General features: G+C 40.3%; 1 protein-coding gene across 4 annotated transcripts; it reads left to right on the top strand.

Moving 5' to 3' along the window:
- The first annotated feature begins 16,367 nt into the window (after window positions 1-16,367).
- On the top strand, window positions 16,368-43,017 carry LOC143020375 (uncharacterized). 4 transcript variants are annotated; one of them, XM_076176774.1, is made up of 7 exons: window positions 16,368-16,493; window positions 16,740-16,878; window positions 37,774-37,834; window positions 40,196-40,268; window positions 40,961-41,125; window positions 41,533-41,681; window positions 41,945-43,017. In XM_076176774.1, the coding sequence occupies exons 4-7, from the start codon at window positions 40,200-40,202 to the stop codon at window positions 42,219-42,221; spliced, it is 660 nt and encodes a 219-aa protein (XP_076032889.1). In that variant the 5' UTR covers window positions 16,368-16,493; window positions 16,740-16,878; window positions 37,774-37,834; window positions 40,196-40,199; the 3' UTR covers window positions 42,222-43,017. The 4 variants fall into 4 exon arrangements, with proteins under 4 accessions (XP_076032889.1, XP_076032898.1, XP_076032906.1 ...); XM_076176783.1 differs by having other exon boundaries at window positions 16,740-16,900; XM_076176791.1 differs by lacking the exon at window positions 16,740-16,878 and having other exon boundaries at window positions 16,377-16,493.
- Window positions 43,018-72,089: the final 29,072 nt, after the last annotated feature.

The raw sequence follows: 72,089 nt of genomic DNA, 5'->3' as shown, positions 1-72,089 counted from the left end.
CACACACACACACACACACACACACACACACACACACACACACACGTCGGTCGGAGTGGCAGCGAAGTCTGGACTCCGGTGATAACTCCAAATTTCGAAGATCACAACGACAAGGAAGTACCTGTGTAGGGAAGGGGAAAGCTCGTGGTGCAGTGGGAAGGTGAAGAAAAAGGAGAAGGGGAGGGATTACTGAGGAAAATGGAAGGAAATGAGGAAGGAGAAGATAGGGCCCAGGAACTAAGACGGTATGTAAACAAGAGACCACCTGACGATAGTGGAGAAGTCGATGTGATTAGTAAAAAATAGAAATATAGATAAGAGCAGCGCAATGGAAGGTGAAGATAACTATTTCCATGGATTTAATGAGGGAGGACATGACAACCTCCCCCAACTAGTAAATCTAGAGGAGAAACTAAAAGAAATGAATGAAAATTGGGAAGCTAAGTTTAAACAAATAAAATTAATTACTCAAAGAGTTGATAAGCTGGAAGAACAAAAGAAGCAGAATCAAAACCTAACTAAAGAAATAGTAGAATTAAAAATACAGTTAAGAGAAGTAAAGGATGAGAATGAGGAATTGAAGAAGAGTAATAAAGAGAATAAAGAGTCCATAGCAAAAGAGGTAAGTGGTTGGAAAAAAGTACAAGAGAACAACAAAATGGAATTTAGAGGTATAATGGAACAGCAGATGAAAGAACAAACTAAAGACACAGTTATTAAAGTGATGAGGGAGAAGGAGAATATAGTAAGAGACTTAGCGGATGGAAGAGATGTATAATCTAAATAGGAAAAGGAAAAAGTGAATAGGATATTAGAAGTAGTTCAAGAAGATGAACCAGAAATAGGAAAACAAGTAGAAGAAATGTATAGGCTCGGGAAATGCAATACAGATAAGACCAGACCAATTAAGGTTAAATTCAGGTCACAAACGACAGCAGAGAATATCTTAGCAAAAACAGGGAAACTAGCAGACAGTGAGCAATATAAACAGGTATGGATAAAAAGAGAAATGAATAAAGAGGAAAGAGAGGATGAGAAAACAAAAAGACAAGAAGCTAAGGAAAAAAACAAGAAAAGAACAGAGTTAGAAAAAGAGAAATTCTATTGGAGAGTACTGGATATGAAAGTGAGGAAATGGTTCATAGCAGAGGAAAACAGAAGGGAAACGGAAAACACAATGCAAGTAGCAGAAAATCAAAAGTGTCTTACACAAATATAGATGGCTTAATAATAGGCTTGAACGAACTGAATGATTATCTGAAAGAAAAAAGAACCGGACATAATGGGAATTGTAGAGACAAAATTGAAAGGTCCACTACCATCCAACAGTGTAGGACATGGTGCATATAATTATTGGATTAGAAACAGAGAGGTAAAACAAGGGGGTGGAGTTATGTTCCTGACTAAGAAGGATATAAATGTGAGGAATGTCACATATGGAAAGAATAGAGTAGAGCTGATTATGATAGAAGTGGAGGACAGGGATGGGAAGAGAAGGAAGTTCATAGTAAATTATGTGCCTCCTAAAACGGTTTCGTGGGAAGAGAGAGAACACAAAAGTATGTTGGAAGACACAAGTATAACAATAAATAAGATAATGGAAGATGGAGGAAGAATAGCTATAATGGATGACTTTAATTGTAAAGAAATCTGCTGGGAAGAGATGACAGTGAAGGGTGGAGACGACCTATGGGGAAATGTACTACTTGATATGATTATAGAACATACCGTACAATGTCGCAATGGATTCAAGAGAATACTAGGCATAGAAATGAGGAAGAACCATCAAGACTAGACTTAATGATCACATCAGAACCTGAAATAGTGGACAAGATTGAATATAAGACGCCAATAAATAAAAGTGACCACATATTGGTTGAATTGGAACTAAATGAGGAAAAACACATGAAAAAATTAACAATATAGAAAGGGAAGATTGATGTACGATTTTTTTTTTTTTTTTTTTTTTTTTTATAAAATAAGAGAATTCTTTCAAAAAGCAGACTGGAAAAGAATATACAAGGAGGAAACAACAGTAGAAGAAAAATGGAATATTTTGAAGAAAAAAAACAAAAATAGACGAAAGCGCTCGGTCTCATCTCTTTCATTTTCCCAGTGGTTTGTCTGCATATATATATATATATATATATATATATATATATATATATATATATATATATATATATATATATAAAGAAGGAATGGAAAAGTATGTTCCAAGACAAAAACAAGAAAAAGAATATGTAAAGTCCTGGTACAACAAAAGATGTAGGGAGTTAAAAGTCAAAAGAGATAAAGCTTGGATAAAATGGAGGAAATACAGAAGACCTGAAAAATGGAAAATATATACTAGTTATAGAAATGAATATTTACAAGTGTGCAGAGAAGAAAAGAGAAAATACGAAAAGGATGTCATAGAAAAATGTAAAGATCAACCAAAACTATCTTACAGATTTGTAAACAACAAACTGAAAAACAAACAAGAATTAGAGAAACTACGACAAGGAGGAGTTGAATACACAGAGGAAATAGAAATGCAGAAATTATGAACAAGCATTTTAAATGAGTGTTTAAAAGGGAGAACATACAACCTAGAGATATCGAATGGAAGGAGAATGCCCCCCCCCCCCTATGAAAGAGATAGAAGTATCAAGGAATGGAATAATGAAACATTTGAGTAATCTCGATGTCAGAAAATCACATGGACCAGATGAAATAGCAAACTGGATTTTGAGAGAATGCGGGAATGAACTAACAGACATAATACATAGCCTAATAAACAGTTCATTGAAAGAGGGAAAATGCCAAAAGATTAGAAAAGAGCAAATATAGTACCAATATATAAAGGGGGAAACAAGAAAGACCATACTAACTATAGACCGGTCTCTCTAACAAGTACGATAGCAAAAATTTGTGAAAGAATTATCAAAAGTAGATGGGTACAGCATTTGAAAAAAAAAGTACTAAATCCAAGGCAATTTAGATTCAGACAAGGATGATCATGCGTCATAAACTTAACGTGTTTCTATTCAAGGCTAATAGCTGCAATACAAGAAAGAGATGGATGGGCTGATTGTGCATTTCTAGGCCTAAAAAAAGTTTTTGACAAGGTGCCACATAAGAAGTTGCTTCAGAAATTAGAAACTGTAGGAGGAATACAGGACAAACTGCTAAAGTGGATGGAAGACTTCTTGCATGAAAGAAAAATGAGAGTAGTGATAAGAGACAAACACTCTAATTGGGATGAGGTGATAAGTGTATTTCCACAAGGAACAGTTCTGGCCCCAATAATGTTTGCTATATATATTAATTATATGGATGAAGAAATTGAAAGTTATATGAGCTTCTTTGCGGATGATGCAAAATTGTTGAAAAAAGTGAACACAGAAGAAGATTGTGAGTCGCTACAGAGTGATCTTAATAAAGTATGGGAATGGAGTAGGAAGTGGGAGATGGAATTCAATATCAAGAAGTGTAGCATAATGGAATTTGGAAGAAGCAAAAATAGAATAGTGGGATCATATAAATTGGGAGAGGAAGAAATAAAAAAAAGTAGAAAATGAGAAGGACCTGGAGTCATTATTATGAATAATATGTCCCCTGAGAAACATAATTTTTTTTTTTTTTTTTGGAGAAACTTATAATTTAATAAGAATAATCAAAGTGGCATTTACATACCTGGATGAAGAAATGAAGAAAATAGTGGTCACTTTGATAAGACCAGGATTGGAATCTGCAGCGACGACGTGGTAACCAAGTACAAAAAATGTATAACAAAACTTGAAAGAATACAAAGAGCAATTACAAAATTGGCACCAATACTTTCAGAACTATCGTATGAAGAGAGAATATCAAAACTTGAGCTACAGACATTAGGGCAAAGAAGAGAGAGAGGAGAATCATGAAAGGCATAGAAACTATTGATAGAGAGGATCTAATAAAATGGAATAGTAGAAATACAAGAAGACACGGAAAGAAAATCAAGAAAGACACTTATAGAAGAGATCTGAAAAAGAACAGCTTTCCCCACAGAGTAATAGACATTTGGAACAAGTTAAATGAGAAAGTGGTGTGTGCAAAAACAGTACATGAATTTAAAAATTCTAAATAAAATGAGATATGAAGACGGGACACCACGAGCATAGCTCCCCTTCCCGTAAAATACAAGTACGTAAATACAACTAGGTACTTACATACACACGACTCGATGGCGCGGTTGGTAGAGTCCGTAGTGACAGTCTGTACGGTTTATATGTATATATATATATATATAAATATATGTATATATGCATATATATATATATATATTTTATACATATACATATATATAAACATATATATATGTATATATATATATATACATACGTATATATACATATATATAACATATATATATATACATATGAATACACACACATACACACACACATATATATATATATATATTATACATATATATATATATAAGTATATATAAATATATATATATATACACAAGTATATATATATGAATATATATATATATATATATATATATATATATATATATATATATATATATATATATATACATACATACATACATATACTAAGGCTTTTTCCCCCTTACAAGGGAGGTAGCCAAAAAGGGAAAGGCATAAAATCATTTCCACCCATTCCATCCCTGAATACACTCCACACCCCTCCACCCTCCCTCTTATCTGAGCACCTCCTGGATGACGGGTCATCCCTGCACCTTGTCCACTGCCCTGGGTCAGAAGCAGTGTCGCAAGACACAGCACATCCACAGCAAGGCCGCTTCATTAAATCGGCGACCACCCCTCTCCGTCCCCCCATTGCAGAAAAGGAGAAGACGGGGAGAAATCCCTTCGGGCTGCGTCAAATTTTGCTCACACATACTACCTCACCCCCCATCCCCCCGCCCATTCCACCTCATGCAATCACAACATCATCCATATAAAACCATTCTCCATTCACCCCTGTCTTCTGTCCTCTCCCATCCTTCCTCAACAGACATTCCCCTCTTCCCCAAAGCCCCCTTCACCCCATCCATCCACCTCATCCTAGGACGTCCCCTCATGTTCACTCCCTCTACATCTGCCTTCCATACCTCTTTTACTAGTCTTTCTTCACTCATTCTTTCCATGTGTCCAAACCATCCTAATATTCTTTCATCAACCCTATCTCCCAGCTCCTTTTCCACCTCTGTTCTCCTCCTCACCTCCTCATTTCTCACTCTATCTAGCCTAGTAACCCCCATCATACTTCTCAGACACCTCATCTCAAACACATTCAAACTCCTTCTCTCTTCCTCTCTTATGTTCCATGTTTCTGCCCCATACAGTGCTGTTGGCACAATCATTCCTTCATACAGTCTCCTCTTAGCATCCATTCCCAAATGTCTATTCCTCATTACACTCTTTAATCCACCAAGGCATTTACTCGCTTCTCTCAATCTACATTCTACCTCCACCTTCACTCCACCTTTTCCTGCCACATTTGCACCCAAGTATCTAAAACTATCCACTTCCTCCAGTAGCTCTCCCTTAATGCTCACTTCCAGTCTACTGCCACTTTCACCCCTTGTACATCTCATCACCTTACTTTTACCCACATTTATCTTCAGCTTTCTTCTATCACATACTCTCCCAAACTCTGCCACCAACTTCCTCAATCCCTCCTCCGATCCTACCACAAGCGCAGTGTCGTCCGCAAACAACAGCTGGCTCACCTCCCACTTTTCTCCATTTCCTTTAACCATCTCCAATCCCTGACCCACTACCCTTGCATTTACCTCTCGCACTACCCCATCCATGTATAAGTTGAACAGCCAGGGCGACATAACGCATCCTTGACGAAGTCCCACCTTTACCTCGAACCACTCACTCTCTCCATTTCCAATCCTGACACAAGCTCTACTACTCTCATAAAAACTCTTGACAGCTCCTAGAAGCTTTCCTCCTATCCCGTATATCTGCATAACCTCCCACAGTGCCTTTCTGTCTACCCTTTCATAAGCCTTTTCCAGATCCATAAAAGCAAAAAAAAAAAAACATCCTTACCCTTCCCTATAGCTTTCTTACATATCTGTCTTACCACAAAGATCTGTTCTACACAACCTCTACCTGTCCTAAATCCACACTGTTCCTCACCAATTACTCCTTCTGTTCCTCTCCTAATCCTCTCAATCAAGATCCTCCCATAAGCCTTCTCAAACTACACTTAACAAGCTAATCCCTCTGAAACTACTACATTCACACTTGTCCCCTTTTCCCTTGTAAAGAGGAACTATACAGGCACTCCTCCAGTCCTCCGGCACTCTACCCTCTCTTCAGCAAACATTAAATAACCTCACCAGCCAGTCCACCATCATTGTACCTCCCTTTTTTAGACATTCTGCATGGCATCCATCCAGACCAGGTGCCCTACATGTTTTCATCATCTTAACAACTGCCTTCACTTCATCCATCCTTATTTCTCCTCCATTCTCCTCACTCATCACACTCATTTTCTTCCCATTTCCCACAGCAGCTATCTTTCCCTCCCTATCCTCCTTCACATTTAGCAACTCCCTAAAATATTCTGCCCATCTTCCCCCTACTGCCTTCTCTTCCGTTATCATCTCTCTATCTGCACCTTTTACCTTTTCTTCTCTACTTGATTCGCCTCCTCTTCCTCTCTTAATTTCTTTCCAAAACATCTTTTTATTACTTTCAAGATTTTCTGTCATACTCTTACCCCATTTCACACCTGCTCTCCTCTTTGCCTCTTTTACCTTTTGCTTTACTTCTCTTTTCTTTTCTTTGTACCTCTCATATGACTCCTTCGTCCTACTTTGTAACCAATCTGTGAAAGCTCGCATCTTCTCTTCTACAACCTTCTTTGTTTCCTCATCCCACCATTCACTACCCTTTCTTCTATTCCCTCCTGTCCTTCTTGTTCCACACACCATCCTTGCACACTTTAAGACTCCCTCCTTGAACCATCCCCATTCTTCCTCCACACCCAGCTCCACTCTATCCTTTACTCCCTCCCACTCCTCCTTCAGCTTCTTTTCGTACTCCTTCTCCTTTCCTTTTTCATTCAAAGAGTTCACTCTAAGAACCTCCCTACCTTTTGTCCCTTTCCTCTTTCTCCATCTATCCTCCACTCTCAACTTACCTTCCACCAAATAATTATCTGATATTCCCCCACCCTCTCCCCTTAGCACATGTACATCCTTAACCCTTCCTATCATAATCCTATTTACCACTACATAATCCATTAGCGCTCTATCTACCACCCTTCCCTCCACCACCCTCTCCCATGTGTACTTATGCTTGACTTTCTTCCGAAACACTGTATTTGCTATCACATTTCCACCATCAACTCTCCACTACGATTCTTTCCTGGAACTCCACATTTCCCAACCACTCCATCGATTGGACCATTTCCTACCCTAGCATTAAGGTCTCCCAGTACTATTACATTTACATTTCTTCCTAAATCCTCTATGCACTCATTTAAATCTATCCAAAAGGCCTCCCTTTCTTCTACACTCTTCTCACTGCCAGGCTCATATGCATTTACATAGACCCACATCTCCTTTCCCAGTTTCACCTTCATCCACATTATCCTTGACGAAACATCCTTTCACTCCACTACCCGTTTACCTATCTCTTCACTTACTAGAATAGCCACCCCTTCCCTCCCTCGCCCTCTCTTCACTCCTGATAACCTCCCACTTACATTCCCAAACTTACACTCACCCTTTCCTTTCAGCTTAGTTTCACTCAAAGCCAACACATCCATCTTTCTTCTTACAAACATACTACCTATCTCTTCCCTTTTACTCTCATCTGTACCACATCCACGCACATTAAAAGACCCAAACCTTAGGGTGCTGGTCCGAAAACTCACAGACCCTCTTATGCCTTCTCTTTTTCTTTTAGGAATGTCCCCTGTGGGGCTACAAGGAGAAGGATGCCTAGTCCCAATCCCCGTCCCTTTCTTCTCGCCTCTTACGATCCAAGTGGGATACTTGGTGGCAGTATTCTTTTCCCCCACCACACGGAATTCCCCCACAGCAGAAAAAGAATACTCAGAAAAATGGTACAGGAGAGCAACAAGGGGTTGGGGGACAGCATAACGGAGGGACAGTCGTAGTATAAAAGTGTCATCATTTCTCTATGAACAGAGTTTTCCTCTATCATAGACAAAAGGATGTGTGACTCTGGTCCGTAGGGGCGCCCCATATAGACCCTAAAGTATCAACTGTATGCTACTTTGCCACAATAACAAGCAGCCAATACCCCAGACGATGATATAGACTGTGGGTTCCTGTGTTATATATATATATATATATATATATATATATATATATATATATATATATATATATATGTATATATATATATATATGTGTGTGTGTGTGTGTGTGTGTGTGTGTGTGTGTGTGTGTGTGTGTGTGTGTGTGTGTGTGTATTACACACACACACATATATGTATATATATGTATATATATATATATATATATATATATATATATATTAATATATGTTTGTGTCATTTTGGCAATTGGAAATAAACTCATATGCTGGGATTCGAATCCCCGCCAGAGCGGAATGCTTCATATAAAGCGAGGACCGTACCGCCTGTACTACCGTGACCCACTAATTCGTTGTGTTTTGAAGGGTCACGGTAGTACAGGCGGTACGGTCCTCGCTTTATATGAAGCATTCCGCTCTGGCGGGGGTTCGAATCTCAGCAGATGAGAATACATACATATATTGTATATATACATATATATGTATATATTTACATACATATATATACACATATATATATATTTATATATATATATATGTATACATGTGTATATATATACATATAATATATATATACATATATATATACACATATATATATACATATATATATATATATATATATATATATATATATATATATATATATATATACGGTATTTATAATCCTCAGAGGCTGTCTACCTTTATGTTTGAAACGTAAAGTTTACAATCAATACGTTCTGCCAGCAATAATCTACGGGTGTGAGACTTGGAAACTGACGAAGGCGATGAAAACAAAGTTATGGAGTGCACAGAGGAGAAATGAGAGCTCAATGATGGGAATAACGCTAAGAGCCCAAAGAGAGCAAGCTGGGTGGGAGAGCAGAGTAGAGTGAAAAAATATTGTAGAGGCGGTAAAATAGAGGAAGTGTAATTGGGCAGGTAAGTTAGTACGAACGACTGATGAGCGATGGAGCAAATGTGTTACTGAGTGGATGCCGCGAGATAGGAAGCGTGGAAGAGGGAGACCAGACAGAAGGTGGAGAGATGAGATTGAGACGTTTGCACGAGTGACGTGGCAGAGGTTGGCGCGGTCGTGTGAATCATGGAATGCTATGAAGGGGGCCTTTGTTCAGAAGTGGACTCAGAATGGCTTATTTGATTGATAATATATATATATATATATATAATATATATATACATATATATACATATATATATATACATATACATATATAATACACACACACACACACACACACACACAGATATATTTTTATATATATATACATATATATATGTATATATATATATATATATACATATACATATATAATACACACACGCACATATATATATATATATATATATATATATATATATATATATATACTACTACTACTACTACTACTACTACTACTACTCCTACTACTACTACTACTCCAATGGCTATCAGAACTGCAGTCCCTTCACCGCTTTCACTATGGCTCTCTAGACCAATCTGTCCTTCGCTGTTTCCTTCCAATTTTGTAGGTCAGGGTTAATGCGGGCCACGTCATTTGCCCCTCCATCGCTCCACCGGTACCTAGGTCTTCCCAGGGGGCGTCTACCCCTTATACTTCCCTCCATCACCATTTTTGGCCATCTTCTTGGCTCCATCCTGGCACAGTGACCGGCCCACCTTGCCCTTCTCCCACTTGCGACATTATGCAGCATATGTTGTCCTGTCTGTTCTCTAATTTCTCCATTGTGCCTTCGTCTCCATTCTCCCGATTCCGCATCATACACTGGGCCCAGAATTCTTCTAATAATGGTGTTTTCAAAAGACTTCAAGTTTTCTTTTTCTTTGGTCAATGTCCAAGTCTCACAACCATATAACACTGTTGGTCTAATTACAATGTTGTATATTCTCATTTTTGTATTCTTGCTAACCTTTCTGCTTGTCATGATGGTAGAGAGAGCATGGTAGCATCTGTTTCCTGCTGCAATCCTTTCATTTATTTCCAATGTCCATCTCATTTCTTTCCGTTACAAGGGCTCCTAAATATTTGAATTTGTCTGTATATTGCACATTTAGATTTCGATCTGCATGTTGCCTCTATTGCCGCCCCCTCTATTCATTTTCATGATTGCGGTCTTACTCTCGTTGCACACCAGGTTTACTTGCCCCGCTGTGTTCTGGAATGATGTGAATATTTCGTTAATCTCATCAATATTCTCGGCTATCATCACAACGTCATCTGCATAGGCTAAAAGCCCTATATTTCCTGTGTCAAATCTCGCTCCTGGCTACCTATTCCATCACGAGATTGAAGAGTGTTGGAGATAGGATGCACCCTTGCCTCAGTCCACTAATTCCCCCGAACTCCTCTGTTTCCTTCCCCCCTACCTTTACTACGCATCTGCTATCTACATAGCATGCCTTTATTAGAGAGACCAGTTTCTCTGGTAGTTGAAGTTCTCTGAGGATTTGCCACATTGATTCTTGGTGTATGTTATCATACGCCTGTTGGAAGTCTATGAATAGTTGGTAGAGATCTTTATCATATTCATAGTATTTCTCCATTTCTCTGCTGTAGACCTGTTTTGTCTGAATCCACATTGATATCTCCAATTGCTGATTCAGCATAAGGTGTCAAACGTGTTAAGAGTATTTTTATGAAGACTTTGCACAGAATACACCAAACTTATCCCTCTGTAATTTTGGCATTCCTGTTTGCTTCCTTTCTTGTGTATGGGGGTGATAATACACTTCCTCCATTGACGTGGTATCTCCTCTTCTCTCCAAATCCTTAGTATTAGCCGGTGAATTTCTTTCTCTAACCGCTCTCCTCTCGCTTTTAGTTATTCTGCGGGTATTCCATCACATCCTGGGGCTTTGTCATTCCCCAGCTCCTTTATGCTCCTTTTTGTCTCTGCTAGTGAAGGCTCCTCCACCTCATTCTCAATTTTTCATCTCTCTCCTGCTATCTGTTGGTATGGTGGTATAGGATTCACTAGGTCTTGCCTGTTTAATATATATATATATATATATATATATATATATAGTGTGTGTGTGTGTGTGTGTATATATATGTATATATACATATACATATACATATATACATATATATATATACATAAATATACATATATACATATATATATATATATATATCAAGGACTACTATTACACAGGACGTGCACACCCAGATTCCTGGCGCCGCTAGCGTGCTACGAGCAGTGGAGGTGTAAGGTTGTGTCACTGCGTCTTTCGCGCGTGGCTGCATTTAGAAGTGGATAGTGTTTGTTTACATGGGTTCTTGATGATTTTGTTTGTTTGGTTCTTCATAGGTTCTTTCTTGCTGATTTTGTGTATTCAAAATGCCGAATAAATGTGATGTTGTGAACTGCAACGGTAATTATAACAAGGATAACAGGTGCCGAGTGTTTCGACTGCCAAAAGACCGTCATGAAAGAGAGAAGTGGCTTGATGTGCTACCACCACGTAATAACTTTGTTGTTGATTCTGACAGATTTTTCATTTGTAAGTTTTCCATGAATGATTATTGTTTTGCTCTTGAATCATACCCCAAGTGTAGTTATGAACAGCTCAGAGACTTTTTGGTGCTGCCAAGCAAACGCAAGCTGCAATACATCACTTCATCTATTGACAAGGATCAGGTGATGAGGGAAACATTTGCCAAAGTGAAGACACTGCAGCAGAAGAATGTATTTCTCTTGATAGATGAAGTATAGATTCGGCCAACTGTTGCATTTTTCTGGTGGGGTTCTGAGTGGCATGGCAGTGAACAAGCCAGACTGCAAGGCCACTTCTATGAGGAAGTCGCTGCACAGAGGACTTAGTATTATGATTTCTGTGACACCCGTCCACAAGCTCACAGCAGCATACCAGCTTGAGCGTGTGAAGGAGGTGGCAGCTGCTGTTGAGAGGGCAGATGAGCGTGTCGTCGGGTCTATTTCAGACAACCACAAGATAAACCAGCATTACTGTAAGCTGTTTGATCTTCCGGGCGATTGCCGTGCCACAACCAAGCATCCTCTTGACAAAGATTGTGTCTGGTTTCTCCTTTTTGACACAGTGCATCTTCTGAAGTGCATCCGCAACAACTGGATCAATGAGAAGTGCCAGAAAATCAGTCTTGACAATAAAACAACAGCATCATTTGCTGACATCAAGGAACTGCACGAGTCAGAGAAAGGCAGTATTCTGAAAACTACTCCCCTCACTATATTTGCTATCAACCCCTCACGACTTCAACTACAAAAAGTGCAGCATGTCTTGAAGGTCTTCAGTGAAAATGTTGTGGTTTTCATTGAAGCTCAGAGGATGTCATGACACTGCTAAGTTCATCCAAATCATACTCAACTGGTGGAATTTAGTGAATGTATCTGGGAAGGGGCAAGATCAGCGCATGAACGATCCAGTCAACCAGCCTGCAGACTTTCCTGTTGATTTTCCAAGAGGCTTCTTCAGGACATGGAGCAAATCGAATCAAGTGTTTCACCCATGACACCAAGAATGAACTAGTACAGACTATGCAGGGACTGACTGCCGTTTGCCGCTACTTGTTCAGAAACACATAGGGGGGGACGGGGGGAGACAATACAATGTGAGGAGGGAGGAATGGCCTTACCCCTATCGACCTGACCAACACTTAAGGGTCAATCTGGCGGAAAGATCTCGGTGACCATTTGGGTTATCAATTTATCACATTTAAAATGACCATAGCTTAAGTTTATATTTTTGTCAAACTGCCTGATATTAAGCAAGATTCTATATTACCAACTATTAAAGATGGAAAAGTTATTTGGTTCAGATATGTAGACGATGTTTTGTGTTTCTGGCCTAATAACCATTCCACTGATGATTTCCTTGTTAATCTAAATTCACTGGTACCCTCCATTAACTTAACTCTTGAGATAGAAAATAACAACAGTTTGCCCTTTTTAGATCTTCAAATAATTAGAAATAATGGTTCTCTGAAAACTAAAGTCTATAGAAAACCTACCAATATTCTTTCCTATGTTCATTTTTATTCCAATCACCACATCAATGTAAAAAGATCAGTTTTTATTCCCATGTACTTGAGAGTTTACAGGATTTCAGATCCTGAATTTATTGATGATGAATTTAGAACTATCCGGAATATTGGGGAAAAGTTAATATATCCTATTCATATTCTTAATCAATATCACAACACCGCCAAGAAACGCTTTCACAAAGCTTGCAATCAAGAACTAGGAAACCATAAACAACTAAATACACTTGTCCTTCCTTTTCATGAAAATTTTCTTAGTATTGTTAACCTACTCAAAAAATTGGATATCAAAGTAGCCTTTAAATATAACCACACCATTAAGAAAACTTTAATTGAGAACAGCCCTCCTAACAACAACGGTGTGGTCTATAAAATTCCTTGCCAAGATTGTAATAAATTTTATATTGGACAAACTGGGAAAAACTTGGAAACAAGGATTTCCCAACATAAATATAGTGTGAGATCTGCCCAGGAAAACAATGCGTTATTCCAACATAAATCATTATACAACCATCATATTGATTGGTCTAAGGCAACAATTTTAGCTAAAGGAAAAAGCTTGCAAGAAAGAAATATAATAGAATCTTGCTTAATATCAGGCACGTTTGACAAAAATATAAACTTAAGCTATGGTCATTTTAAATGTGATAAATTGATAACCCAAATGGTCACCGAGATCTTTCCGCCAGATTGACCCTTATGTGTTGGTCAGGTCGATAGGGGTAAGGTCATCCCCCCTCCTCACATTGTATTGTCTCCCCCCTTCCCCCCCTATGGTTGCCACCTGATACTTATATTTAAACCCTACTCTGTATCTCTGTCATTTAGTCTGAAGATGTAATATACGAAAGTACTTACTGTCTACAAGTTTCCTTTCTCCTGTGGTTATTTTGCATTTTTGTATCACGGTGATGTGATTGCTTGCAATTATGGATACCACGTTCGTCTTCAACGCTTTCCTGGATTCTAATCCTTCATATATATATATATATATATATATATATATATATATATATATATATATATATATATATACATATTTCTTATCCTATGTCTGCATAATGAGTCATGTCATTTTTTCATTCACAACATTCTTGGTATTACTTCTTGTTTAAATGTACCTAGATTCTTTGTTTTAAGAGGACCACAATGGAAGTGTATTTTTGTCCCCCTCGTGATTTAATATATTGTATATATATATATATATATATATATATATATATATATATATATATATATATATATATATTGCAGAAGAAATCACTTGAACGCAGACTAGTATGCAGACAAACCACTGGGAAAATGAAAGAGATGAGACCGAGCGCTTTCGTCAATTCAGACAATTTCAAATGTCAGAATAGACGAAAGCGCTAGGTCTCATCTCTTTCATTTTCCCAGCGGTTTGTCTGCATATATATATATATATATATATATATATATATATATATATATGTGTGTGTGTGTGTGTGTGTGTGTGTGTGTGTGTGTGTGTGTGTGTGTGTGTGTGTGTGTGTGTGTGTGTGTGTGTGTGTGTGTGTGTATTTACCTAGTTGTATTTTACGGGAAGGGGAGCTATGCTCGTGGGGTCCCGTCTTCATATCTCATTTTATCTAAACTATTTTTAAATTCATGTATTGTTTTTGCACACACCACTTTCTCATCTAACTTGTTCCAACTGTTTATTACTCTGTGAGGAAAGCTGTTCTTTTTCACATCTCTTCTATAGCTGTCTGTCTTGATTTTCTTTCCGTGTCCTCTTGTATTTCTATCATCCCATTTGATCAGATTCTGTGTGTGTGTGTGTATTTACCTAGTTGTATTTTACGGGAAGGGGAGCTATGCTCGTAGTGTCCCGCCTTCATATCTCATTTTATCTAAACTGTGTGTGTGTGTGTGTGTGTGTGTGTGTGTGTGTGTGTGTGTGTGTGTGTGTGTGTGTGTGTGTGTGTGTGTGTGTGTGTGTGTGTGTATTCACCTCGGATCTGCTGCAGTCCCTGTCGAGACAGCCAGACACCACCCTACGGCAGTGAGCTCAGAGCTCCTTATTAGCCGATCTCTGGGTAGGTCTGAGACCACTCACACACCGCACACCGGGACAGCAAGGTCACAACTCCTTGACTAACGTCCCGTACCTACTCGCTGCTAGGTGTGTGTGTGTGTGTGTGTGTGTGTGTGTGTGTGTGTGTGTGTGTGTGTGTGTGTGTGTGTGTGTGTGTGTGTGTGTGTGTGTGTGTGTGTGTGTGTGTGTGTGTGTGTGTGTCTGTGTGTGTGTGTGTGTGTGTTTATGTATGTATGTATGTGTACGATTGGAAAATAAAAACTAGAATTAAACTTTCTAAATATAGCATCAAAATAGTGCTGGAACCTCAGAACAGCAGCATTGCGTCGCTACGGTCATGGTCACACTGCATGCAATGAACAGGAAATTCTTTTAAAACAGAATTGATTTACCTTTTTCAAGTAAATCAGGCATATGATATTCCTAATATTAATGCAACAAGGATAACAAAAGTGAAGCATGGCCAGTGCGAATCAGGAGGATGCAACGCGACTTTGTGCATTCTGATATAATTTGGTATATATTATTTTTTTCTTTTTTTTTGCGAGCGTTGCTTCCTTACGATTGCTTTGTTTTGATGTCGCTTGCGAGTGAAGAAAGTGAGTACTCTTATATAATACTGACCATGAGTAAAAAAACTAACACTACAAGCAAATCTAAAAATAATTTGTACAGATATTCCGCCGTGTCATTTTGAACCTTATCACCCTAAAATTGAATGGTGGAAGTCATCACTATTACCATTCAAACTGCCCGCTCTGTTGTGTAGTTCAGGAAGAATATTGGAACGCTTATCTTACAACACTTGGAGAAATTATAACTTTATTTCAACAACCATGCTAATGTAAAATAATCCATAGCATGGGAAAAATTACTGTTATCTCGAATTCACTAACTGAAAACCCGCAACTCCAATGATCACTCCGGTAGGAAACTTTGTAGTATTTGTACTATACGACTGCTTGAATGTAATGTGGCAGATCAGTTGCCAATTGCCAGTTGTCTGATCTCTTTAAGTGAAAATGTGGAGGAAATATAATTGGTAGAGGTATTGGACACAGTGCGTAGACCGAAAACCAATTCTTCGGAACGGCACCCAGAGAGGTGGGTATGAGGGTTGCCGGGTTTTGAAAACGGGCAGAGGAGATTTCTCTGTCACCCACTGGCAGATATGCGTCATTGGTCCCTAACATGTTTATCATAGAGAAGTTCAAAACAACACTCAGAGTGAAAGAAATCTCACTGCAACTACTACTGCCAAAACCATTCATGCTTTCGTATTAAAACCTCACAAACCAGACGCGAGAGTAAGCCGAAACATTACTATTTTATTTCTTTTATCTAATTCAGGTTATAACCACCCTTTGTACCCCGCGGGTAAATAACGACAAGAACAGCGAAGGTTCAAAGTGCACCCTTCTGGCAACCTTGGCAGATCACAGTCACTCCCAGCAAGTTAGAAGCATTACACGGGCTACGAACTGTTAAGGCGTGCAACTATGGAGTCAAACGTGATTATATTACTTGTAGGCTTAGCATTAATGATTTTCTTCGCATGTCTTTGTTATAGTTGCAAAGGTAAGAAGTCAGGGACAGGTGGCAGAAGAGCGAGAGGTGACATATTTGTTCCGCACAGTTTTTCCACAAGTAACAGTCTCCACCATGATAGATCTGACTACCACGATTGCGGAGGTGGTGGTGACGACTCCTACGATTGCGGAGGCGGTAATTTCGGTGGAGATAGTGGAGGTGGTGGTGACTGTGGTGGAGGTGGTGGTGGATGCGACTAGTGCAATGAAGTGGCTATTTTCACCGTAACGGACTAGAGAGCGACTTGTTATTTACACCGATTGTTTATGTTTTGTCGAAAAAAACGTAGGCGGTATCTATTTGATTCGATTAGGTTCTAGATTTTTATCTATTTAGACAGTTTGGATGTCCAAAATATTGCATTTTTATCTAGATGTGCCCCCCTCCGGTCATAATGTTTCGGCAGGTATTGCTCACATTTCTATAGGCAATTCAATAAAAGAACCTCAGTCGATCCTGCGTTTTCGGTTGGCAGCCATGCACACCCCTCCCCCGCTGAGCTAGCTGAAACTTCAAGCCTCCATAAAGTATTTTCATATTTCTTCACTTAGCTGAGTGACTATACGAGTTACACGAATTCCATGTATATCTAAGGATGAAGCAGTCCTTGTTCACCTATTTCAAAGCTTTCCATACCGATAGTACAAAGAAAGAATTATAGCAAGTATAAGATAATTAATATATTTTTAATGTTTATAGAGGATTTTACTTATTGTTGCTGTGTCTAGTCTTTATAAGGCTGGTTATAAAATTTAACATGTCTTTATGATATAAAATAGTCATGAATATGACTGCTTTCACATATCCCATAAAGTGACATAAAAGAGAAAATGATACTCAACCTCATGAGTCAAAATTAAACATGAATTGAGTACATACGCTCATGGTTTTTCAATCTCGATTAGTTTAGGGCTTTCATTATCTCATATTCATTATCTTCTAGAGTCTTTGAATACAGTTGTACGAACGTATATGGTTGGAAGAGTGGCACTCAGGTCTGAAATTGAAATATGTAGATGTGAAAAAGCTCCCTAGTTGCATCGTAGCGAAGGGTGAGCAGGGCTGCCAACCGAGAACGCAGGATCGATTGAGATTCTGTGAATGAATTGCCTACAGCAAATGTCCTCCCAGAAACGGTCATAGTGACGACTATATCGTCTACTTTTCTGGTTGAAATCCAAAATTTATTCTCACAGTTCTAGAAAAAATAAACGTTGTATCATTATCGGAAAAAAAAAACGAACTGAAATTATGTATGACCGTACTTAAAGTTATCTGGCAAGTTCTAAAATCATCTCTGAAAATAGGGCATGTCTGAAATCACAGTACCGTCCCAGCAACTATGGAAAAACTCGCATTGTCCAATATGCATATGCAATAGAAATTAGATTCAAAGCCTGCATCCACAAATTGATAGTCGGTGTTTAGTAGTGCTATATACTTAAGTACTTCACAAACGTTATACTAGTGGGAAATAATAGCAATAAGGGTTTATTTTTTAGAAGTGCACACGTACACGATATAACATTAGAAAATTAGATAATTTGGCAAATTATAACACATCAACTTAATATACGTTTTTCATTGTGGAGATCAATAAAAGAAAATAATGTTAAGGCGATATACAATTGACAAAGTCGCGTCGACTGATATAGGTAAGTTAGGAAGTGAGGAATTGTTTGCGCGGTTCCGGGATGCGCTAAATAAGATTAGAAATAGAGGTGTTCCTATTGTATATGGAATCCTTCCGAGGCGTAGAGTTGGAGGCATGTGGTATTCCAGGGCTATTGCAATGAATTGCAGGCTGGCAAAACATTGTAAGGCCAATGGATGGGTATTTGTCGACAACTGGGACCGCTTTTACGGTAGGAATCATCTATATACAAGGGACGGGGTGCACTTGTTGCCCAGAGGATTTCGGCTCCTTGCTGAATCCCTCGAGCGAGAAGTAGGCATCCTACAGGGTTTGTTCGGGTAGATTACGTGGGAGTAGGGGGGGGGGGAAGTATCGGAATATAGTTTATGCAATAGAAACAACTTAGAGAAGGACTGTGAAAATAATCACCAAAGCAGGTGGAGGGAAGATAAACTTAAAGTTTACTATATAAATAGCAGAAATATAAATAAGAAAATTCATTTGCTGCGAGGTAAAACATGCGTAGAGAACTTCGATATTATAGCTATTACTGAGTCCTGGATCAACATGGCTGATAAACATTTCCTTCCGGAAATCGAAATAGATGGACATAAGTTTTTTCATAAGGATAGGGTTGGCAGGAGTGTGAGGGGGTGTAGCACTTTTCGTTAAAAATACAATAAACTATTATCAACAATTCAATTAAGGAAGAGGACTGTAAGGAATCCATTTGGGTAGAGATTATAGGCAAGAATAAGAAAGTTATTATGCGTCTTGTACAGACCTAACCTCAGCATTGAGCAGACTGATCCCCTGATTCATGAAATTCACAGAGCGTCCCAGTGCAAAAACGTGATCATGGGAGATTTTAATTATAGAAACATTGAATGGGAAAATTTAATAGGAGATCAGGAAAAAAAAATTCTAGATGTGGTGCAGGATAATTTCCTAAAACAAGTGATTACCGATCCTACGAGGGGAGTAAATACTCTGGACTTAGTTTTAACTAATAATGAGCACCTAATGAGTAACATAAAAGTGGGAGATAGTCTAGGCTGTAGCGATCATCAAGAAATAAGATTTAATATTGTTTGGGAAGAATTAAAAATACGAATAACGTCCAAGTACCAGACTTCAGGAGAGCAAACTTTGACAATATAAAAACCTATTTGAAATTGAATATGAAATGTCATGCGGACGTTTCGGACATTGTCGAGTCTCGATGCGTGACCGGGGGTCAGGTCATGACTAGAGGTCGGGTCACGGAGGGTAATATGCATACCTTGGGTCAGGTCATTTGGGGGCGAGGGCTCAACAGACAGGTCAGCGATTTGGATGAAATGTATAGCAATCTAACTTATTTAATTATTAATGCACAAAATACATTTATCCCACTGAAGTCAATACGGAAAAATAGTAATACTCCCAAATGGATGACGGACAGATTGAAACATGAGATCGGAATGAAGAGGACTTTACATAAAAATAAAAAACGGGGAAACACACCTTAGATCAAGATATAATGAAATGGCAAAGCTGGTTAAAAAGAATACACGTACAGCGAAACGTAACTATGAAATTAAGGTTGCTAGTCAAGCAAGATCCAACCCAAAGGGTTTCTTTCATCTCTATAGAACAAAAAATAAAGAAAAAATAGGACCAATTAAAAACGATGAAAATGTCATGATAGAATCGGAGGAAAAATGAGTGAGGAGTTTAACAATTATTTTCTATCGGTGTTTACTAATGAGAGGTTAGATAAAGTACCTGACTGCAATCCGATTTTCAGAGGGGATGAAGAAAGTAGTCTATCTAATATCAGCATTAGTAAAGAAGTAGTCAAGCAGATTGAAAGACTTAAAGCTACAAAATCCCCGAGTCCAGACGAAATTTTTCCGAGAATGCTAAAGGAGTGTAAATTTGAAATTGCGACCAGTTAACTGAACTATTTAATAAAATCAGTAGACACTGGTTTTGTGCCTACTGCTTGGAGGCAAGCAAACGTTGTTCCTGTTTTTAAGAAGGGAGATGGATCGTCTATATGGAACTACAGGCCAATGAGTTTGACATCGGGTATAGGAAAAATGCTTGAATCAGTTATAGTAAATAGACTCAGAGAACATATCGAAAGACATAATTTAATTCGTGATTCACAGCATGGTTTCTCCAAGGGTAATTCATGTGTGACGAATCTTCTATCCTTTTACACTAAAGTAAATAGGGCGTCAGATAACAATGATAATTACGATATTATTTACCTTGACTTTAGCAAAGGTGCACACCAGAGACTAAATAAAATCATAGCCCATGGCATAGGAGGAAAAGTGTTAGAATGGATTAGAGCTTGGATTAATAACAGAAAACAGCGGGTCATCATAAATGGAGTAAAATCTAGGTGGGGCAATGTTACTAGCGGGGTCCCCCAAGGCTCGGTTTGGGTGTCCTTGTTGTTCATTATGTACATAAACGACTTAGGCGACGGAATAAATAGTGATATCAGTAAGTTTGCGGACGACACTAAAATAGGACGCCTAATTAGGTCAGGAGACGACGCAATGATTCTGCAGGATGATCTTAACAAATTGTTCACATGGTCGGTGAAATGGCAAATGAACTTCAATGTCTCTTAAGTGTAGCGTGTTAAACGTAGGGCTACACAACCCCGAAAATAGATACAGCTTTGATAACACGCTTTTAGAGAAAACTGAGTGTGAGAGAGACGTGGGAGTTCTAGTGAGTCCGGACCTTAAAACCAGGAAACAGTGCAATAGCGCTAGTAACAAAGCTAACAGAGCATTAGGTTTCATTGCTAGGACGGTAACGAATAGAAGTGCAGAGGTAATTATTAAACTCTAGCGATAGTTAGACCCATCCTTGACTATGCGGTACAGTTTTGGTCTCCGTCCTACAGAATGGACATCAATTCACTAGAATCAGAACAGAGAAGAATGACCAAAATGATACATGGGCTCAGAAATTTGCCTTACGAAGAGAGGCCTTAACTTACACTCTCTGGAAAGACGCAGAGTGCGGGGTAATCTAATAGAGGTGTTCAAGTGGATCAAAGGCTTTAACAAGGGTGATGCAAACAAGGTCATCATATTAAAACAACAGGGCAGAACTCGCAGGAATGGTTATAAACTGGACAATTTTAGATTTAAAAAGGAAATAGGCAAGAATTTGTTTACTATTAGGGTGGTCGACGAATGGAATAAACTTAGTAACCATGTAGTAAGCGCTGACATTAGCAGTTGTTTTAACAAACTGTTAGACAACTTTATGGATGGGGATGACAGGTGGTGATGGATACGGAGCTTCCTAGTGTAGGCCTTATGGTCTCTTGCAGTCCCCTTCATTCTTATGTTCTTATGACTCGGAGACGCCATCATTGTTTTGATAGATTCGGAGGTCGAAGACGACGATGACGACCCTGATGACCTCTAGAATCACAAGTACCGCATTACTAAATGCAGGTTAGGTAGGTAGGTTAAATTAGATTAGAATACTTTAATTTCTTAGAACTCCGCATCTACCAGAATAAAGATGGCGTCTGAAGCAATCGCTGCGGCTACGTTAATTTGTGTATAGCTTTTAGCATTTTTTTCTGTTATTGATTTCCGCCAAGAAAAACGTATATTACCTTGATGTATTATAATTAACAAATTTAATATAAATTTCTCTGTACAAGCTCCAAAATAGTCTGTTTATGCAAGTGGCAACGACACTGAGGCCTTTGTAAGCTTCACATATCTTGTCGGTTAGTAGTGATGGGTCATGTCAGGAAGCTCTTCGCAGGATTGGCTCGGCCCATGGTGTTGTGGACCCTCTCCACCAGAATATACCTTGTTGATATTTATGCAATAAGGCTAATATCCGAACATTAAAGTAGTTTATGTTCCCTCTCTTGCCGTGCAGCTGTGAGACACGCCCAGGTTCAGGCGTCTAGACATCTTTGGTACCATGTACTCTTGAAAATAGCATGGAGGCACTGGCACCACAATTTTGTATCAAACCAGCGACTATGGGCTTGGCATGACCAATAACACTGGGGAACACTCATTTTGTTGCATTTAAAAAAAGACTTTTCTATAGTCAACTTGAGTGTGCTGATTTCAAATCTGAAGTCGGGTTTTGTCTGCAAGCTACAGATTTTATGCAATTTGACATTTTTATTTATTTTTTAAATTTTCGTTATTATAGGAAATTGCAATATCAGCCACAATTCTTTTGTTCACTTGAATCTTAAAACAGTATGAAAGCCATTTCTGTACATTTATTAAGGCAAAAGAAACAGAACATTAACAGAACATCTATCCCAAAGTTAGATTAGCATCCTTCAGAACATCACCACAGCTGATGGAAGCTTATCAATTTCTTTGTGTATTTTTTTCAGGCAGGAATTTGCGTTTGTAACTTTTGCGTTTGTACATTTCATCTGGGCAATTTCGTTTAATGCTCCAGCAGTAGTCAGCCATCATACTTTTGTCCCAGCGCCCTTGGTAGCGTTCTTCCATGATCTTTAGGTCTTGGTGGAATCGTTCTCCTTGTTCGTCACTCACAGCCCCCAGGTTGTCAGGGAACTGATCAAGGTGGCTGTTCAAAAAATGAAGCTTGATGCTCATGTTGCACCCAAGATCACGAAAAGCGAGGAGCATTCTGTTCACAAGTTCACTGTAGTTCTCCGCCTTATTGTTTCCAAGGAAGTTCTGAACGACTGCCACAAAGGATAACCATGCTGCCCTTTCTAAAGCGGTCATCTTAGCAACAAACTGATCATCACGAATTAGGGTTCGAATCTGTGGGCCATCAAACACGCCTGCTTTGATCTTCTCAAATGATAACCCTGGTAAAGCTGTGATGATGTGTTGGAAACATTCACCTTCGGTTTCCAGTGCCTTGACAAATTGTTTCATCAAACCTAATTTGATGTGAAGAGGAGGAAAGATGATCTTATCTCTGTTTACAATTGGGTCTTGTATGATATTTGGCATGCCTGCTTCAAGGGTGTCACGAATAGGCCAGTCCTTCTGGACCCAATGTCTGTCTCGTGCTCGGCTGTCCCACATACAGAGGAAACATGGAAACTTGGTGAAACCTTTCTGTTGTCCAAGAAGAAAGTTGACCATCTTTAAGTCTACACAAATTATCCAATTGTGCTCATGATACTTTAATAAGTCCATGACCATTCTCATATCATCAGTCTTCCCGCAAATGCACTGAGTGACCGACAGGTACTGCTCCATAAACATTGCCATTATGTAAAAGAACACACTTTAGACTGCGTTTTGAACTGTCTAAAAAGAGTCTCCATTCAGCAGGACTATAGTAAGGTACACCCAGTTCTTTGAGAAGCCCTGGGATGTCATGGCAGTAAACAAACTGTCTGTCTTTTGAAAAGAAGGTCACAAAAAGCTGGTCACGCTTTCTGAAATATGATACTTTAACAGAGTGATCAACAAGATTTCTGCCTTGTAATCCTGATGCCAAAAGCTCTGCTGCTTTCTTTGAAAGACCTAAATCCCGCACTAAATCATTCAGTTCAGCCTGGGGAAGAGGCTTAGGGACGGGGAAAGGTTCAGTGTCTGAAGAACAGTCCTCCGATTGTGAACACTTTTCTGACAATTCACTGTCACAACTGTCTTGCTGGCTTGTATCATGTCCAATGTCTTTATCGTCCAATGAAGGCAAGCCTTTGAAAACTGGAACAGGTACTTCTTCAGAGTGCGGAACAGGCCGAATAGCTGAGGGAATGTTCGGATACGTAATCTTATGTCGGTTTTTCTTCCCAACACCCGTTGTGTTTACCATGCAGAAATAACAGTGAGTTACATGGTGGGTTCGCGCCAAATCATTGGAACTCCAAAAGGCAGACCTTTGCGTTTTCCTTTGGTCCAGTCTCGAAGCATTTCCTCACAATTGTGGCACACAACATGAGGAGCCCATTGCTTGTCTTGATCACCAAGATGAACTTCAAAATATGCCTTGTAGGCACGCTTGACGAACTAGGATATGTTACGTCTCTGACGATTGAGTGTGTAGCATCCACATATGTAGCAGAAGGCATCAGGCTTGTTTCTGCAATGATGTCTCATTCTGGAAGCCATGTTTGAACTGAAACAAAAGAAGAATGATCAAAATATTAGAAGCTATCTATATATATGGACGTTAAAATGCTTATACATGGTTTACGCAAGTTCACATATGTACAATTTCATTAACCTCAAATTGCATACAAACTAGAGCTTGTAGAGAAAAACTAATTTCAGATTTGAAATCAGCGCCTAAAACTCTTTCAAAATCCGTTAAAATATCCAATGCAACTCAAAGTTACTGAAAAAGTGTTCCCCTGTGTAATTGTAGTTCCAGTACATAAAATACTTTAGTCTATATTGCCATAACACACACAATTTATTTGTATTTCCCCTAAACACCCAGGAGCTTTGATAGTGTAGTGACAACAGGCGTTTTCAGCTAATAGCGACCAGTAACTGTGTCGTTGAGCAAGCAGAGGTTGCATGGCGTAATTGGAACAGCAAATATGCAGGTGGGTGGTATAGACGCCGGTTTGGTTGAACTCCAACGGTAGAGAGCAATTACCGGAACCATTCTGTACCTTAAATCGTTGTTTGACAGAAATCATTGCAATCAATAATCATAGTAGGCTTCCACACCCAAACCTTGAAAGTATCGACACAACTTATGCAACGTACTTCATGATAACAAACACAACGACGTTGTTGAAAGGCCAGATTGGGAAAGAATTGTTTTTTTATTTCAAGGCGATAAATACATTTTGTATTTTCTAATGACAGATTCACTGGCAAACTAGAAACTATGACGTCAGATGAGAGTTCCAGAATTGACTCGAATTTCGTCGTTTTATGGCTTCAACTTCGAAGAAAACGGTGAATTCATAATTTCGGACCTCCGTTTTATCTGTGGCGCTTGTTCGGGGATAGCTCACACCAAGGTCTATATATACCATCTTGGCTCACACATTCCCTCAGTTACGCTATCTCTTTAGTTCCATTTTTTTTTAACTCGTACAAATACAGTGTAACCCCCCACCCACCCACCCAACTCCAGTTATTATGGTCAACTACCTTGGCGTTTCCTTCGATAATTTTACTCGATAAGGTTAATTGAACATCCGGTACTGTTTTGGCATGCGATCTCATTTATGGCGTGATCTCAAAAATCAGGATTTTGCTTTGGTATGCGATCCTAACCTAACCTAACCTTACCAAACCTAACCTAACCAACCTAACCTTACCAAACCTAACCTAACCAACCTAACCTTACCAAACCTAACCTAACCAACCTAACCTTACCAAACCTAACCTAACCAACCTAACCTAACACACCACGCATTTCTTGCTTATTTGTTAGTTGTTGTTTTTACCTATTTTTAAAATATTGAGGGCGCATACCAAAGCCAAATCCTATTTTTTTAAATCACGCCATAAATGAGATCGCATACCAAAACAGCAAAAAATATATGATGAACATAGATCGCTACTATCAGGTGAGGTCGCATACCTAAACAAAAGCACGACTTTGAGATCGCATAACAAAACAGCACCAAATATCCTTTTTTCCCTAGATCCACTGTTCAGCAATGCTCTGAATCCTTTGGCTATTGCAGACATCCTGCATGTGTCCATGTGGCTGTTCTGTGTATTGCAATTCAAGTGCTCAGTAGGTCTTGTACATTTCTTTATTCTACTATCCGATGTCTACACCTACTTCAGATGCACGAAGATTTTATGAAAAACTTACCTAAATGTCTGACACGTCTCTTGATGACAAGAGTTTAAATTTATATAAGATAGATATTAATGTCGCTGCACAAGTATGACTTCCCAGTGTTACGTGACAGCGTTCAAGTCAAACTACATATTATCTTCAACCATTTCTCCTTCCTCACTCCCTCGAGAAATTCTCCACACTGCAATAGATGCAATCCTACAACCATTGTGGTGAAGCATGTGTATTTTTTATTCGAACTTCCCATCCAAATTCATCCCATAACTTTGGAAAATAATTCTGGGATTAACGCGGATTCGTTCCAATCGCGTAGTCTTAAGGTCATTCTTGTCAAAATTCTGTAACTTTCATTTAAGCCCCACCGCCAAAAATCCCCTCTGTTCCCACTAGTTTATCAGATAGAAACTTAAAAAAATAGAATAATAATAATCTGGCAACCCTATTTGTCTCCATCCTAGATGAGATTGAGATCCCCAACTCCCTCCCAACCACCGCCAAATAAACTAACCGTTGCTTCGTGTGTACCGTAAAGCGCCCAGCAGCGCGTGCGCGCACACTCGGGGAATGTCAATACCTTAGTATGTGCTAGAATCATAAAATTGTAAAACTCAAACTATAAGCAAAAAACGAAATAAAATTATGTATGATAGAAAAAAAAAGGATGCTACAAGTGTAGCTCCTTCCCTGCATGGTACAAGCCGGACATATTAAAAGTCGGAGACGTTAAAATAGAATTACAGTGATATATTTTAATGTTATATAGCAAATTATTATATGTGCTAGCCGTTAATGTAATAGAATTTGCAATCTCAGATTTATATGTATGCCTTCACATGCCTTATATTTGTGACGGATTGAACGTAAGTTCGGAGGCATTTGAGAGACTACAAACATTATACAGCCAGGTGCTACTGATTGTCTTCGTGGCGTTTGAGTATAGTAATCCCCTCACTTGCTTTTTTGCGTTTGTATGTATTTTTTGTACTTATATACATATATGCCATGTTATTTGAATGAGTATTTTTAGTGGAAAATTACAACAAATATTGCTGAATGTATTTCTGTTATGCAACATTGTCACTGAAATTAGTACAGAATCACATTACATCGGTGATATACAACCAATTACCAAATACTGTGCAGTCGATCATTTCGCTGTGATACGAATGCTTTAACTTCTCGTAGGGCTTACGCCAGGCTATTTCAATCAGTTGTGAGGGGCACCCCCCACCTCCGTTCACAGTTAAGACCGCCTCTGCTCCCCACCACCCACTGGTTCCCCACCCTGTGATCCACATAGCGAAACTCTGAAAAATGGAAACAAAACCCATTCCAAATCGAGAAGATTTTCATTCTTCAAGATGACGACCACGTCACCTACATTTCCCGCATTTTCTCCCGCTACCTTCTGCCTCAGCCCCCGACATACTTGATCCGCCAGAGGGCGCGCGCCAGATCTTGTTTGAATCTGTCCGTTACTCAGTCATCATTGTATGCAAAAAATATATATAAATAGATAAATAAAAAATAACATATATAGAGAGAACGAGGTGGTATGGAAATGCAAGCTTCACACTGAGAAATTATCTGGCGAGATCAGGCTATACCTCAAATTTTAATACGCATGCGGCGTAAAGGTATAGAAATGGAAGACATCGACACCAATTACTTAAATCGTTCTCATGGAGTGCACGAAGTGCAATTAAAAGTGGAAAAAAACACAGACATAATATTCAATAAATAAGAACACTCTAAGCTGAATGGGATGGACCGTACGGTCCCTGTGACGACAGGGACCGTACCGTAAAAACGACATCGGTCTAAGTCCATCGCTTGTACCTCACTACTGAGGTGCAGGTCAGCGGGAAGGTAGTCGTCAACAAACATGCCTTCAGAGAGCAACAGTTACTCCCTCCTTCCGCACTGACGTCTTCACGTTCGCACACCGCGTGCAACAGCCAGCAAGTGAACATCAACCAACACCACCATTATATATCACCTTCCCTGCAAGGAGCGAGCAGCCGACGCTGAGACAGCTACTACGAGGTAGTTGCCTCAAAGCCACCGCAGCGGTAACAGGAAGCTCCCAGACGGCGGTTGTGAAAAGCTGGAGCACCTCGAAAAGTTCAGGTCTCGTCTTTATCATGGATGCTTGTAAGTTATTACATTTATACTCTTTGTGTGTTTACATATATAATCCTGGGGTGACAGTTTATGACATCAGGACTTCTAGCACTTGAACACTATTTTTCTGGCTAATGTTAGACGATTTTGTTTAGCCACAAAATTGCTAACGTTCACGAGTTTTCGCCAACATTCGTTTCTTTTGCGCGTTTTGTCATAATGATAAGCAGTGCTAAGGATATTTACGTGCACATTACAGAGCGTAAAAGCACCAAATGTTGGCGAAAACTGAACGGTTTTGTGGCTGCCAGGAGGGCAGCTACCTCAGGTAAATAAAGACGCGAGTATAGCTGCTAAAGCCTTCAGATTTTTATTAGGTTAAGAGCTATCACACTGGGTTTACACGGGTTTCACCAGCACCGACAGTTGAGAGTCCGTGTAAAAACGACATCGGTTACAATATTTTAATTTTCAAGTCTCCAAATATCAAATTATTTTTCCGTCATGTATAGCAAAGCTGAATGGTGAACTAAGAGATTGTAAACCTATCCAGATGTTAGACATACTAAATGTTCTAGAAGTCTATGTTTCTGTAAGCGAAGTCATATTCTAGTTATTCAAATGGAGGTAGGAAGTCGGAGGAGCAATAGCCCAGTGTGATAACCCCCTTCAGTCTAATATATTGCCAAATACTGGCTTGTATTTACAGAAAATCGCCATACTGAGGGCGATACAGATCGAAGATCTAATCGTTTTCATAGGGCCGACAGTACTTTCATTACAGCTTGGTTCACATCGGATACTATGCGAGCTAAGCTCTGCACGCGAGCCACGTGGAAGAGAATTTTGTGTTATTTTCACTAGTTATTGTGACAAGGGTGTGATTACATAGCATCGCATTCGGCATGAACAACCCCTATAAAAAGAACAATTATATACCAAGGTCTTTTCCCCCTTTACAAGGGAAGTAGCCAAAGAAATACCCACTCCCATCCACCACCCATTCTTCCCTCTCATTTTAGCTCCTCATGGATGATGGGTCATCCCTGTATCCCACCCACTGCCCTGGGTCAGAAATTATGCAGCAAGGCCGCTTTATTTAATCGGCGACCCTCTCCTCTATGTCCCCACACGCAGAAAAAGAAAAGACTGGGAGAAATCCCTTCAGGCTGTGTCAAAATAGCGTTCCTACATAACCACTCCCTACCCCCATCTCCTCCCTTCTTTGCATCACAGTATCATCTATACACAGCCATTCTCCACTCACTCCTATCTCCTGCCTTCTCCCTTCCTTGCTCAGCAGATATTCCACTCTTCCTCAACACCTTTTTACCCCCATCCATCCATCTCATCCTCGGTCATTCCCGCAAGTTCACTCCCTCCACCTCTGCCTTCCACACTTCATTTTCTAATCCTTTTTTACTCATTCCACATGCCCAAACCATCCCAATTCTCACTCCTCAGCCCTGTCAGTCATCTCCTTTTCCACCTCAATTCTCCTCATCTCCTTCTTTCTCATTTTATATAACCTTGCAACACCAACTTTATCCAACCTTGTAACCCTCACTACACTTTTCACACATTTCATCTCAAACACGTATAAACTTTTCCTTTCTCCCTTGTAAATTCCATGTTTCTACTCCATACAGTGCCATCGGCACATTTACTCCTTCATGTAGTCTCCTCTGTGCTTTCATTACCAAATGCTTATTTCTCATGACATGTTTTAATCCTCCAATGCAGTTACTTGCTTCTCTCAGTCTACAATTTACTTCCACTGCCACTCCTCCTTTCCTGCCACATGCAATCCCAAACATCTAAATTTATCAATTTCATTCATCCTCTCTCCTTTAAGACTTCCAACCCACTCCTATCCTCTCTCCTTGTACATCTCATCACCCTACATTTACCCACATTTACTTTAACATTCTCCTATCACATACCCTCCAAAACTCCATCACTAACTCCCTTAATCCTGCCTCTCACCCTGCCACAAGCACAATTTTTTAATTGAGAGGAACAAAGGGAGTAGAACAGTGGGTTTTGGAAAGCTTTAGCAAAGGTGAGGATATTTTTTGGCCCTTTATGGATTTGAAAAAGTATTATGACAGGTAAAAGAATAACATCAAAATGCAATTTCACAGCCACATGGCTCACATAGTTAGCCTAGCTTGCATAACACCTGGAGTGAAGCATTTAAGTGCAAAACTTACAAAACAAACCATATATCCTCTTATGTGTCCCTGAATTATGTGAACTTTAGGCATTTTTCAAACCATCAGAGATCTAAATGTGGCTACAGACAGACTCATCTTCCTTAAAGAATACATGTGCATTGGTCCCATCCAGCAACATGATTTGCTTCCCCACCCCTCCTATGCTAAATGTGACAAATTAAATCTCCACCAACTCCTGGTATATTCAAAATAGTGTATCATTTATTTTGCTGTGAAGGGGTAACATGTGTTGATAAACTTTGGGATATACCTGGGAAATTAACTGAGATGGGCTTTCAAAATTAAACACCCCTCCCCCAACCCGTACCTGTTTTTAATGCAGACCTAACCTACCTGGGCTATATATATCTAATTGTAGTATAAAGGGAAGGAGAAATGCTCATTAGGCCCGTCTCCTATACTCTAATTTTGTAACATACCTAGACTCAAATTCATGTATAGTTCCAACTTAATCTACTGTATATTCTTGATTTCCAATTATCATATTTAGATTTGAATTCATGTATTGTTTGAGCTTAGATTATATCACCTAAGCTAGTCCACATATTTATGGATCTAAATGGAAAACTATATTTCTTCATGTCCTTTAGACATGTGGTCTTTCTTAATTTACTCTCATGACATCTTAAAGCCCTCCCATATTTTATCAGGTCTCGTCTGTCAGTGCATTGTATTCCCTTTAGCGACCTGAATACTGTACTGTAATCATATCCTCTTTCTCTATGATCTCTCAAAATTGGAAGACCCAGTACTTTTAGTCTTTCCTCATATGATTTGTCTGCCAGGCTGGGGACCAGTTTGGTTGTTGCCCTTTGTATTCTCTCAATCTTGCTTATATCCTTCAATCTGGGTGGGGACCATACTACTGACATATATTCCAATCTTGGATGTATCAGCATTTCAATGAGTTTTTTCATCATCTCTTCATCTTTATAAGTAGAACACCACTTCAATTTTCAGCAGTAGTGTGTCTCTACCACAGTCTTGCTGATATAACTGTCAGGTGACAAGTTTTCTTTTATCAAAATTCCTTTGTAATGGGTTTACTCTCCAAGGAATAATTTTAGAATGGCCCAGTACTGCCTGTTTCCAGTACTTTGCATTTTTTGGCTTCATTACTCATTCTTGGCTCCATGCAAAAATAGTGTCTAGATCTTTTTGCAATGGCCTACCAGTAACCATACCCCTTTTTCATTCTTCTCATAATTTTTGCACCATCTGCAAACATGTTGGCATAGTTTGTTGTTCCTTCTATCATGTCATTGACATAGACCTTTATTCTAGTAGTTTGCCACTCCAATTTCTGCATAAGTCAAATGTAAGGTATTTTATCAAATGCTTTCTCTAGGTTGAGGTACATACAGTCCATCCATCCCTCTCTCTCTCTTGCAGTGGATCAGTCACTTTCAAGTAAAATCTTAAAAGGTTTGGCACACACAACCTTCCAGATCTGAAGCCAAACAGACTGTCTGTCAGAATGTTCATCACTTCAAGATCTTTGGACCATTGATTTTTCATAATCCTTTCACTTAATTTCACTATTGTTCTGGTTAGTGATACTGGCCTATAATTTAGTGGTGTCTCCTTGTTTCCACCTTTGTGAATTGGCACCAGGTTTGCCCTTTTCCAATCAAGCAGCACTATGCCTTCATTCAATGAACATGTAATAAGACTGGATCTTGTCTGCTAGTTGTTCCCTATATTCTTTAAGTATCCAGTTCGAGATCCCACCAGGTCCTGAAGCTTTTGTCACAACCAATGTTCCCAAGAAATTGAACACTTCCCTCACTTCTACATTTATACCTGCTAAACCTGGATTTTTGTTCACTCACTTTTCAAAAGAAAAAGAAAAAAAAAAGCTCTTTTGTGATGACTGATTGGAGACTTTTATTCATTAATTCAGCCTGAGCTGAGGCCTCTTCAAAGACCTCACCACCCACTATTGATGGTGATTTCTTCCCAGAGTCTCAATTTACAGTTTTGGTTCATCTTTGCATTTATCTACTATACCTCTTTCAAAATTGCTTTCTTCCTCCCTTTGAATTCTTGTATAGTCATTCCTAGCTTGTTTGTAAGCTTCTTTTGTTTTATTGCTTCTTTTCTTCCTCCATTTTCCCCAAGCCACATCCCTGGCCTTTTCTGCAATCTCACTTTTTGTTAAACCAGTCCTGTTTCTGCTTCTTCCTTTCATTAGTCTTTGGCAAACATTAATTCACTCCCCCATTGTAAATGTCAAGAAAGATTTCCCATTTCCTCCTTATTCCCATGGTATTCATGAATCCCTCCCAGTGTGTTTATTCAAAGACATTTTTTCAACCCTAAGTAATCTGCTTTCCTAAAATTGAGTCTCCCGTGCCTGTTTAGTTCATTCCTTGGCTCTATTTCCTCATCCTCCAACTGATATTCAATTGAAATGGTCACTTTTTCCTACTGGGCAAAGGTAGTTCAAGGAACTGATGATGTCTGGCTCTTTGGTTAGTAACAGATCTTATCTTGTGGGAGTGTCACCTCTTACCCAAGTCACTTCCTTTGCCCACTGGGTCTTTGTGTTCCCCATTGCTATACTGCTTGCTTCCCATTCCTTCCAGTTGACTTCACTGCAATTAAAATCTCCAATAAGGAATATGTAGCTACTATGTTCAATATTTTTCTTTATGAAAAAGGGCTGTATCCAATAACTTTTTTTTATATTCAGTTTCATTTGAAGCTCTTGCCCTGAGAAGAACATGTGCCACCATGAAGCCTTTTTTATTGTGCCCTTTAATTCTAATAATTAGGTGCATTGCTTCAGTCTTGCCTTCACTTGGATTTGCTTCTTCCACCTTTGTCACTTCTCACCACAAATATTACCCCTCATCCACCCTTTTTACCTTCTCTGTCTCCACTAGACACAAAATATCAGGCTTGTTTATCCTTAAGTAGTCATCTCCAACCTAGCCAATAGTAAACCATCAATATTACCATATGCCATTCTAAGTTTCCATGTACTTCCTTTCCAATACTGCTTTCTTGTTTTCTTAGCAACCATTTCCTCACTTTCTGATTGACAGTTAAAAAAAAAAAATCTTCTGTCCTCCTATTATTTTTGGCTTTGGTCTCCTCCAAGAGCTTTCGTGTCTTTGCTCATTCCTTTTCATTAGCATCTTTCCTAATCCAAATATTTTTTCATTTTTCTTCTTGTGCTAACTTCCAAGACTTGCTGATTACTTCTTTTGCCATGGCTTGGGACTTGAACTTTATTTTCATTGAATGTGTGTTATTTCTCTTTTACTTGCCTAACCTAAGCAAGCTATCTTTATGGTCTGTTACATCCAAGTCTTTCTCAAGAGTTTTTGATGTAATTTTCCTAATCATTTGCATTTCTTGTATTTACCTAGTTGTATTATATGGGAAGGGAGCTATGCTTGTGGTGACCCATCTTTGTATCTCTCGGCATCAAGTTTTTTCTCAAAATCTTGAATAGTGTTTGCACACACTGTGTCCTTGTCTGATTTGTTCCAAGTATCTATCACACTGTGTGGGAAGTTTTTTTTTTTTTTCCAGATCTCTTCTGTAATTATCTTTTTTTTTTTTTTTTTTAGTTTCTTTTTGTGTCCTCTTGTTTTTCCATTGTCCCATTTCAATAAATCATTCTTATCTAAGATTTCCATTCCCTTCATAATTCTATAGATAGTAGGTCTCCTCTTTCCCTTCTTTTTCCCAGAGTTGGTTATTCTAATTTGGACAGTCTTTGTTCATATGGCATTTTGGAAAGAGTTGGTGCCAGTTTTGTTGTTGCTCTTTCTATTCTTTCTAATTTTTTTATATTCTTTTTGGAACTGGGTGTCCATAGTGTTGCTGCATACTTGAGTTTTGGTCTTATTAGTATAAAAAAAAAATATCATTTCCTCGTCCAAATAGGCAAATGCCACTTTTATTAACCTCAATAAATTGTAGGTTTCTCCGACTATTTTATTAATATGCTTATCCAGTGTAAGCTGAAGTGCAAACTGAGCTGCAGACAATGCAGTACAGAGCAAAGGCAGACTTCCTGCTGCTGAACTGAAGTAGTTTGAACTTTCACTTGAAATGCTGAGGTAGTACATCTAGGAGCATTTCAGGTGAGAGAAGTTCAAATTATACTTCATTTCAGCAACAGGAAGTCTTTCTTTGCTCTGTGCTGCACTGCCTGCACCTAAGTTTGAACTCTCTCACTTGAAATGCTGAGGTAATACATCTAGAAGCATTTAAAATGGGAGAAGTTTAAACTGTACTTCAATTCAGGAACAGGAAATCTGTCTTTGCTCTGTGCTGTGTCACCTGCATCTCAGTTTGTACATACATATACTAAGGGCTTTTTTCCCCCTTACATAGTGGGTGGCCAAAAAGAAAAAGGCATAGGAACCACTTCCACCCATTCCATCCCCTACATATTCCACTCCCCTCCACCCTCCTCCCTCCCTCTCATCGTGGCACCTCCTGGATGACGGGTCATCCCAGCATCCTGTCCATTGCCCTGGGTCAGAGACAGTGTCGCAAGACACAGCACATCCACAGCAAGGCTGCTTCATTAATTTGGCGACCACCCCTCTCCATGCCCTCATGCAGAAAAGGAGAAGACGGGAAGAAATCCCTTCAGGCTGCGTCAATTTATTTCTCACACATACTCCCTCACCTCCCATCCCCCACCCACTCCCCCTCATGCATCATAGCATCATCCATACACAACCCTTCTCCGCTCATCCCTATCTTCTGTCCTCTCCCATCCTTCCTCAACATACATTCCTGCCTTTTGTAATGCCCCTTTTACCCCATCCATCCATCTCATCCTAGGACGCCCCCTCATATTCACTCCTTCCACCTCTGCCTTCCACACCTCTTTTACTAATCTTTCTTCACTCATTCTTTCCATGTGTCCAAACCATCCTAATACTCTTTCATCAACCCTATCTCCCAACTCCCTTTCCACCCCTGTTCTCCTCCTCACCTCCTCATTTCTCACTCTATCTAGCCTAGTAACCCCTATAATACTTCTCAGATCTTTGTACCATTACTTGGCACTGACAACCTGCCTGCTCTCACATTCATTTGCTCATAGGTACGCTCTCACTTGTTAAATTGGACCAGAGAAACACAAGAGGACATGGAAAGAAACTCAAAAAACATAGTTATAGAAGAGATCTGAAGAAGATCAGTTTTCCACATAGAGTGGTGGACACTTGGAACAAACTGGATTAAAAAATAGTGTGTGCAAAAACCATTCATAAATTTAAGAGCAAATTAGACACTGCAAGATACAAAGGCAGAACTCCACAAGCTTAGCTCCCCTTCCTGTAAAATACAACTACAGGTAGTCCTCGATTTATACAGTAGATGCGTTCCAGAAGGGACCGTATAAAGCAAAAATCGTATAAAGTAAGGAATGCATACCCAACCCTGTAGACTTTGAATACCCAATCCCCCCAGTACCCCTTTGAAGGATGTGTTCAAAATAAAATAATCTTTCACTGCATACATTTTGCATTAAAGACAGTTCTATTATGCTTATTAATGCTTTTATTAAAAAACTGTACTAACAACTACATAAAAATGACAATGACTATGGGAAAAGTTTAAACACAAAATTATTTCATTATGTTTTTCCTCTATTTTATTGCTTCCTCCTCTGATCTGTCACCATTGGCCCGGCTGGCATCAGACTCCGCCCCTGACATCTCACCATTGGCCCTCTGGGTATCAGACTCCGTATGTTTCTGAGGAATTCGTACAATGTGATGAATAACCCCTATTTTTGGACACCGTATATTCGTATAAAGTAAACTCGTATAAATCGAGGACTGCCTGTAGGTAAATACTTGCTCACAAGATTTTGCACCCAAACTCGTATATACACTATAATGGCATCTAGTTGTAATTCTGTACCACCATGCCAGGATTTTACCCTTTTGACCATCATGAGGGTGCCATAGAGACAAATAAAATGGCCTTCCATTAGCAGAAATAAAAGGAAATATTCACCCCAGTATAGGGTTAGTCATTTCCATACCAGATGGTACTTCTCTGGCTGATACCAAACTATTCTATTTGTCTGGGTGGCAAAATCATCTATCTCTATTAGTGAAGGAGTCAAAATATATACCAATCACTGAAAACCCGACTCCAACTTTGAATTTAATTAAATTATCAAATTATTTCTATATCTTTATATGATAGGTTTGAAGGATCTCACCATGTCCAAATCAGTCACTGTGGTTATCTTGGCTAAATTGTGTATGACATAGTTCAATGAAATGAAGTTTTCATTCATTCCATGTTAAATGAAATTGAACTTTCATTCCATTTTCCATATTGACAATGCATGTTTTGCCACAATTACCATTGACTAATGTTTATGCATTCCCCATTTTATGGATTTTAGTGGCATGCCCATGAAACATTTCATTCATCATTCTTTTATGATTGGCAACTACTAGTCTCCACTCAAAAAAGAATACCAATCACTACTTTACATCATATATCCCATCTGCTCTACAGTCTCTACTATCTGTGTATATATCAAGGGCTTCTCTCCCCTTAAAAGGAAGATATCCAGTGAAGGCATGCACCCACTCCCACCCATCACCCTTGTTTCCCTCTTATCTTAGCTCTTCATGGATGAAGGGTTATCCATGTCATCCATTTTACTACCCTCCTTAAATCTCTCTTGTACCACCCCTACAAATCACCTCTTTAGTGTAATATTTTCCACAAGGATAGAACCACTGGTCATCGCTGGCTATCTAGTAAATACTCTTCTACCAAGAGGTCCTACTTTTAGATTGGGAAAAGATACTTGCTGTGGATAAATAATGCTACCCAATATTACCTGAGACAATTATAATCACTGTATAGAGGAGATAGTGGTCGTATTAGCCACCTCTAACCTCAGTTCAAAATAATTTCAACCCATGAAACTGGCCTGAATAAAATTGTCTATGTTGTGTGTGTATGAAAACTAATTGGTAATGTCAGTTTTCATAACTTGCCTAAAATTATTCTTGATCTTTTTCAGACAACAGTAGATATGAAACTGATGGTGATTTTGGTAACTACGCCAGTGCCAGCGGCTATGGGTAAGTGGCTTAGCCAGCATTGTTGTATAGTTTCAATTGTAAAATTCCTTGTCATCAGTTATCACTTGCCAATAGTAGCAGAGATTTGTTAAGGTAAATAAACACAAGTAATTAAATCAAAAGGTGGTCAGCATCAGTCAAAATTTTGTACAAATGGCATTTATCTAATGAGTTGATCCTCGGGGAGGTAGTGGAGAGGGAAATTAAATAACTATTACCAGCCTTTCTCACAGAGGTGGGACTTGAGTTGGGATAGATTCATTATATCAAAGATGGAATAGCTAAACTAACAACCAAATGCCCACCATATAAGTCCAACATAGGTAAAAAATAATGAATACTAGAAATATGACATTTACAATTTGTCTACAAAAGGCAAGTGGTACAAAGAACCAAAGTACATACATATACCAAAGGCTTTTTCCTCCTTACAAGGGAGGTAACCATAGTCAAAAAGCATAATTCCACTCCCACCCATTTCATACCCACCCACTCCATTCCCATTCACCAACCCTCCTTCCCTCCCTCCATCTTTTCTTGGCTCCTAGAGGGCGGGTCATCCCTGCATCTTGCCCATGGCCCTCAGTCATAAACAATGCTGCAAGACACAGCACATCCACAGCAAAGCTGCTTCATTTAATAGGTGACCACCCCTCTCCATCCCTTCATGCAGAAAAAGAGAAGGGGCGGGGATCCCTTTAGGCTGTGTCAAAATATTATTCACGCATAACCACTCCCTAACCATCCCTCACCTACTCCCTTGCATCACAGCATCATCCATACACAACCACTTGCCACTCACCCCTATCTTCTGTCTTCTCCTTTCCTTCCTCAACAGACATCCCCCTCTTTCTCAATGTCCCTTTTACCTCATCCATCCATCTCATCCTTGGTCTCCCCCTCCAGTTCACTTCACCCACCTCTGCCTTCCACAGTTCTTTTACTAATCATTCTTCATGAATTCTTTTCGTGTATCCAAACCACCCCAATACTTTTTCATCAGCTCTCTCTCCCAACGCCTTTTCCAACCCCACTATCCTCCTCACCTCCTCGTTTCTCACACTATCCAGCCTAGTAACCTCTACCATACTTCTCAGATGTTTCATCTCAAATGCATTTAAACTCTTCCTTTCATATGTTCCATGTTTCTGCCCCATACATTGCTGTTGGCACAATCACCCCTTCTTACAATCTCCTCTTAGCATCCATTCCCAAATGTGTATTTCTCTTTACACTTTTTAATCCCCCAAAGCATTTACTTGCTACTTACTACCTCCACTTCAATTCCTTCCATTCCCGCCACATGTGCCCCAAGTACCTAAAGCTATCCACTTCCTCCAGCCTCTCTCCTTTAATACACACTTCCTATTTGTTGCTATCCTCTCCCCTTGTACATCTCATCACTTTACTTTTACCCACATTTATCTTCAACTTCTTCCTTTCACACACCTTCCCAAATTCTGTCACTAACTTCCTTAATCCCTCCCCTGATCCTGCTACAAGCACAGTATTGTCAGCAAACAACAACTGGCTTATCTCCCATTTTTCTCCATTTTCTCTCACCATCTTCAATCCCCTGCCCATTACTCTTGCATTTACCTCCCACACCACCCCATCCATGTACATATTGAAGAGCCATGGTGACATGACATACCCCTGGCAAAGTCCCACCTTTACCCCATACCACTTGCTCTCTCCATTTCTAATTCTAACACAGGCTCTACTACTCTCCTAAAAACTCTTGACTGCCCTTGGAACAGTTTTCCTCCTATCTTCCCTGTATCTGCAAAACCTCCCACAGTGCCTTCCTGTCTACCATGTCATAAACCTTTTCCAAATCCATATAGGCCCAAAAAACATCCTTACCTTTTCCTAAAACTTTCTCACGTATATGTCTTACCACAAAAATCTGATCTGTGCAATCCCTACCTTTCCTAAACCCACACTGTTCCTCACCAATTACTCCTTCTGTTCCTCTCCTAATCCTCTAAATCACAACCCGTCCATAAGCCTTCCCAACTGCACTCAATAAACTGACCCTTCTGAAAATACTACACTCATATTTGTCCCCTTTTCCCTTGTAAAGTGGAACTATACAAACACTCCTCCAGTCCTCTGGCACTCTACTCTCTTTTAGACAAACATCAAACAACCTTATTCAAATAATTTCAGTAATAATGATGCATTAGTTCAGGACCAAGTTATGTTTACAGTGATATAGATAGCCTATAGTTGATTTCACATATAAAATGTTACTGCATAATCAAGGATCTATGGGAAAACTGGATGGGAACTACTGATATACATTATATTAAAAGGTATAGTTTTTCCAACACAACTAATTGTCAGCACCGCTTGTAGGTACATGAGATATGTGGACTGCAACTCAGCTCTTGCTCTCCTTGGATTTGTTCTCTTTGTTGATCTCCTTCGGGTAAGTAAGACCCAGATCCCAAAATTTTGGTCTCTGGTATGGATGGACACAGTATTTTCTGGTACACCATAACAAATATATTGCTTACTTTCACTGCTAACACAGTAAAGGTGAACTATTGGCATGCATAGCTGCATGGTGCCTCCTTATTTCATAGAAATATTAGATGGTCATTTTTATTTAATTATATTTGCAGAAGAAATATCCATATCTGCCCAAATGTCCAAGTGATTCCTCAGTTAACAGTATCATTCTTGATGGGTGGATTCCCCATATGCATCTTAAGGAGGAACATGCAATATAGCTGTGGCAGCAAAATGTTTATTCTTATGTTATTTTAAAGTATGCAGATCATGCCATTACTTTTCAACAATTCATTTATTATTCAAGCTTGGGTAGCAAGACGCAGCACATCCATAGCAGGATCCAACAACCAAATCTATTTTACCTCTACCATTTCACTTACATGGCAACCTATCCTTGTCCCCTAATGTGTAAATAAAGAGGACAAGAATCAATAGACTATATCAAATAATCATTTCTATGCTGAGTGGCACTTTTTTCACTCGGACTGCCACCAGGTTATTTTAATGGTCTCTCCTGTGGTTATAATAGTTACTTCAATCTAAATAGGACAAGAAGGACTGATACCAAAATAAACATTACATAATATGGCTACCCTTCTCCTACAGGATATTGTGGAGACAGTGACAACGAACAATGCAAAGAGGAGGAGGAAGAAACGCTGGATCTCAACCTCTGATGATGTTGCCATTCCTGAAATGCTCACCTTTATATCTGACGGCGGCCTCCAAGGACTTGAGGATGACCTCCCTGTTGTCTTCAGTGATCTGATAGTAAGGACATGAAATGTGTCTGTCTTCACAGAGGTTATTGATACAGGATGGAGGTTATATCAATCTTGTGAGAATTCTACTCTGTAAGAGAACAATTAGTTCCTGTCTATTAGTTGTATGATTATTTTTTCTTTCCTGATATCTTATCCTTTACTACTATCCTAATGTATCTTCTCTTCAAAAAATCTTTCATCCATTTGAATAGTTTACCTGTTGTGTGTGTGTGTGCATGTACATATGTCCATGGAGACAGCATAGATTACATGATTTATATTTCACAGAGTTACATGATGGACTGAGTAACCATTGAATTTATTCAATCTTTATATTATAGATTACCAGTCTATAATGATGTCATATTAACTATAGTATTTGGCTGTTGTGACCTTTTGAATCTGTTTTGGCAGAACACAAGATTCAAGGCCAACATTACTGAAAAGGAGACAAACCTACAGGGAAATCCAACAGACTGTATGCAACAGCAACTCTGTTCAGCAAATGCACATCTGGCAGGGAATTATGGCACCATTGGTGCAGTCTTGGCTATGCTGACAAGGTAAGGAATAGCCCCAAGAAGGGACAGGGTTGTTGTTGTATACTTTTGCAACAGCAGCATTGTTACCTTGAGAGAAGAGTGGGTTTGTCATGTGGCTAATATTATTTAATACTTGTGGCTGGGTTCCCCTTGATTCCTTCACAAGTTAAAATTGCCAAACTGAATTAATGAACATATAAACTTGACAGGTAAGACTACATCCAACCAGCACCACTAAGGGGCTAAACTTGTGCTATCTGACTAAAGCTCTTCTTTCTTTGCAGTAACCTCTTTGCACAGAGCCTTCCACAGTCATCCTTGGAGAATCATACCTACTCAGAAGCCAAAGAAATCACCAGCCAGCACTCTATGCTTCTCAATGCTGCCAAGCAAGGTCGCCTTGGAGAGAACTGCACAGTAGTCTTCCCCTCCTGTTCTTCCATGGAAATCACTGGGGGTGTCAGGTATCCATCAGGAGAAAATGAGGATGCTGTGGTAGGAGCACCACAGCATCCAACTTTGTTATCATCGTCTAGTGTTTTGCAGGGTCAAGGAACCTAGCCACAATGTTTTATTTACACCAAACACTTTGTTCCTTTTAACCTCTTTAGCAAATGTGAACATCTCATATATTGTGGGGTGGATGCAGACCTGGTAGGGTCTTGATTGGCAGATATTCCATATTAGGCCAGGGTCCACCCTCTAAGCAGAAAAAAATAATTTGATATTAGGCTAAAAAAAAATTACATAAGGCATGCCACTGTTGGGTTGTTGCTTTATGTATTCCTCCTAAATATTGCTGACTTGACTTGTAAAGTGTCACCTTCAGGTATTCCTGTGTTACTTCCAAGTATCCCTTCATCACTTTCAAATGTTCCTACTTCATTTTTTGGTGATCTGTGGGTTCCAGTAACATTATCAGGTGATCATTTTCACTTCATTATGTATGTCTATTATACCCATATCCTGGGCTCCTGTTAGCTGAATGGAATAGTACGTCTTTATCCATAATAAAACCCGTAAAATGTCTTCCAGCCTCAGAAGAATAAATCATTACTCGCCCTCAGTGGGATCCGCAACACCCTTGGTTGTGCCTTTGTAACCATCTAGTATAAGTGCCATTCCTCAGGCACATCTATTTTGCATCCAACATTTGAGTCATTCATGTGTTTCAAGATGAAATTCTTTGTCTACCTAAGGGTGTATTCCAAAAGTAGGGAGGGAGACATTCTTACCAGGGCCCACAATCTATAATATAACAATTATTGGTAAATGAAAATCAATTATTGTATTATTATTTATATTTTTATAGAATATTTAACATACTTCATGAGTTTCTAAGTTCGCAATCAGTAAATGAATTTTCTTTTATCCCTAAGAAAGTTAGTATAGAATCAGTTTAATGTATTGACTTCCCCCTATAAGGAGGCTAGGATAGTGCCCCTTACAGAGGACTTTGTATCATGGAAATCAATAAACCATGCCCTTTGTCCAACTCGCTGGTGGGAGAGATTGAACTGCCGTCATCTCAACCTTTATTGCAAGCAGTGATGCTCTAACCCACTTGACCAGCGAGTTAATGTAACTAAAAATTGATCAATTTCCTGATTAGTCTTTATCAATAAAAATAATATTTATAAATTGTGACCCAAAGAGTTTGTCCACATTTTGGAACTGAAACAAGTACTGTACTTACACAAGATATTTTTGTATTTACTTATTTGTGTGTTTAAATTTATTTTTCTGTATGCAATGGATAAAAAGATCTTTCAAAATTGTTTGCCTCAGTAAGTGTGGTGTTATGATGTTCTGCACCTTATCTACAGTTAAAGAATCATTTAACAATAAGTATGTGACCTGTTTGGCTCTCCCCATCCATACCATTCCACTTGCCCACTTGAACCCATCCTACAGCAATCAACTGTTGTGGAATCAGTGAATGGTATCTGCAGGTGAAGGTCCTGCTACCTGTCTTTAAAATTCATCAATATCCTTGCTTTCATTAGGAGGTACTGACAGTCACTAGACTAGGCTCAAGATTGATCAATTTCAACCATATTTCCTAACCAATATGGAATTCCTCCCCTACCACTACATGTCTATGACAGGAAAAAAGATCCTACATAAGCATAGCATGGATAACAATGCAGAATTTCTTCTTAGATCTGTGGGAGAGCAAAAGGACCATTGCCTGTAACTAAGGTTGTGAGTTTTCAGTCCATCAAGCCCAAGGCAAACATTATCAATTGTTGCCTCAGGCTTTCTGACCAGAAAGACATGGCCTCATGGCAGCCAGCAATGGTCCTTGAGACCTTTAAAGATTTCTCCATAAAGAAATGGTGGACTGCTCTCTGTTATGCCATTGTATACATTTTGAATCATTGTGTGTTTTTGTTGTAGAAATTTTATTTTAAGTTTTTATATACAAAGAAAAATTCTTGTTTGTTTCTGCATTGCTTGCATGTAATTTGTATGTTTACCTATTTGTATGAATACCCACACATCTTTTGCAAAGCCTATGTGTACACAGTGCATCCACAAGCAGGGATGTAGGTTTTTAAGTGATGTCATATTTCCTTGTTTGGGTACATATATTTACCTTAAGTAAGGGTCTAACAGTACCCAGTGAGGGTAGTTAGACCCTGTACTTAAGTATGGTGTCCTCTCTTCTTTTAATATGTTGTGCCGTACTTGGGCGAAGGTATTGATTCAGTAGGAGAACTGGTAATGGTATAGGTCTGGGTGTTCCCTCCACTCCTTTCCCAGGTAATATATGAAACTGTTCACTGTTGGGACACTGACTGTTTCCTGACTCAGACTGTTTGTCTGTGTCGCTCTAGCAGCAAAGAATGACTTTCTGGCTCCCAGTTGGTGCTGAACCTGTAGTATCTGAATGTGTCCTCTGGTTGAGTGACTTATTGAGGGTAGGAACATGGTCTTCCCGCATACAGCACATGGCCTGTCATACTTGACTATATCTTGGTGGTTCAGGATCTTGAATGTTTGTATGATGTCGGCCCTCTGTCGGCAGTACTACAATGTCGGTAGCTTTAGGGTTTCCAGTCTTTCAGGGTAAGACATGTGTGATAGTCTGTGCACCATTCTGGTTGCCCTCCTCTGGACCTGCTCCAGAGCGTCTCTGTCTGTCTTCAGTTTTGGGCTCCACACCACTGAAGCATACTCCAGGTGTGGCCTCACCAGCCTCTAATATAGGAGGCAGAAGGTTTCCTTGTCCATTGAAGCAAAGGTATGTCTTATTGCTCCTAGGACCTTGTTTGCCTTATTGACCTGGGCATGTACATGACTGGAGAAAGACAACTTGCAGTCAGTAATTACTCCAAAGTCTTTCTCCTCATCAACTTCCTCCAGTGTATGCTCTGTGCCATCCAGCATTGTCATAGTGTATCTGTGTGTGGGGTTGTTGTTGCCAAGGTGCATCCCCTTGCATTTCTTTGGGTGGAACAGCATCTGCATCCTAAATGCCCTGTCCTGCAGCTGATCAAGGTCACCCTGCAGATCCCTGTTCTGCATATCCAGTTCTGTATGATCTCAAAGATCTTAGTGTCGTCTGCAAACATTAAGATCAGTTTATTGAGGAGTTGTGAGCCCAGAACTGATCCTTACAGGACACCACTGCTCACCTCAGCCCATTCTGAGTACTCACCATCACTTGTTACCTCCTACCTGTGAGGAAGCTCCTCATCCAGCTCAACACATTGTTCCTAATCCCAAGGGACTGGATCTCAGAAGGCAGTCGCTCATGTGGTACGGTATCAAATGCTTTAGCATAGTCCAGGAGCAGGACATCAACAGGCAGGTTATGACTCGGTGCTTCTGTCCATATGTTGAGAGCCTCCAGTAGGTTGGTGACTGTCGACTTCCCTCCTATGAATCTGTGTTGCTACTTCTCTCCTATGAATCTTAGGGTTACTTGACGCCATTGAAATTTCAGTTACTGTGGACTGAATGTTGTTACACCCCTCTCTGTCTATCATCAAATTTCTGAACCATCGATTGGTTTTCCCAAACCACTTTGTTGCTTCTTCAAGGTCTTTACTATAGTGATTCAAATGACCAAACTGTTGAGCTCTCACTAGGTTTCCTCTAATCATGAAAGGCACAAATATATTTGATAGAGAGGACTTACTAAATTGGGACAAGAGAAACACCAGAGGACATGGAAAAAAAAACTCAAAAAGATAGGTATAGAAAAGATCTGGGGGGGAAAAAAATCCACACACAGTGGTGGACACTTGGAACAAATTGGACGAAACAATAGTGTGTGCAAAAACCATACACGAATTTAAGGACAAACTAGACACTGCGAGATACAAAGGCGGGACACCACGAGTGTGGCTCCCCTTCCTGTAAGATACAACTAGCTAAACTACCATATATACTCGTCTATAGGTCGAAATCTTAAGGAAAATCTTTTAGGCCAAAACCTAGGGGTCGACCTATACACAATTAATAATCTTGTTAGGTTGAAATCCAGACATGACAAGAAAGGCTAGGAAGAACTCTTACCCTTTCTTTAGGTTCAGAAATCAAAATATTTACCTACTAGTTACTACCAGTAAACAATGGGGACATAAAATACACAGTATGTACCAAAACATGTGAAATTCCTTCTAGATACGGTAACCCCATACTGAATACGATAAACACCGGCTTTATTGCCCGGTGTTTGGTTGTTGTGTATTTTCGTCTTTGTGATGTCTTTTATCGTCCTGCTTGTCTGGCACACTACTTCCAAATAGGTGGTTCTTAAAATATGTGTCAGGTTGGTGGCAATGTCGCTGGTTGGCAACACGAGATGTCTTGTTGTGCTGTCCTACTGCACAACAAGACATCTCGTGTTGCCAACCAGTGACGTTGCCACCAACCTCGCACATATTTTAAGAACCACCAATTTGGAAGTAGTGTGCCAGACAAGCAGGACAATAAAAGACATCACGAAGACGAAAATACACAACAACCAAACATCGGGCACCAAAGCTGGTGTTTATCGTATTCCGTGTTCAGGATGTGATAAAGTTTACATTGGAGAAACGTCACACGACCTGAATACACGAATACGTGAACACCGTTACGACGTCAGGCATGATGTCACCACCAATGCATGTGTGACACATAGAAACAGGAAAAACCATCTTATGGACTGGAAGAATGCAGAGCTGCTGATACGAGAACCAGACAAAATCCGCAGGAAGTGTTTAGAAGCGGCGATCATTCAAGGAACGAACACTATTGAACAAAATAGGGGCATGTTCAACATCTCGCCCCACATAATTCCCCGAATACCCATGGCGAGCAAAAATTTTTAAAATATTTAAATCACCCTTTGTGAACATTTTGCCCACGGACGTTTGGGCCAGCATTCTCAACCTTCCCCAGTGTTCAATCCCCCTCCTCCTCCTCCTCTCCTCCTCTCCTCCTCTCCCTTCCCCCCTACTTCTTTTCTCTCCCCGTTCCCTCCTTTCCCCTTATTTAATCTCAAGCATATGTATCTCAACTTGTACTTGAAGAGGCTGTAATAAGCGAAACGTCGTACAAATAAATGCTCCATCCTCATGTGGTGTTTAACTCGTCAGTCTTGTCGGCAACTGCTACTTTCATGAAAAAAGAAACTTGGTAATCTGTTCAAGTTTTTCACTCTGCTGAAATGGCAACTTCAGTGAAACTTATTAGATATTAAAATCAGTGAACTTAATAAAAACATAAACCAAAATACATCAGAATTAATGAAGTGAAAAAAAAACATAATAATCAATTGCTATACCAGGCAAGCCATGCCACTTCAAAGCATTAAGACAGTGGAATGCTCACAGCACCAAAACAAAAACAAGCCACTCAACCTATACATGAGGTATATGGAAAATTCCAGATTTTTTTGGCCAAAAATGGGGGTCGACCTTTACACGAGATCAACCTATAGACGAGTCCCGTCTGACTGTCCATGAAGGGTGTATAGTCCGAGTCTGCGGGGAAGTCCCTCCCACAAACACTTGCTGCAGCCACCACGGGCGCATCGCACCCGCTGCACTGCATGGCGGAGCGCCCGCACACACCAAGAGACATTAGAGCTGCACCCAGGGACCTTTGTTGCGCACGGATGCTCTCTTCTCTTCCTCCACAACCACCAAATGCCGGCCTCCGGAAGCATGTTCATGGTCGTGTCACTCGCCGCTCCATTGACGCACTTAGGGGCAGCGCGCTGCTGCATGCCAGACCCCCTGATGTCCACCCTTCTAAGTCCTCTCTCCCACGAAAGGACGGGGTCCACTTGGCCAGACTGCGATGCGGTCACCACCCAGCACTTCTAAGCTACCAGAAGAGGCTGGACGACCGTGTTGTGAACAGCTGCCCAGGATGTAACACTTCACCCCATACCATGCAACACATAGTGGAAGACTGCATTGTGCACAATTGTGCGCGCGAGCAACACAACATGCACTCTGTGGGGGATTTGTGGGAGGACCCAGTTTCGGCTGTGGCCTTCCTTGGGGAGACGGGACTGCTCGGACAGACAGTCTAGGGAACGACAACAACAACAACAACCTATAGACGAGTATATATGGTAGGTAGATAGCTACTCAAAACCAACTACAGCTATTCAAACCCCACCGGGCTTCTAAAGTATACAGATAGCACTCGGCCTGTAGGGTAGGCAGTCTCAACTCATCTACTCTGCTTCTCAGAGGTGATTAAGAAACCAATACTCTTTCTTGATGGTAATATAATTTTTGTTGTTGTGGGTTATATTTTGTTTCATCTCTGTCACTATGGTTACTTCATATCTTACATTTTGTACTCATTAATTGATTAAGGAATGATAAATGCTTTACTTATTTGTTTCTTATTGTACTTTGTTCATAGATGTAAGGATTTAATAATTAATGTTAAACTATATTGTGTTTACCTAAGACCTTACACCCTTTGTAAGGTGTGCTCTTGCCCTAGACCCTAATTCACAGTAGGTGGATTGTTACAATGTATACTTATACTGTGTTTACAGACTTATCATGAACATGTTTATATTAATCATGGATGTGCCTTATCAACATGAAAACACTATTTCCATTTCTACTCATTTAACAATGTTTTTGTATTTCTGTTGAAGTTATTGTAATAATTTTATATTTAATGGCTACCCCATTATGAGGGAAAGGGCATTTTGTTTTATATATGTATATTTTCATAATATTGTTCTTGTGTATAGTTAAATTTTATTATCCCTTGTAAACTAGAATGTGTGAATTATAAGTAATACCACTTAATCCAGTTACCACAAATCAAAGAAACATTCAATAGTGAAACTGAATGATCAGTGGACAAAGCAAAGAGCAAAGAAGGAATTGAATGTACAAAGATGAGTGGAAAACAAAACATTTGGCCAACAGAAACCCAAATTACAGTTTAAAAGCATTTAATTAGCACCACAATTGAATATGCCTCTCCAGCATGGTTCTCAGTAGTCAAGAAAACAAAGAAACCAATGTTCTACCCACAGAACAGCACATGGAAAAAATAAATACACTGATCTACACAAAGTGAAGCAAAGAAAGATTAGCACAAAGGGTTCAGAAGACAGAGATGGATGGAATGAAATTAGCGAACAACCAAGGATAAGACGGATTGATAGATGGGGTTAAAGGGGCTTTAAGCATGAGGGGAATGTCTGTTGAGCAAGGTGGAATAGGTGTGAGTGAAAAGTGACAATGTATGGATGATATTTTGACAGCCTTAAGGGATTTTTTCCCCATCTCTTTTTTTTATGTCTGTCAAGGAAGGAAGGGAGAGAACAGGGGATGGAGGGGGGTTGTGTGTAGATGATATTTTGTTGCAGCTCAAAGGGATTTCTCTGTGTTCTGTAATTACTGCATGAAGGGACAGAATAGGGGTTGCCATCAAATGAAGTGGCCTTACAATGTCTTGCTGCATTGCTTCTGACCTGGGTGGTAGGCATGTGACAGGGATGACCCTTCACCCACAAGGACCTAAAATAAGAGGCAAACAAGGGTGGTGGATGGAAGTGGATGTGTGCCTTTGATTTGGCTATCTCCCTTGTGAGGGGGAAGTAGCCCTTAGTAGATAGGTAGAAATCTATACAAAAGTCCTAGATTCCATTTAATCCTTCCACTACATTGCACAAGCACTGTCAATTGGGGGAAATACCTCTCACCAGTACTGAACATATCCATACAGACAACACATACTAAGATGACAAACCAAGCACTCAAACCCAGAACTACAACATGTTGCCCTCCAAATATTTGTACTAAAGTGAAATACTCCCCAACAGGCAACAATCGTGCTAGCCTGTGGCCTGGCCACATATTCAAATTGTCCTCAATGCAATAATCACACTGATGATTAGGAACACATCGTACACTACCTCACCATCATCCCATCCAGACACTAGCACAACATATCCTCTTGAATATTATGTCGGCCAAGCTGTAGCCCATTGTCAGTTACCTGGGGCAACAAATTAAACTAGAATGTATTTTTCTAAATATGATTATCTGTCGCTCCATTATATATTCTTTTTCCCTCAGTGAAATTATTAACACATTTGTACCCAGAGTTCTCCATTGGTTGATTAAAATTGTTTGGACTTGAAATATAAATTGAATACTAAACTAAAGCACCAGGTATCCAGGACTACTTGATATTATTCAAAATGTGTGCAACACTGAGAAAAGAAAAGTTAAAATGAATTTAATCCATGCCTAGAGTATCCTCCCAACCTTAGTTGAATGAATTTGGCTGGTGTTAGAATATATAATGTGCAATACAAGTACAAATAAATTGACCTAGATAGTTTTATAATGAATTGTTAAAGACATGAAATTTTTTTGTATTATATAAATATTAAATGAAATAAAAGGAATGGTAACAAAGACATTTCAAGCCATTCTTCCTTTATTGAATTTCTTACAGATTGATGGTGTAGTGGTGCCACACTTGACTAACAATTCAGCAATCTGAAGTCAAGTTTTACCACAGGCAGAAAAGCATGACTTCACTAATCTGGCACTCCAATTCTGGTGGGCAAGTAATTGGGTGTATGTATGTATAAGGTCACAGCTTTATACATAAATCAGGCCATATATAAGCTCTGAGTTCATATATGTGAGACCATGTTGAATTACCCTTGCACATGGGTCAGCAGTGTAGTGGTAGTTCAAGTTCAGATACCGCCCAGGTCTGAAATAATTTCAGTATTGTTACACTGCAGGCCATTACTCCAACTCTGATGTGTGGGGAGCTGGGGATGTGTGTGTAAGGTTGCAGTATTACCTGTAGATCGGCCATATGTGAGCTCTCATTTGGGAGGATAATAACTCATTCACAAATCCAACACGTGATCTAAGACTGGTGAATCACACACACACATGCAGATGATCCAATGATCATTTGTACAACAAAACTTTGACAGTATATATGCAGAAGTCAAACAAGGAAATTGAAAGTGAATACCCTAAAATACAAAGTACTGGAAATGAGTAGAAGCTCAAACAGACTCATAACTTACTCAATAGGAAAAGAATGAGTTACTAAAACAAAATAAAATATGGATCTGTGAGTGCTGATAATTGATAATTTACCAATTGCCAAATATATCAGCCAAATTGTATGTGAAATACACTGACTACTGACGAAAATGGGCATGGTGACAGAGGGAAAAATAGGGAACAAGGACAGGTGGTGGTCCTGCATGATGGACAGCAGAGAGAATCATCTCCCTGCTGTCCATTTTCAAAACTCAGCAACCTTCTCACCTCCAGTTGGAGTTACACTCACAAGGTGGCTGGCATTTAGTTTTTACACCAGGCCCAAAATCTATTCATTTAAACTTTTTTTATTTCTTCACCTACAGACATACAGATCTGGCAGCCTGTGATTGCACCATTCCCCCTACTACTATCAGCTGGTGATAGAAACAATTCAACACTAATATAACACAAACAACAGTCCAAAGTTTATTCCCACAAAGAACTATAGCAGGGCCTGTTTCCAGCCAGGGGTGGGGGTTGTTCCTGCCAGTGAAACTTGGGGCAGCTATCATCCTAATATTTTGACCTAGATTGGAGTATGGAGCAGTAGTAATTCTGGATAAGGTGAGGTAGGTAAACATGATGGAGATAATACAAATAGCAGTGACCAAACTATTTCCTTGTCATGCAGATAAAAGGTACAGAGTTGGACTACCAACACTTAAGTTAGATACATCTGAACTTTGAAAAAATATATACTTGCCTTCACAAGCAGCTATTGTACATATAAACTCACTCCAAATGGAATAAGATTAGAGGAGTTGCTGGAATGGAAACTGAGTGAACAATCTTAAACAGCAGATAGTCAAGGAAAATAATAAAGAAAATATTACAACTATATATATATATATATATATATACATTTTATGAAGTCAATATTTTTTTTTTTGTCTCCAAAAGCTGGTGGTGGTGAAGGGGAGAGAATCTGTATGGTAGTTGACCAGTTCCCCTGCTTAAGTAAACAACCTGATACTACTTCATTCTGTATTTGTGCAGCCTGTAATTGTTTTTAGGGCTTTGTTTTGTATGATTTGAAGGGTGTTGTGGTGTGTCTCACTGAGATTAGGAGCCCATGCAGGACTCGCATAATTCAACACTGAGCGTATGCATTGTTTGTATATCGTTATATTAGTTTCTTTGTTTTGTCCAAATGTTGTTCCAGTGATTGACTTAAGTGCATTAAGTCTGGGTGTGCATTTGTTTTTTATGTTTGTGATGTGTTGTTTGAAAGACATGGATGTATCGTATGTTACACCAAGAATTTTCGGTGTGTTTGTGTGTGGTATAAGAGTGTTGTTGATGTAGAGATGAGGTATGTATTTGTGACCATTTACACCATTTACACCATGAAACAAAAGTCCTCAAAGTCAAGGACCACCTCGACATGAGAGGCACACAAACACTTGCCGCAGCCACCACAAACACATCACACCCGCTACACTACATAGCAGAGCACCCACACACACCAAGAAACATTAAAACAACACCCAAAGATCTTTATCACGCACAGATACTCTCTTCTCTTCCTCCACAACCACCAAATACCAGCCTCCGGAAACATATTCATAATCATATCACTCACCGCTCCATTAACACACTGAAAGACAACACACTGCTGCATGCCAGACCCCCTGATATCCACCCTTCTGAATCCTCTCTCCCACGAAAGGACAGAGTCCACTTGGCCAGACCGCGGTGCGGTCGCCACCCAGCACTTCTAAGCTACCAGAAGAGGCTGGATGACCGCGTTGTGAACAGCTGCCCAGGATGTAACACTTCACCCCATACCATACAACACATAATGGAAGACTGCATTATACACAATCATGCACGCAAACAACACAACATACGCTCTATAAAGGATTTGTGGGAAAACCCAGTTTCAGCTATGGCATTCCTTGGGGAGATGGGACTGCTCGGACAGACAGTCTAGGGAATGACAACAACAACAACAACTTCATTCTGTTAACAGATAAAAACCCATCACCGTGTCTGTTACCAAACCAGTTATGTAGCATACATCTAGCCTTCATTGTTGTTTATATCAGCTCATATATATTGAAAGTAATTTCTAAATATTGTGCACTTCACACACCTGCACAACACATCAGATTGACAGCAAAGATTGGAAGTCCGGGGAATAAATGAAATTTTTATGGATTTCAGCAACAAGGGAGTAAAGTACCTATGTTGTATTAAGGAAGGGGAAAGCTTGTGGTGTAGTGGGGAGGTGAAGAAAAAGGAGAAGGGGAGGCATTATTGAGGAAACTGGAAGAAAATGAGCAAGGGGACGAACAGCCTCCGGATATCAGAAGGAGTGTCAGCAAAAGATGTGCACATGACACAGACGAGGTTGAACAGGTGAGCATACATATTAAAAGTAGAAATATAGATAATAGCAGCTCAATGGAAAGAGGAGATAATTACTTCCATGGATTTAATGAGGGAGATGACAACCTTCCTCGACTAGTAAGTCTAGAGGAGAAACTAAAAAAAAATGAATGAAGCATGAGAGGTTAGGTTTAGCCAACTAACACTAGTTTCACAAAGATTTGATAAACTGGAAGAACTAAAGGAGAATCAAAACCTAACTAAAGAAATAGAAGAATTATAAAGACAGGAGAAGTAAAGGATGAGAATGAGGAATAATAAAGAGTCCATAGCAAAAGAGGTAATTGGTTGAAAAAGTCCAAGAGAATAACAAAATTGAATTTAGAGATATAGTGAGAGAACAAACTTAGGACACAGATATTAAAGTGATGAGAGAGGAGAATATAGTAAGAGACTTAGCAGATAAAAAGGAATATATAATTATATTAGGAATGCAAGAGAAGCATAATTCAAACAGGACTACAAGAGTAAAGGAGGAGAAAGAAAAAGTAAACAAGGTACTAAAATAGTTAAAAAATATATATATATATATGAACAAGAAATAGGGAAAAAATTGAAGAAATATATAGATTGGGAAAATACAATACAGAGAAGACCAGACCAATTAATGTTCAATTCAGGTGACAAACACCAGAGAATGTCTTATCAAAAACAGGGAAACTAGCAAAAGGTGATCAGTATAAACAGGTATGGATAAAAAGAGATGAATAAAGAGGAAGAGAAAACAAAAAGAATAGCAAAAAAAAAAAAAACGAGGAAAGAACAGCGTCAAAGACTAATTATATTGGAGATGGTTCATAGCAGAGAAAAACGGAAGGGAAACAGAAAACAGGATGGAGGTAACAGAAAATTAAGTGTCACAAATGAACTGAATGATTACCTGAAAGAAAAAGAACCAGACATAATGGAAAATGTAGAGGCAAAATTGAAAGGTCTATTACCACCCAACAGTGTAGGACATGGTGCATATAATTATTGGATTAGAAACAGAGAAGTAAAACAAGGTGGTGGAGTTATGTTCCTGACTAAGAAGGATATAAATGTGAGGAATGTTACATATGGAAAGAATAGAGTGGAGATGATTATGATGGAAATAGAGGACAGGAATGGGAAGAGCAGGAAGATTGTGGTAAATTATGTGCCTCCTAAAACGGCTTCGTGGGAAGAGAGAGAACACAAAAATATGTTAGAAGACACAAGGATAACACTAAATAAGATAATGGAAGATGGAGGAAGAATAGTTATAATGGATGACTTTAATTGTAAAGAAATCTGCTGGGAAGAGATGACAGTGAAAGGTGGAGACAACCTATGGGGAAATGTACTACTTGATATGATTATAGAACATACAATGACACAATGGATACAAGAGAATACTAGGTATAGAAATGAGGAAGAACCATCGAGACTGGACCTAATAATCACATCAGAACCCGAAATAACGGACAAGATTGAATATAAGACACAACTAAGTAAAAGTGACCACATATTAGTTGAAGTGGAACTACATACATATACCAAGGCTTTTTCCCCCTTCCAAGGGAGGTAGCCAAAAAGGGAAAGGCATAAAAACACTCCCACCCATTTCATCCCTAAATACACTCCACACCCCTCCCACCCTTCCTCTCATCTGAGCACCTCCTGGATGACGGGTCATCCCTGCACCCTGCCCACCGCCCTGGGTCAGAAGCAGTGTCGCAAGACACAGTACATCCACAGCGAGGCCGCTTCATTTAATCGGCGACCCCTCCTCTCCGTCCCCCTTTGCATATAAGGCGAGGACGGGGAGAAATCCCTTCGGGCTGCGTCAAAATTTACTCACACATACTACCCCACTTCCCCGCCCATTCCTCCTCATGCAGTCACAACATCATCCATATACAACCCTTCTCCACTCACCTCTGTCTTCCGTCCTCTCCCTTCCTTCCTCAACAGATATTCCCCTCTTCCCCAAAGCCCCCTTCACCCCATCCATCCACCTCATCCTAGGACGTCCCCTCATGTTCACTCCCTCCACATCTGCCTTCCATACCTCTTTTACTAGTCTTTCTTCACTCATTCTTTCCATGTGTCCAAACCATCCTAATATTCTTTCATCAACCCTATCTCCCAAATCCTTTTTCACCCCTGTTCTCCTCCTCACCTCCTCATTTCTCACTCTATCTAGCCCAGTAACCCCCACCATACTTCTCAGACACCTCATCTCAAACACATTCAAACTCCTTCTCTCTTCTTCTCTTATGTTCCACGTTTCTGCCCCATACAGTGGCGTTGGCACAATCACTCCTTCATACAGTCTCCTCTTCGCATCCATTTCCAAATGTCTATTCCTCATTACACTCTTTAAACCACCAAGGCATTTACTCGCTTCTCTCAATCTACATTCTACCTCCACCTTCACTCCACCTTTTCCTGCTACACTTGCACCCAAGTATCTAAAACTATCCACTTCCTCCAGTCGCTCTCCTTTAATGTTCACTTCCAGTCTACTGCCACTTTCACCCCTTGTACATCTCATCACCTTACTTTTGCCCACATTTATCTTTAGCTTTCTTCTATCACATACTCTCCCAAACTAAATGGAACTAAATGAGAAAAAACTAACAATATAGAAAGGGAAGATTGAAGTATGGAAAAACAAATTTTGATAAAATAAGAGAATTCTTTTAAAAAGCTGACTAGGAAAGGATACACAAGAAGGAAACAACAGTAGAAGAGAAATGAAAAAAGACAAAATTTGGTAAAGGAGTGGAAAAGAAAAAACAAGAAAAAGGAAATGTAAGATGTTGGTACAACAAAAGATGTAGCGAGTTAAAAGACAAAAGGGACAAAGCGTAGATAAAATGGAAGAAAAACAAAAGACCTGAAAATGGAAAATATATACTAGTTATAGAAATAAATATATACAAGTGCGCAGAGAAGAAAAGAGAAAATACGAAAAAGATGTCATAGAAAAATGTGAAGATCAACCAAATCTATTTTATAGATTTGTAAACAACAAACTGAAAAACAAACAAGAATTAGTGAAACTACGACAAGTAGGAATTGAATACACAGAGGAAATAGAAATGGCAGAAATTATGAACAAGCATTTTAAATCAGCATTTACGAGGGAAAACATACAACTTAGAGATGTCGAGTGGGAGGAGAAAGTCCCCCCTATGAAAGAGATAGAAGTAACAAAGAATGAAATAATGAGTCACTTGAGTAATCTCGATGTTAGAAAATCGCATGGTCCAGATGAAATGGCAAACTGGATTTTGAGAGAATGCAGGAACGAACTAATATACAAAATACATAGTCTAATAAGCAGTTCATTGGAAGAAGGAAAAGTTCCAGAAGATTGGAAAGGAGCAAATATCGTACCAATATATAAGGGGGGGGGGCGAAGAAGACCCTACAAACTATAGACCGGTCTCTCTTACAAGTACGGTAGCTAAAATTTGTGAAAGAATGATCAAAATTAGATGGGTAAGGCATTTGGAAAAAAAAAACGTACTAAATCTAAGGCAATTTAGATTTAGGCAAGGACGATCATGTGTCACAAACTTGATATGTTTCTATTCAAGACTAATGGATATGATACAAGAAAGAGATGGATGGGCTGATTGTGCTTTTCTAGACCTGAAAAAAAAGCTTTTGATAGGGTGCCACATAAGAAATTGCTAAAGAAATTAGAAACTGCAGGAGGAATACAGGGAAAACTACTTAAGTGGATGGAAGACTTCTTGCATGAAAGGAAAATGAGAGTGGTGATAAGAGACAAACATTCCAATTAGGATGAGGTGATTAGTGGAGTTCCACAAGGAACAGTTTTGGCGCCAATAATGTTTGATATATATATGTATATATATATATATATATATATATATATATATATATATATATATATATATATATATATATATACATATATATATATATATATATATATATATATATATATATATATATATATATTAATTATATGGATGAAGGAATTGAAAGTTATATGAGCTTCGCAGATGATGCAAAAATATTGAAAAAAGTGAGCACCGAAGAAGATTGGGAGTCGCTGCAGAGTGATCTTAATAAAGTATGGGAATGGAGTAGGAAGTGGGAGATGGAATTCAATATTAAGAAGTGTAGTATAATGGAATTTAGAAGAAAAAAAAAAGAATAGTGGGATCATATACATTGGGAGAGGAAGAAATTAAAAAAGTGGAAAAAAGAAGGACCTAGGAGTCATTATTATGAAAGATATGTCCCCTGAGAAACATATAAACAAGATTTTTGGATAAACTTATAATTCAATAAGAACAATCAAAGTGACATTTACATACCTGGATGAAGAAATAGTGAAGAAAATACTAGTCACTTTGATAAGACCAAAATTGGAGTATGCGGCGACGACGTGGTCACCAAATACAAAAAATGTATGACAAAACTTGAAAGAATACAAAGAGTAATTACGAAATTGGCACCAACGCTCTCAGAACTATCATATGAGGAGAGGCTGGCAAAACTTAAACTACAGACAATGGAGCAAAGAAGAGAGAGAGGAAACTTGATAATTATTTATAGAATCATGAAAGCCATGGAAATTATTGATAGAGAGGATCTAATAAAATGGAATGTACAGATACAAGAGGACATGGAAAGAAAATCAAAACAATTATAGAAGAGAATTGAAAAAGAACAGCTTTCCCTGCAGGATAATAGACCTTTAGAACACGTGAGATGAGAATGTGGTGTGTGCAAAAACGATGCACGAATTTAAAAAGTCTAGATAAAACGAGATATGGAGACGGGACACCACGAGCATAGGTCCCCTTCCCGTAAAAGACAACTAGGTAAATACACACACACACATTTCCTGTATACTACATTTAGGTATATACACACGACTCGACGGTACAGTGGTAATGTTTGGAACCACTGCTACAGTGGCCCGAGTTTCAATCCCGCCCAAGGCTGAAATAATTTCAGTATCGCTGCTCTGCGAGTTGTTACTCCAACTCTCTTGGGCAGGGTGTTGGGGGTGTGTATGCGTGTAAGGTCACAGCATTACCCATAGATCAGTCATATATGAGCTCTGATATCTCTTCTGGGAGGGAAATAGCTGTCAATCACAAGTCCAACCTGTGATCCAAGACCATGGTGAATCACACACACACCACACACAGACACACCTATTCACGAATGCGGAAATAAGGAAACACCACTGAATTATAGGCTGGTATCATTAGCCAGCACTAGGGGATGTGCCGATTCAATTTTTTTTTTTTTTCCCAATACCTATTCCTATTTACCATTAATTGCCGATACCGATGCCGATTCCTATTCACTCTTAGTTGCCGATGCTGATTCCACTTTATATAATTACAGCATATCAGTTTTTAATATAAAGTAATTAAACTATGGTTTTTACTTGCTTTATAATCTATGTAGATTATACACGCCAGTCGTTGAGCTGTTGGATGCTAATGACTGAACAAACTAATGAAGTGCTTATTAATTGGCCACTTTATGATTATCAATGTTTGATTGTGTTATTTTCTATCGGTTGAAAGAGAGGTAAAAAATTACCTATTTCATAGATTTTGATGTAACTACTAACTTCAAGTAATTTGAATCATTTAATGCATGGTTTTGATAAAACACAAGTGCAGACTATAAAGTTTATTAAACAGTTTCTTAATCCTAACTTAACAGTAAAACCTAAACCTAACTCAGTCTCTTCTATATAAAATTTGTCTCCAGGAATACGGGAAATGGCATCAGCATCGGCAAAATATTGCCGATGCCGATGCTGAATCCCATTCTTAAAAAAAAAATGCTGATGCCGTTTCATCAAAAAAGTGCCGATTCTTGCCGATGCCGATTAATTGGCACACCCACAACCAGCATAACAGTGAAATTATGTGAAAGGATTGTAAAAGACCAATGGAATAAATCCTTGAAGAGATGGACATTCTGACAGTCACTTTGGGTTCAGATCTGGAATGTTGTGTGTGTTGAACCTTTTACGCTCTTATTCACGAGTGATTGATGTGATGCAAAAGAGAGAGGGGTGGGTGGGTGGACTGTGTGTACCTCGACCTAGAAAAGGCATTTGACAAAGTACCTCACAGTTGACTTATGTGGGAAGTGGAGCATGTTGGGGGACTGAGAGGCAAACTACTTAAATGGATGAAAGATTTTTGAAGGAAAGATTCATGAGGACAGTAGTAAAGGATGAGATGTCAAGATGGAGAGCAGTAATGAACGAAGTACCACAATGTTCAGTGCTTGCACCAATAATGTTTCTAGTTTATGTCAATGACATTATGGAAGGAACGACAAACTATGCCAACATGTTTCCAGATAATGCAAAAATAATGAGAAGAGTGAAAAATGAGGAGGGCAGTAGACTATTGTTGATAAAAGACGACCTGTCACCTGGCAGACATATCAGCAAGATTGTGGGAGAGACATACTGCAGAAGATCAAAATGGCGTTTCACTATTGGATGATGAGATGATGAAAAAACTCATTGAAACCCTGATCCATCCAAGACTGGAACAAGCATCAGTAGTATGGTCCTCACACAGTGAAGGAACATAAGCAAGATCAAGAGAATACAAAGGGCAGCAACTAAACTGGTCCCCAGCCTAGCAGATAAACCATATGAGGAAAGACTAAAAGCATTGCGTCTTCCAACTTTGAAAGATCGAAGAGAAAGGGGTGACATTATTACAATATTCAGGTCACTAAAGGGGACAGATTGCACTGACATAAGAGATCTCTTGATTAAAGATGGGAAGGCTTTAAGAGGTCATGGAAACAAATCAAGAAAGACCACATGTCCAAAGGATATGAAGAAACATAGTTTTCCATATAGATACATAAATACCTGGAATAATTTAGGAAGTGATATAGCCCAAGCTCAAACAATACACAAGTTCAAATCTAAATACGATAATTGGAAATCAAGGATATAGATTAAGTTGGAACTGCATATGAATTTGAGGCTAGGTAGGATAAATAATTAGAGAATAGGCTAAACGAGCATTGCTCCTTTTCCTATATACAACAATTAAGTAAATACACACACACAAATTACCAATGAAAATAAGTGTCATCTCACACATATCAAGGACATCGCCATCAAGATGGCCAGGGCCAACCACAACAGCAAACTTCATACTTCTGAATCAGCTCTGTGGTACTACTGTTGACAGGCTCCACCTAGGATATCGCTGTAGGTGGTAAGTGCTACGCGCAGGAAGAGACAATCACGAACGCTGCAAAATCTATGAGGCCAAGGTGCAACAGCCGCTCCACCACTATCTGCAAGAGTACAAAGCCACTGCCATTCTTCACCTAATACTCAGCCCACCACTCAACGCGGCACGGGAGGCACAGCACCTCACCATCTCCCCTTTCGAAGCAACCCCCAGCTTCTTGGGGGTTTCCCCACCCGATTCCCTGATTTCAGGGCACCGCCGCTAATAACAGTGGCATCACGTGGACAACATACCCTGTATACGAACTGTTCCGGACCACCTGCAAGTTTAGGGTTGATTCACACTATCGGTCCGGTCGCGCTCCGCTCTCGGTTCTGAGGTATTCACACTATCGGTCCCCTCTCGTTCCCGTCATCCCCCCTCCCTCGACACCAGTAGAAGTCTTACCATCAGTTACGAAGGATGTGTGACTTTTCTGACGCCGAGTTGGCAATAATCACTATTGCACTTGATGAAGAAGAAGAAGGAAAACAAAATAGAAAAAGAAAGAAATTGTGGGTTCATCCTATGTTGCAAGATAGGAAGACTGAAGGAGAATTTCATACTCTGTATCCTCGTATGTTGATGATGAGAGTAAATTCCACAGCTATTTCAGAATGAACAAAGGAACATTTGAGAAAATACTATCCAAAATTGAGGATGACCTGAAATGTACAAGAAGATGCTGCACTTCCTGACACTGATGTGCTTGCACCATACGTTATAGTGGGAGATGAGGCTTTCCCGCTGAAGAGAAATTTGATGAGGCCCTACCCAGGTTCACAGACTGAACATAAGGTAGAGAAGAGGATTTTTAATTATAGATTATCTAGAGCCAGGAGGATAGTTGAGTGCACATTTGGTATTCTAGTGCAAACCTTCAGAATATATTTAAGGAAACTTAAAGCTATGCCTTCTAACACTAATGCAATCATTACAACAACATGCATACTTCACAATCTGATACACCCAAATGCTGTTGCATTACCAGATACTGTTGTCATGCCTCCATCAAACACAGTACGTCCAATGAGAGGAAGAGGGGGAAATGCTACAAAGGAGGCTTTTGGCGTGAGAGAAACACTGAAAGATTATTTCAGCTCCCCAGCTGGTTCAATGCCTTGGCAAAATGATAAAATATAAGTAGACAAACAAACTTGTGTAAGAATATTTGTTGAGTGAGCTAAGGAGATGCATTTCCGCAGTGGATAATAGGTTGTTATTATACATATGGAATTTCTTTCTTCGGTTAATAATGTGTATTTTTTTTTTCTCTCAGTACCTTGGCAATATGATAAGTATGCAAACATTATTGTATAGGAAAATTGTTTGGTGAGGATAGGAAATGCATTTCCACAGTGGACATTAGGCTATTGTATGGAATGTCTTACCTTCACAACCCAGCTACCTGCTTATTTCAACACAGCTTCTTCTTTTCGCCACGTTATCACTGTAGTGCAGCGAAGTCAGGTCATACAGCTCTGGTTTACCTTTTGACTAATTCTATTAGCATTTCATCTGAATCCATAAAATCAAAGTAAGTTTTGTAGGTTATATTTTATTCAGTTGGTGCTTATGTATACCCTCGCTGTACGCATTGTCATTGTATCAGTGATAAATAAAAAGAAAACGTATTTTTATAATTTTTCTAACTTTCTCATGATCCCATTGTGGTGTTTCCTTTGGATTATCCATGGTTTGGTAGGACAGCAGGTAACACTACTTGCTTATATGAAGGCTGAATCTCGACTGGAGTGGACCAGGACCGTGGCAACTGAGTTCACACTGGCGCTCACGATCCAGTCACGCTCCGCTCTCGCTCCAGTAAAAATATCTTTTGACGGAACCGTGACCGGAGCGATACCGGAGCGAGAGCGCCAGTGTGAATGCTTCCATTGAAATTAATGAGACAATATTGGACCGGACCGAGAGCGGAGCGGGAGCGGAGCGCGACCGGACCGATAGTGTGAATCAAGCCTTAAAGTCCAATCGGGTACTAGCTCCACAAACCAAGAAAAAATATATGGATGATGATGCGATGAAAGCAGTAGTAGTAGCAATAATGATAAGAAGAACAGTAATGATAATAACAGCAACAACAACAATGATAATAACAATAACAACAACAACAATAATAATAATAAATAATAACAGCAACAACAACAATAATAATAATGGCAACAATAACAATAGTAACTATAATTAAAAGTCTTATCCGCCCCAGACTGGAAAAACTGGGATTACCCGCATTGGAAGAGCAGAGAGAGATATGATGAAGAGAAGCAAGAGGTAAATAAATATGAAGAGAGGGTGAGTTAGTATGGAATATGATTCCAATAAGAGATCATAGAAAAAATATATAATACAAAATAAAATAATAATAGAAATTATCTATATACCAAGAGTATTTTCATACCTTATAAGGGAGCTAGCTAAGTCAAAGGCACATATCCATTCTATTCCCCTCCACCACTCTCTCCTCCCTCTCATCTTAGCTCTTCATGGATGACGGGTTAAAATAGAAATAAATAGAAATTAATAAATTAACCAAAGACGTTTGATTCTAAGATATTTGGAAACATGGTTTTCCACATAGATGCATTTATTTGTGGAGCATTATAGCAGAAAAAATAATCCAGGCCAACAACAAAGCTAAATTTAAGGTTAACGTTAAAAGTAAATATAAAGAGACGGTGCCTCATGAGCGTAACTCCCCAACCTGTGTATATACAGATTCCAAGAATACAAGAAACAAAATACAGAAATGGAAATGCATATATGTATATATAAATACTGTCACGCCCTTAGGATGAATAGAATCCTGTGGTTGTGCTGTGTCATATTCATGTGTAAACAATGTCGCCTGTTTGTATTTTTTTTAAAAACACGCCTTGTGTGAATATGATGTGTTCTGTATGTTATGTGTATATTTGTAGTTGGGATCTACATTGGCTGGTTAGGTGAGGCAAACAAGGTGAAATTGTGTTCATTTTAATCTCTCAGTCTTCCCTATTCTACAGTCATTGAGCAACCTCCGAGAGAAACTCAGGGAGTTGCCAAATTCTATTTACACAGTATAATTTGGCTTTTGCCATTAAACAAAATGATAATACATTATTTTCTCCTATATCTACAATTTACAAAGCATGGATGCGTCTGGACTCTCACTGTCCATGCATGTGATATTTACATAAGATTTACCAAAGATAGAGAACATAAGAAAAGTATGTGATAAAGAAATAAAATGTAGATGTATGTTGATCTGGTAGGATGGCAATGATGATGGAGAAGTATCTATTGTTTCGCCAGGTGTTTGGGCATAGTCCGAAACACTTGGCTTCTCTGGTCACTGTCAGATGCAATGACAATGGAGCGCCCCTTGTGAGTTAGGTCCGAGTACAATAGAGGGCCCCTTGAGAGTTGTCTGGAGACGTTGGAGTCCTTACACCACATGCGTGCATGCGCGCGTGTGCACGCTAGACATCTATATGATTGACTCTTCCTTTCAATCATTTTGCAACATATGAGTTCTATTTCATAAATAGTATTTCGAAAAATGTTAAGCATTGCGCAACACCCTTCTTTTGGGGCCGCGCTTCCATATGTTCTATCATGACGCCAAGCTCAGGGAAACTTTACATAATTTGCCACGATAGTATGTTATGCTTTCCCATTGGTTGGAGTTGTCTAAACTACCTACTTTGGATACGTTTTGGCATCCCGCCATTCCCGGGCTGTAAAAGGCGAGGCGCAGAGCGACCCGAGATAGCCAAAAGAGAATAGACTACAGAGAGGGACTACCGAGAGAGAACACGAAGAGAAGCGGAGAGGGAAGACAAGAAAAGAAGCAGACGCGCATCTGAATCTACGTAGATTTTTTTTCTACATTCGTCGATTACAACAACTCAACTAAACAAGTCCTTTGGACCACATTGGGGTCGGGTCACGGAGGGTAATATGCATACCTTGAGTCAGGTCACTTGGGGGCGGGGGATAAACAGCCAGGTCAGCGATGTGGATGAAATGTATAGCAATCTAGCTGATTTGATTATTAATGCACAAAATACATTTATCCCCCTGAAGTCAATATGGAAGAATAGTAATACTCCCAAATGGATGACGGACAGATTGAAACATGAGATCGGAATGGAAAGAGGACTTTACGTAAAAATAAAAAACGGGGAAATACACCTTAGATCAAGATATAACGAATTGGCAAAGCTGGTTAAAAAGAATACACGTACAGCGAAACGTAACTAAGAAATTAAGGTTGCCAGCCAAGCAAAATCCAACCCAAAGGGTTTCTTTCATCTCTGCAGAACAAAAAATAAAGAATAGGCCCAATTAAAAACGATGAAAATGTCATGATAGAATCGGAGGAAAAATGAGTGAGGAGTTTAACAAATATTTTCTCTTGGTGTTTACTAATGAGAGGTTAGATAACGTACCTGACTGCGATCCGATTTTCAGAAGGGATGAAGAAAGTAGATTATCTAATATCAGCATTAGTAAAGTAGAAGTAGTCAAGCAGACTTAAAGCTACAAAATCCCCGGGTCCACACGAAAATTTTTCCGAGAGTGCTTAAGGACTGTAAATTTGAAATCTGCGACCAGTTAACTGAAATATTTAACAAATCGGTAGACACTGGTTTTGTGCCTATGGTTTGGGAGCAGGCAAACGTTGTTCCTGTTTTTAAGAAGGGAGATAAATCGTCTATATGCAACTACAGGTCAATCAGTTTGACATCGGATATAGGTAAAAAGGCTTGAATCAATATGCGGTACAGTTTTGGTTGCCGTCCTATAGACTAGACATCAATTCACCAGAATCAGTACAGAGAAGAATGACCAAAATGATACATGGACTCAGAAATTTGCCTTACGTAGAGAGGCTTAGGCACCTTAACTTACACTCTCTGGAAAGACGCAGTGTGTGGTGGTGATCTAATAGAGGTGTTCAAGTGGATCAAAGCCTTTAACAAGGGTGATGCAAACAAGGTCATCATATTAAAACAGGGCAGGACTCGCAGTAATGGATTTAAACTGGGCATATTTAGATTTAAGAAGGAAATAGGCAAGAAGTGGTTTACTAATAGGGTGGTCAACGAATGGAATAGAGTTAGTAACCATGTAGTGAGTGCTAAAACTATCAGTTGTTTTAAGAAACTGTTAGACAACTTTATGGATGGGGATGACAGGTGGTGATGGATATGGAACTGCCTATTGTAGGCCTTATGGTCTCGCAGTCTCTTTCATTATTATGTTCTTATGTTATGTTCAATGATTGCCCAATCTCCTAGCAAAGTGCAAAGCCTTCGTGTTTTTCCGAATTGTTTCGGACATCTCCAGACTGCTGCTGAACCAAGTGCAACTCGACTCTTTCTGTTATTTCTCGACTACGAAACATCAACAAATCTCCTATGTGTTCTCGACTACCAGAAGTTATCGTGCATCAGCCTCTCCTCAAACAACTTATTTGTTCCCGAGACTAGAAGAACGGACCAGACGACTTTCCGTTGGTGCGACTTCTAACAACCAGAATCAAGACTCGTCTACACCATAATCGATTTTTCATTTCGCCCACCTGTTCTTACGTGCTGCATACAAGCGCACACCTACCTGGTAATTAATTATCCATTTATACTTCATATAACATATATTGCTATTCTTACTCTGTCCTTTTATATTGTTTGTGTCTATTTTTATTCTTGTAAATAATAATTAATTTCAACGGAGAGTTTAATCACCCTGCCCGAACTCTGTTACTCGTCTGAACTGTGCTCGGTCTTAGTTTTGTGTGTGTGTGTGTGTGTGTGTGTGTGTGTGTGTGTGTGTGTGTGTGTGTGTGTGTGTGTGTGTGTGTGTGTGTGTGTGTGTGTGTGTGTGTGTGTGCGTGCGTGCGTGCGTGCGTGTGTGTGTGTGTGTGTGTGTGTGTGTGTGTGTGTGTGTGTGTGTGTGTGTGTGTGTGTGTGTGTGTATTTACCTAGTTGTATTTTACGGGAATGGGAGCTATGCTCGTGGTGTCCTGTCTTAATATCTCATCTTATCTAAACTGTTTTTAAATTCATGAATTGTTTTTGCATACACCACTTTTTCGTCCAACTTGTTCCAGATGTCTATTACTCTGTGGGAAAATCTGTTCTTTTTCAGGCCCCTTCTATAACTGTCTTGATTTTCTTTCCGTGTCCTCTTGTATTTCTATTATCCCATTTTATTAGATCCTCTCTATCAATAGTTTCTATGCCTTTCATGATTCTATAAATAGTTATCAAGTCTCCTCTCTATCTTCTTTGTTCTAATGTCTGTAGTTCAAGTTTTGTTACTCTCTCCTCATATGATAGTTCTGAGAGTGTTGGTGCTAATTTTTTAATTGCTCTTTGTATTCTTTCAAGTTTTGTTATACATTTTTTGTACTTGGTGACCACATCGTCGCTGCATACTCCAATCTTGGTCTTATCAAAGTAACTAGTATTTTCCTCACCATTTCTTCCTCCAGGTATGTAAATGCCACTTTGATTGTTCTTATTTAATTATAAGTTTCTCCAAAAAATTTGTTTATATGCTTCTCAGGGGACATATTATTCATAATAATGACTCCTAAGAGAGTGAAGAACATATTGACAGAGAAGTCAAATACATTTTTAAAGTGTTCTCAGGACTTATATATCCAGAAGGGTTACTCCATAGTTTGAAGAAAATAGCGCTTAAAATAATGGAAAAGAGAAAGGATGAGATAAAGGAGACTAAGGAAGGTGGCTTCATTGTAGTTCCCAACTCCAAGTACACAGAGGAGTTAGGACATTTGCTCCGCAGAGCAGGGCTGAAGATCGCCAGTACATCCAGTACGAAGATAGGTGAAGTAGTGAGGTAAGGGTAGAAAAGAACATAATAACAACAGCATGGTTTACAGAATCCCATGTGGTGGCTGTGACTTAAACTACTTTGGGGAGACAGGAAGAGGCATACACAAGTGGACATATGAGCACAAGAGCGACCTGAGGGCCCACCGAACATCAAACGCCCTGATGGTTCATGCGGAGAAATACGGACATTTACCTAACTGGGACGGAGTGGAAATATTAAAACAAGGGTTAGACAAGAAAAAACGAAAAATAGTAGAGGCAGCTTTTATAGCATCCCAGCCCTGTTGTAACCATCGTGATGGTTTTATTAAGCTGTCCAAAACGTCCGGCTGGATGGTCCTACAGGAGTTGAAGGGTACGAGAGGGAGGGAGGGGGTGGGTTAAGGAAGGAACGCGGAATGATGTAAGGTATAAAACTGTTGATTTCGCGATCCCCTATCACTCCCTCCTTTTCCTCTCCCCACCTCTCCCTCCTCCGCCTCCCCAATCACTACCCTTCCGCTTTCCCGCCTACACATCCTGTCTCGATCCCTCGTTTCCTGCTACCAGCAACAGCAAGAATGGATGAATCCACGCGCCTTTCAGAAACGGGCGATGACGGTGAAGGAGGCTGGGTGACTGCTGGCCAAAAGAGGAGTAAGAAGAAAGAGCGTGCTATTCGCTCTGGAGATGGTCAGGAGAGTCGGGAGCAAGCGGACGGGGCCAGGAGGGCATCGCTCCCTTTGGTCACCACAGGATACAAGATCCCAAAGTCTCCAGAAGGTTTCCAATCAGCCTATGCGCTTTCTCGAGAAATCGAGAAAGAGCATAGCAATTGGAGCATCACTTTTAAGTATCTGCCAACCGGAGAGATTCTCATCTCTCCTAAGGATGAGGCCGCCACTTCTGCCCTTGCCAACCTAACGGAGGTCAGTGGTAGGAGGGTAAACCTCCAGAGGGTGGAAGGAGCAGAAAAGGGAACGAAGATGGTGCTACAGGGCTGGTCAACAGTTAATACCCTGGACGCCGTCGAAGAACATCCACAGGTGATCAGTGCAGAGAGATGCACCTGGAGGAAGGAGAACACCAGGCAGGTCGTGGTTACCCTCCGGGGGCCCGCACTGAGGGAACTGGACCTGGGCATGTGGGGCACGTTCCCACTACGCACCTTTGTGCCGGACCCCATGAGGTGTTTTCGCTGCCAGCAGTACGGACACCACCAAAGGCACTGCAGACGCTCGTTTAAGTGCGGCATCTGTAGTGGCCCACATACCACCGACACGTGCATTTCAAAGCACAAGAAAAACGAGGAGACGACTGCTAAGTGCCCCAACTGCGGCAAAACACATCATGCTTGGAGCCTTGCCTGCGGTGTCCGCAGAGACGAGGCCAAGGCTGCAAGGGAGGTATACAAGGCCAGAGAGGACTACGTTCCAGCCCCGCCCCGTTCCTCGGTGTGGAAACACCCTCGGCAACCGAGGGAGCCACGCCAGCAGCCTCCAACACCGTCGCCTGCGCTAACGGAGGCAGAGTTCCCTGGGCTCCCTCAGCGGCCCCAGTTCCATAACGGAACCAAGAACCACAGCCCCCCAGCAGAACCTCCTGTCCAGAGGGAGCAGCAGCCGGCGCAAGCCCTTCCGCGGCTACTCACCTTCCAGGATGACGAACTGATGCAGTTCGTCATGGTCGCCGCGGCTGCGCTGGCCCGCCACCTGGGGAGCTCGGAAGACCAGGTCAGGGAAGCTGCGAGCTTCCTCAAGGACATGGCGCAGGCGATGGTCTCCATCAAAAAGTGCTCACCTGCCACCAAGCCCTCCATGTCTCCGTCCGCTGCACCAGGTACCACCCAGGTGACCGAAAGCTCTCCAACGATCCCATCTCCTGCGCAGCCTCCCGCAGTGCCCTCGACCAGTGTCCGAACACCCGAGGAGGATCCAGCGCCCTCCCCAGTACGCGCAGAGCCGCCAACGTCTGACGAGCCGGCCCGAAAAGGCAAAGCAGGAGCCGCGGTCAAGGCTACACTGCCTGAGGGCCCAGTTCGAGTTCCGCGGTACCAGACGAGGCGAGAGGTTACCCTCTCTAAGGCAGGTGGCGCAGCGTTTGTGGCTGGATTCCCTGACGTACCTAGGGGAAACGAAGGGGCGGATACGGACACTGATGGTAGCAGCGAGGGCTCTTCTTCTTCACCGTCAAGCCCGTCATCGTCATCAGAAGACAACGAGCACCATGGATAGTGTGTCCACAGTGCGCTCGACCACCCAGACTGTTCGCTTCCTCCAATGGAATATCCTTGGATTCAGAGCGAAACAGTCACTTCTGCAAGCCATCATACGGCAGGAGGAAAAACAGGTCATCCTCTTGCAAGAGACCCTGGTGGGAGAGGAAGAGATCAGGATCTCTGGATACCACGTGTTCGTGTCGCCCCAAACGGACACAAGCAGAGGTTGTATGACCCTTGTCCATGCGTCCATCCCATGTTCAAGAGTAGACCCACCAATAGAGTGTGGGGAAGATGTGGAGGTGCTCGCAGTTCGACTGCACTTCCCCCATGAAACGATCCATGTGTATAATATTTACAAGGCCCCTGTGCGTGGACACTTGGACCTGGGGGAAGTATGCACCGTCGCGGAGGACGAGCAGTACATCATCGCAGGTGACTTTAATGCGCACCACCCCATTCTTCACTCTGTGTCGCCTACAAACTCGTCCGGGCGACACATTGATGAAATCCTGAACACCAGCCCGGGTGTGGTCCTACTGAACGACGGGTCGCCGACGCATGTACGACATGGCAGGCTCGATCTCTCATTTGTCTCCTCCTCATTGCTGCATCGGATGTCGTGGAGCATCAACGACACGGCTACGAGTGATCATTTTGGAATAGACATGTCGCTCACCGTAGCCCCGCCACCCCCAGTGGTCCAGAGAATAGGAAGGTGGAACCCGCGCAAGGCCAATTGGACGTTGTTCAAGGACAGAGTGGCTCGCGAGGTCGTCACCGACGCTCTGGCCATGGGTGAGTTGGACGATGCGGAGGCCTCACTGGTCTCTGCTATTCATGCAGCGGCAGAGGAGGCAATACCTAAGAAGGGCCTCAACAGGAGGAGACATCGAGATGGTTGGTACTACAACCAAGAGATCAAGGATGCCAACCACAGGGTCAACCGTCTACGAAAGATCCTGCGTAGACACCACAACCCTGCTAACCTGGCCAACCTCCGGAGTGCCGTCGAAGAGGCCAAGGAGACAGCTCGACGTGTGCGTAGCGAGAAGTGGCTAGAATGGTGCCAAAGCTTTAGTGAGTCCACCACGCTAAAGGAACTTTGGGGGAAACTCCACATAGCGACCAGCCGTACCCCACCACGGCGCGCTCCCCGTGCACCACAGTGCGAGGCAGAAAATCTGGCGCAAGAATTTGCCAGACGCACGCACACAGCCACGCTACCCGTCGAGCTGCAACAGAGGCAGGCCATGCTCCGTGAACCAAGAGAGACCAGGATACAAGCTGCCATGGGGTCTCCGGGTGACACGGACACGCCATTCACCATCCATGAGCTGCAAGCCTCACGTAAGAGATCCTCCGACACTGCTCCAGGGAGCGACCTAGTGACGTACTCCATGGTTGCACACCTGGGGGATGCTGGAGAAGAAGCACTCCTCCGGGTGGTAAACAGCAGTTGGTCCTGTGGAAGACTTCCGACCAACTGGAAGAGGGCCGACATCGTGCCTATCCCCAAGCCCAGGGAGCCCGGAAAGTATCGTCCTATCTCCCTGACGAGCTGCCTGGGGAAGACCATGGAAAAGATGGTTCTCCAAAGACTTTTGTGGAAACTGGGACCACCACAAGAGAACCTCTATGGCTTCACCAAAGGGGTGGGCACGGCTCAATGCATTACAACGCTTCTGAGCCATGTGGAGCAACGTCACGCCATGGTCGTCTTCTTTGACCTGGAGAAGGCATTCGAGCTTGCCAGTCCCGCTGCAATTCTGGACAGTCTGGCTGCCAGAGGAGTACAGGGGAAACTGTTACAGTGGATAGCGGACTACCTCTCCAATAGAACTGCCAGAGTCCGTCTACAGGGAGTGGAGTCCTGCTATCACCCCCTGGAAAATGGTACACCCCAGGGTGGGGTTCTCAGTCCCACCCTGTTTAACGTGCTGATGAGTGCATTAATAGCCATCCCTCTACCCACAGGATGCCGCCTCCTATCATACGCAGACGATGTCGCGCTGGTGGTGGCAGGCAGAAGGACCAAGGCCAGAAGGACGCAAATGTGCCTCGACCGCATTTCCTCCAAATGCGAAGAGCTTGGCCTCAAGATCTCGCCACCAAAGACCAAAGCCATGTGTTTTGGCACTAGCGTGACACCGAGGGACAGGCTTCTG

This window comes from Oratosquilla oratoria, chromosome 3 (genome assembly GCF_046742065.1).
Source record: "Oratosquilla oratoria isolate Oo_2021 chromosome 3, ASM4674206v1, whole genome shotgun sequence".
Lineage (NCBI taxonomy): Eukaryota > Metazoa > Arthropoda > Malacostraca > Stomatopoda > Squillidae > Oratosquilla > Oratosquilla oratoria.
Note: the sequence above shows the minus strand (reverse complement) of the source record. Positions and strands in the feature narration are given on the sequence as shown.

Excerpts from the sequence above, each read along its gene's own strand:
- LOC143020375 (XM_076176765.1), top strand. Across the intron at positions 37,835-40,195 it reads GCCAGTGCCAGCGGCTATGG|GTACATGAGATATGTGGACT; the intron begins GTAAGTGGCTTA and ends CACCGCTTGTAG. Across the intron at positions 40,269-40,960 it reads TCTTTGTTGATCTCCTTCGG|GATATTGTGGAGACAGTGAC; the intron begins GTAAGTAAGACC and ends CTTCTCCTACAG.